The 71526-nt window shown below is 47.2% G+C and overlaps 2 protein-coding genes across 2 annotated transcripts; both read left to right on the top strand.

The window, feature by feature from the left end:
* The first annotated feature begins 33151 nt into the window (after positions 1 to 33151).
* Positions 33152 to 41360, top strand: CXCL14 (C-X-C motif chemokine ligand 14). Its single transcript, XM_068409608.1, has 4 exons — positions 33152 to 33403; positions 34266 to 34371; positions 39012 to 39122; positions 41259 to 41360. Exons 1-4 carry the CDS (start codon positions 33340 to 33342, stop codon positions 41272 to 41274), a joined length of 297 nt encoding a protein of 98 aa, XP_068265709.1. The 5' UTR covers positions 33152 to 33339; the 3' UTR covers positions 41275 to 41360.
* Positions 41361 to 59358: 17998 nt separating this feature from the next.
* Positions 59359 to 59898, top strand: NEUROG1 (neurogenin 1). The gene has a single exon (XM_068409640.1). The coding sequence runs from the start codon at positions 59359 to 59361 to the stop codon at positions 59896 to 59898; it is 540 nt and encodes a 179-aa protein (XP_068265741.1).
* Positions 59899 to 71526: the final 11628 nt, after the last annotated feature.

The following is a 71526-nucleotide window of genomic DNA, read 5'->3' as shown; positions in this document are numbered from 1 at the left end:
TTGAAGTCGGCCGCTCTCTGCACAGCCACAGCAGCAGCTCCCGCAGCCAGCATCCCTGCAAGCCGTCGGAGCGGTTGGGATCTGGAGATAATCTTCCTGCCCAGACCCACTGCCGGCTTCAGGAAGAGCTTGCAAACATGATCTGTTTGATTTTATCTGCTCGTTTTCACTTTAGGAGTGCAAGAGAAGAGGACACAAAAAAAAGCCTTTCAAAACCTTTCTCTTTTTTTTTTGGTGTGGCTGCTGCTATCAGAGGGTTACCTAAAACTGTACCAGCCTACACAGAAATCTCAGACATACATTATCTTATGTAGATATATTATGTAGACCAGCAGCCAGATGTAAATCTGATTTTCTGCAACTAAATTATGGGAGAAAGAGAACTTCCCTGCATGCACGAGCTTTATTCCCAGACCTGGAGGGAAGAAGCCGCCTGCACTTAACTAGTCTGAGACTTGACGGCGAAGAAAATCTTAAACAGAATCACAGAATCACAGAATCAATCAGGTTGGAAGAGACCTCTGGGATCATCGAGTCCAACCATTGCCCTGACACCACCATGTCAACTAGACCAGGGCACTAAGTGCCATGTCCAGTCTTTTTTAAACACCTCCAGAGATGGTGACTCCACCACCTCCCTGGGCAGCCCCTTCCAATGTCTAATGACCCTTTCTGAGAAGAAATGCTTCCTAATGTCCAACCTGACACAGAGCGTGTCCTGCCTGTGAGTGAGGGACAGCGCTCAAAGGGCAATAATCACAGTGCTTCTCTAGTTGAGCTGCTGAAGTTTTAATTATTGCTAGGAACTCAGTTAGTCACTGTTACTGAGCAGCCAGACTGAATGTCAGAGTGGAAATACTTGACGTTTTCTTAACAACTTGAAATATTGCAAAACAAACCCGTTTGGGGTATATTATTCCTACTGAGTTGCCAAAATCCCTCAGCTATCGCAGACTTGCCGGCAGCCTGGGAGGGTATGGCTGGAACCTCAGCCCCAAACATTGACAAAACCCCCAAGTGATGCCCTGGGAACCACGCGAGCCGCTCGAATCCGCAAGGTTTGGTGCTTGCAGGAGGACCTTGGGTTTTCAAGAGTTTAGAGAACATGTTTTGAAGCCCTTTGCTACTGTACAGTTAGAGGCTTACTGAGAAAAAGGAAAACACACTGGGGGAACCATACAACCCATGGCTGGTTAAGAGTTAACTCACACCAGGGAGGCTGCAGGGTGTGGGCAGTGGGTCACGTATGTTGGTGCTGGGTGTAGGGGAGAGGCAGCGTTGTTCCTGTGGCTCCATTTCTAGGAGCTACATCCCAAAAGCAGGCAAGGAAAGCCAAAGGAAGGGAGAACACTGCAACCTGCCCAGACCAAAGTGATCTAAGAAACATGTGGAGCCCAAGCACGGGAAGCTCTGCCAGGACTGTGATGTCTCATAAATGACCAGGGTTTAATGGCTTAGGACATAACCCACAAAACAGCTTCCTTGTCCCGTCTACAGGGCACCAGGTTCTCCCCACGGCTTTGGGAAGCCGGCAGCCCAGGCCACCGGAGGAGGCGCCTTAGCGGAAGGACTGCACTTGAAACATATTTTCTGGAAAATGATGATTTCCACATGGTCTCAAATGCCTGGAAAATCTCCCACCTCGCGTGCTCTGATGGTGCTCACTGGCTTCAGCATGGGCAGCATGGGATGCTGAGCTCCAGTACATCTTTGCAGGACCAGGATGAGCCCAAGGGAGGAACCAGGCTGGGGGCTTTGTTTGAAGGGAGGCCCTGCTAAAAATGAGCGTGCAGATCCAAGTCGGGACGTGGGACAGGGCAGCGGGACCACACAGCCAAGAAGCCCACGTTTCTAGCACAGCTGCTGTGATGCCTCCTCGCTGTGAAGGTGACAGGGAGGAATCCACAGCTGACATATACATCTTTTTGCTGGAGCATTCCATGTATTTTCTCAGGCACCATGACTAATTATGCGAATTAAAAAAAAAAAAAAATCACAGATTTTGCCAGCAGACATTAGACTTAAAAAAAAATTTAAAAAAGCAACGTACCAGGGGACAATTCACATGACTGACCAGAAAAAAAATGGTAAACAGCTGTGCCTTAACATCTGTACTGCAGAGTTGGACTCTGCAAGAAGGAGTAAATGACCAGAATAAAATTTGCTGATAGTTCCTCTATTCAAGCTCAGACCGTGCTTGGGGGCAGGAGGAACCCAGGAGTCAGGCAGGCTTCTGTCCTCTCACAGGACAGAGAGGGACTTAGGGTGGGACTCATTGAAAGTCAAATTTCTACTCAAAGTGCATTTGTCTGGAAAGGTGCTGAGTCTAAGCAGAGAGGTTCAAGCTCTCCTTTGGTCCATTACCCCTCTGCTGATAGCTCCTAGATGGCCTGTCCTTGCAGGGACATGGTGTTTTGAGCTGCAACCAAAGCCATGGCAAGTGCCTGTATTGTTTTTATCTTGAATTACAGAAATGGAAACTTAAGACATCCATTTGCTTCTCACATTTGCCCCTGTAGGCTAGCTCCCTCCCAGATGGAAAAGTCCAGCGACAAGGACTTTGGGCTGTCCTATCAGATGCTCCTTGCTCGTAGGAAGCTGCATTGCTTCACTGGACCCTGCTCCTATCGCTATCAGTTAGAGCTGGCTTTAATTTCTCAAAGTGGAGTAGTGAGATTACATTAGATCCTTCGTTCTCAAACCATCTTAGTTCAACAGTGGAATTCTAGACCTCATTAGCCTGATGGCTCAAAATCAAAAGGCAACCACCCTCTCCATTTATTTTCACAGTTATTAAGCCCATCTCATGACAGTTAGGGCATGATTCCTCGATTGTGAATATTTATGGTTTGTTTTGCTAACAGGACAAGACAGAAGGAGAAGCTTGTGGATCACTGGCTCCTACTGCTTTTGCTTATTGACCAAGGCCAATACGGATCTGCAAAACACACTGATGTGGCTGAATTGGTCCAGCAGAACTTGGATCTGGGCTATATTGCCCCCAAAGGATTTCTTAATATTGACATAAATGCCTGTTTTTTTTAAATAACAATTGCAATTCCCACGTGCTGAGGCTGCATCCTGGGTGACACCGTTTGCACAGGGCAGTGCAGCAGCATCCCAGGGCTGCGAGGGCCTCCTCGATCATGTCCCTAACAGGTCTGAGCTTTGCCAGAGCCTCTTAAAAGAAGGTATTTTACAGCATCCAAAAGAGCTGAAGGCATATTTACTCCCCATACACTTTTTTTTTTAATTACAAAAGTAATTAATGCCCTGTCTGTTGAGATGCAATAAAACGAATTTGCTGAAAATTGCAATTTAAGCCTATTTGAGGTGAGCTGAATTAATTAAAACACTGAGTAAATCCAAACAACAAACATGTCCCGAATACAACCCAAAATGATCTGAAACAGCCAGTAAATACCTTCTCATTAACAGTGGGGGAAGTTTTCCTTGGTCTCTTCTAAAAAGGTGTTATGAAAATAGATGAATATGTTTGAATAACATATTCATGTTCATTTAGCAATATTTCTAAAAAGAATCAAAAATATTTCCAAAATTGCCTATGTACTTTGTTTCAGCATTTTCGAGAAGAAATAGATGAAGTTTTTAAGAGAAAAAAATACTTCTTTTTCTTTTTGAAACTGTTGAAAACTGGGAGAAAAGACCCTATCATTTGAAATGCCTGGAAACAATTTTCTCAGCAATGTTTTAGATCTTTCAGCTAACTGGAAAAGTTTCTATATCTTCACTCTGCCCCTCTCTAGAGAATGTACTTTGATATCATTAATTTAAAAAAGGGACTGAAGACCAGACTACTGAGCTTCCCTCAAAATCTCAGCTTGCATAAATCAAAGGAGAGCCATAAAAAGGAACTCGGAGGTTTACACAAGCTGCAAATCTGTCCCATTTTCGCTATAAATATGCACACCGGGATGTCACGTACACTTTCACATGCTAATGGCAGCGTCATATTAATGCTGTGAAATCACACTTGTGAGCCGCAGACTTTAAATGACACTTGGGTAAAAGGATTTTAGAACAGAGCGCGTAAGTTTTGATAACTTGCTTTTGGCTGAAGGATGAGGAAAATGGACAGTCCTTTACACTTTTATTTTTGACTCCTCTGTCAATACTGACTTGCTGTGGCTTATCACATAATGCGGCTGGCGACTCTCCAAACCCTCGTGAAACCAACTGAGAAAATCACCGTGAACGTTTCGGGGCTGGAATGATGAGTTTTGGTAATGAATATTTTAAGCTCCTTTGACATTTGGAGCACTCGTTCCCAGAGCAGAGATGGATTTAAAAGACAAGTTGAGGATCCTGGCGGGGTCTGACGTCACTCGAGCTGTCGCGCTCAACAAAACCATCTAATTACACGAGTGCCAAAGTCCTGCAAACCTGCTGTTCCCGCGGGTTGGAGCTTAGGAGTTAACTGAAGTCTCTTCTTCAGATCCTTTCTCGCTTTGCATTTTGTCTGTAATGCTTTTGTGTTCTATGTCTTGATGTGTGTAACTCATTAATTACCTTAAGTGCTGTTAGATTCCTGTCAGATGGAGCTCTTTTGTTCCTAGATGTGCCTGAGCTGTGTTGCTCTGTGCATGAGCAGTGAATGAGGGTGTCTGGGTATATGAATTTTGACTGTTTTCCATTATTCCTTTGATCCATCGATATACCAAGAGGATGGAGAGCCATGTCTGGACCGTAGTGATGGTCTCTCCCACAGAACTGCCAATTGCCTTGGTAAACCTCCGTCATCCCCAAAAGGGAGAATGCATCTGATATCCCATGCGCTTTTGCTTAGATCTCCAAACTTTTACCAACTCTTACACCATTTTACATCATCATAATTAAGTTATTTTATTTTTCCACTTTGTGGGCTTGAAAGTGGGCACCTAAATTTATATATAGGCTTGTAAAGGCATGGCCTGATCTTCAGAGGACCTAAGTACTGCCATCTCCATTACTTTCCACATTAGCGCTCTGACATTCAGTGGCTGATGTTCCTCTACTCTGTATTTCTCCCTTGTCTTATTTAAAAGCGAAAACAAAAGAGAAGGGAAACACCTGTCTACTTGCATAACACAAACTGGTGCAAGTACCTCTACCACATTTGCGTTGACCCTGCCATATTGCACACCTTACCTATATTTACCATATTTGCATGGACTTTTCCAAGCCAACTGCTCTGCATGGTTCCCAAGCCATGAGCCTGCTTGCTATGGGTAGGAAACAGCATTCAGACTCACGAATCTGCATGCCCGAGTCCTCCCAATAACCTAGATCTATCATTTGGTTTGTCATAGCGTGTCACTAGAAAATACCAGCAGAATGACTCAAGTGGGCGAGGTGTTTATGTCTTCTGAGCCTCAAACAAGACCAAAAGAAGAAAATTAACTCAAAATAGAGCTTGAGATGCTCTTCTTGCAGAGATGGGAGATATTCTTCCCTGCAACGTGGGAGTCATCTAAATGTGAGGAAGAGATCCTGCAGAAATCTTTAAGGTTGGAACTAATCTCATATTTCAACTCTGTAATCTAGGACCATTAAATATTTATACTGTTGGGATCCAAGAAAAGAAAATTAATACCTGTTCAAACGAAAAGGATCAAGCTGGGGAGGAGGTTAAAAGCAAAAGAGAACAAAATATCAAGTTGGATTTTCTTTCCATTTTTATTCTCAGCTCTCCTTCTGCTAATGCGTTATTTCACCCTCAATACCTCTGACAATACCAGCTGCTTTGATCCCAAAAGCTTAGTTGCTCCCTAAGTCAGCAAGTTTCCAATAGCTTAAATAAACTCCAACAGATTCAAAGCCCAACAGAGAGAGACAAAATACACTTTAAAAAGACATGAAGTCAGGAAGGCATGTGGTCCTTAATGACTTTCCTGGAGGCTGTCTCTCTTCTCCCCCCCCAACCCCTCCTCCTCCTCATCTACCTTCCTTCTGGTTCCTGGCTTAAATTAGACCGTAAGATCTTCTGGATAGTGAGCGCATCCTTCCTGTGCAATGGGCCATGATCTTCTCTGGAGCCCCTGGTCAATCCTGGGACTAATTTTCCATCTGTTGTCAAGGGTACCTCTTTGGTCCATTAACAAATAGCAAAACAAACAAAGTAAAAAAAGGGCAGTTCACACATGATGTATTAATTCTCATCTCCACACTGCTCGTTTCTCATCTCCAGAGACTCCTTTTGAAATGCAACGGGTATTTTGCACTTGTGCCAACGTAGCAGAGAGGCTGGGGACAATCATAACAAGCCCAAACAAGTTATGGAAACTGTGAGGACTGCTTTTATACACAGCATAATTTATTACCTGTTGCATTCTGCTAGTGACAGGATTACGTCTCTCACAGCCTAAAAGGGGGAATAAAGAGGTGCCACACGAGTAGGATATCACACAAGTTCCTGAGTGTCCTAAAGCTGCAGTTATAAAAAGCAACTTGTCCTGAGTGTAGGTGTGGGGAAGGAGGAACAAATGCAGAGATGAATCCATTTTCTTTGAACATAGCAAGGATTTTTGTCTGTGACAGCAGTGAGATCAAGGCCATGTTTTATCCTGAGTTATATCCTTTTTTCAACCTCTTTTTGGATAGCGATACCAATACTGCTTCTTCCACATGCTGCAGACTTCTGCCCTTCTCAAGACTTCCGCACTAACAAATCCAGGAGAACTCTCTATTTTGTTTACTGGCAGAACATGGATTGTCAATTTATAATTGTTTGCTTTTCAAGTAAATTGGTTTTAGGGGGAGAGGTTGCTCATATTCCTGAAGGAAGATGGCATCTTCTCTTCTCCTTCTTCTCATGGCTTGAGGGAAGCTATCTGGGGAGTCACTAAGTCACCTCATCTGGGGTCCAGCACTTTGCCACGTAGCCCTGCCCACACACATTGCTGGTTACAACTGACTTTGATTCATTTCAAGTATAAATTCTGGTCATTCAGTTTGCATAAAGGAAAAATACTGATGCATGAAGCTTTGGTGTGCAGGGCAGGGGGAGCCACTGGGAGACGGCCACAGGTGGGATTATTTACTCACAGCACGGTTTACAAATGTACAAAAGAAATCAGCAGCCCCAGCTAACACCAGCACACACCTGGGACCAGTTCTGCACACCAGGATCACCCACCTGAGAGGTATAAATAGGAGTCAGGCTGTGATTTACCTGTCTTGCCTGGGTATCTACTTTAGGAAGACTGAATTAGATTAGATATTAGGAATAAATTCTTTCCTGTGAAGGTGGTGAGACACTGGAATATGTTGCCCAGAGAAGCTGTGGCTGCCCCCTCCCTGGCAGTGTTCAAGGCCAGGCTGGATGGGGTTTGGAGCAACCTGGTCTGGTGGAAGGTGTCCCTGCCCATGGCAGGGGGTTGGAACTAGATGGTCTTTAAGGTCCCTTCCAACCCAAACCAGTCTATGATTCTATATGATTCTATGAAATTACACACACAAGTGTCTGCTTCTATTCCCCAATTACAAAGCAAGCTTAAACCACCAAGGACAAATGGGGGTGCTGGTTTTTGACCAACGCACTGCCACCCCAGGTCCCAGGTTAGGTGAGAACTGGCCACTTAACTGTTCTTTACATCTTTAAAATCTTTCCTTTGGTCTCTGCCCACCCTTGGTCCTCAGAGGTCAAGGCAAAGAGCATCCATGTCACAGTGACAAAACCCAGTTCATTTCTGCACAAAAGCTTTCAAAGTCTACAGCAAATTGGGTGTACTTATATATATATCTCTGCTTATACCCACTAAGGGAACAGTTGCAAGTTGATCTGAATTCATTACACTCATGTCCCTGTGTGCAACCTACCTATTTCCAAGCATCTTTATCAAAACAGCCTCTGATCAACAACCACATAAAACCTTCTGCACGTCAAACCCTGTCTAACTCTCTCCTTCTAGAAGCAATTCCTGTAGTTGATCTTAATCCAAAGCCTTCCAGCAGTAGAAAGTTACTGTGTATTAAAAACACATGTAAATCTTTGGCAGATAATGTCCAAAAATGCTGAGAACAACAAACATTCACATTCGACCAGTAGCCACCAACTTTGTTGTAAATATTTATATAGGAAAACAGGCACAAAATCTTTGTTTACTGCACAGCAAAGCACTCAAAATTAAGGAATTTTTAAGCGTATATGCAGCATTCGTTAGCGGAAAATCCTGGGTTTAGTTACACTCAGACAGCTTGATCCTCCTGAATGGAATTCAAGGACTCCATGTCTTTGCTAGCAGCAAAGAGGAGCTCTCATGGACCATTCCCAACGGTGGCCATGTAAATGCACTAAAGGCTCCCAGTTGTACATATATTAAGTCAAAAATGTGACTGTACAGCTCCAGTTTTACCCAGCCTCATTCCTTGGGTTTACATTACATGCACATCACAGTGCTTCAGAGCAGACCAAGAGATCTTCATTGGCAGGACCATATCCTTTTGATATTTTCGTGAGGTGCTTATGCATTAAATTAAATGTGGACAAAAACAATGGTCCAGAATATAAAGGGAGCCAGAGACAGCAGCCACTTCCCAGCTTGCATATTTTCCATGTGCATCGCATAGCCTGGCTGCTGGAGCAAGCTTCTGGGGTGAACGTGGCTCCTCGGGATCCTGTTCCCTCAAGCTTGTACCATGACCCTCAGACCAGGGCCCCTGGGCTTGCCCAAGGCATTTTGGGGAGAAAGTGCCAGCCCTGTTTTCCTCTTCCTTGCTGCAAGGCAGGAGGAAAAAGCCTGAGGACCCAGCTCCCGATTCCAGCTTTGCAAAGGAGCTGGAGATCAGTCAATAGGACAGCAGGAGATGGGCACCTCTTCAATGACACAGAATCAAGAATAAATCCTTACCAATGTCTGTGGCTTTGTTGGTTTCTCTCCTTTCTTCTCAGTCTGTCGATAAGACAGAGAGCTTTGTAAATTTGTGCTGGGTTTTTTTTCCAGGATCCTCAAGGAGCAAGAGACCTGGGGGGCAGATATAATCGGCTTGACATCCATCAAACACATAAACACCTAGGGAAAATGAGGATGAGAGATCAACCCACAGATGGGCAATTGTTCCTTGAACCATCAACATTTTTCTTTTCATTTCTAGGATCTTTCCTACAGCAAGATGCTCTGGCAGATCCCAGCTTTACTTCCCCAAGCAATGGGTGTGGGTGCATGCTAAAGCAAGGAGGTGAGGCAGCATGTCCTTGGCGGACAGGGGGATATGCCTACAGTCACAGCCAGGGTGACCTGGGCAATGCCCTAGAGAACGAGCTGAATCAAGAAGTTAGCCTTTAATGCATACGAAATGAATGGGGAAGGGAATATTTTTAACCCTTCGTTTATAACCACAGAGCGCCTTCAAATGAACGGGTCTCCCCTGAATACAGTTCCCAGGAAACAGCCAAGTGAACTCAGCCCCTTGGAAAGAGAGGGGAGAACACTGACGAACATCTGATCTCACATAGGGACAGGCTAAAAAAATTAAACCTTTTTCCAATGAGGCAACCAATGAACTGTAAAGAACATAAAATAAGCTGCAGATGATCAAACCTGGGATATTTCACATTATATGTAAGGAGACAAGGTTTGCTAAAGGATTTAACCTTTCCTCAGTACCCTGTCCTACCTACTCACTTTCTCTATTTCCTTTGGATTTCATAATCTTGATAATTTCCTATTTTGGATGCAGAGAAACAAGTAATAGTCACTTAGGGAAAAATGTATCAAACACTGGAGAGGATTTTTTTTCACTTCTGCTGCTTAATAACTTTAGGAATGTGGGTCAAACTATTTCTTTCTCTACTTCTGTTACATTAGTGACACATGTAGATTGTAGAGAGCTCCATTCGCCATGTTCCCCAGCATCTTTTTAAACTGCATGAACTTAAGGCAAGCTTTTTTGGGACACCCCCAAACCAGTGTTGTATTGCCTGGAATGGGATTAGGTCATGCTCTGACCCCCTCAAGCCAGAAGAATCCCACAAATCTGAGGCATCACCAGCCAGTCATCCTTCCTAACCCTGTGGCCAGTGTGGTTTTGTCCCACTGTAATTTAATACCTTGTTCAGAGAAAACCCTGGCGCATCCAAAAAGCAGCATGTGTGAAGGAAAGGGACAGTGGGAACTCGCAGAAAGGCAGCGAAAGAGAATAAAATCTGGTGCAGCAGAAGAGCCTGTCTTCAGGGAGGGTGCAGAGGGTATCCCAGAGGTACTCAGGCTGGCCCACCAGGCACCCAAGGGTGCTGAGCAGGATGGCAGCAAGCCACAGGCTGCCTCCCTTCTGCAAGGGCAGGCAGGGAAGAGCCAGACAGAAAGCAAGTCCCTTAAAAGCATCCTTAAAGATTAAGCACATGGGGTTAAATCCCACCCTTGTAAGAAATAGCTCCCCCTCTCTCCTTGTGTCATTCTGTGGAGAGCTTTTTCTATCAGAAATACCTACTAATGCTCAGTACCTGTTAGCCAAAAGGATGCTGTTAGCGTAAAGGAAGAGCTTAAATTAAACCCAGCTCCCAGCCTAAGCTGAGCCTGGTGCAGAGGAACTGCATCCACTACGTGCCTCAGCTCAGCCTAACTCCTGCGGCCCCCCGTAAGCCCCTCAGAGCAGCCCCAGGCCCAGACAGCTTCATCCCCACCCAGCTACAGCCCAGCAGCACCCACTGCCCATCCCAAACACTCCTCGCAGATAAAGAGGGAACCGCTCTCACGTTCCTCCTCCCCACAAATCTTTATTAGCCGTGGCAGAGTGGGAGCTGCAGGGAAACGCTCACTGGCTGCCTTCAAAGCAAAATTCACATTTATTGAGTAATTCAGTAACTCTCAGGCTGTAACTCTCTGAGAAATGAGATCTGGCCAAGTCCTTCCATGGTGGCAACATGATGTTAATGAAAGAATTATATCAACAGCTCTCGGGTTGTCTCCTTTATTTATACTAGAAGCTGCCGATAGACGCAATTACACTAGATTAACTTTGGCATAGCTTCAGCATGAGAACAATATACCAAGGCCAAATTTTATTCCAAGTATAATATATCTGTTGCCCTGCCTGCATTTCTCTTTATTTTGTTTGGACTGGCAAACTTCAATTCCAAGAATGTAATTACAACATAACTTGCCACTAGGTTTTTTCAAGACTATATTATTCATTTGAAGGGAAAGTCAGTTTACTTCTCATTGAGTTTAAATATGAAGGTTAATTTTCTTTGAGCTAAAGGAGTTTGGTTTTGACTTGATTTCTATGCATTTGGGGCAACTAGCACAGCTGTGAAACCATAATTGCTCTTAGAAATTTAGGGCCGCTCATCCTCATTTTCAAAATTGCTCGCTTTTTTGTGTGCTCTCCTAATTTCAGCTCTCTGAAGCAGCCGCTGATTAGCTACCACAGGTGCAATCCTTCTGGACTGTTCACTACCTCTGACTCGAACTACATTCTGCATCGCAGAAAACAGCCTAATTAGAGACAAAAAGCTGATCTGTTAGAATAGCAAAGCGGCCAGCAAGGGAAGCAGGGAAGAGTTATTTGCCCCATCAAAGTCAAGGGGAAATCTGCCCTTAGCATCAGCAGGGAGAGGGCAGCCCCGGGGGGATGCAGAGGACGTGCAGCTCTGTGCACCCATGGTGTCAGATGGCAGGAGAGAAAGAATGGCAGAAACCCGTGATTTATCACCTATGAATATAACTAATAAATGTACAGCAGCAGCATCCCCAGCACCTCCCCTCTCTGCAGCCTCCGGACAGGACAGGCTTTTCCCTATGAATACACAGAAGTGAAGCAAAGTCCCTGTGTGGGTGCCGGGGCCTTGGGGGCTGCACCGGTGAAGCACAGGGCAGTGTCCCGAGCTGGGGCTGTAACGAGCCCATAAATCACCCCTAACGACCCCCTTCGCTGGCCAGCATGTGTGCGGGGACAGCGAGCCTGGCCCGCGCCCGCGGCGGCTGCTCGAGGAACGCCTCGGGTTGCAGGGAGCACAAATGGCTCTTTCACACGTCTCAGCAGATGTTACTCATTTTCTCCTCATCTGACTTTAAGATTTGGCTCCATTCTTTCCCTGCTCCCAAAGCCCAGCAGTTGTCCTAGAAAACTCTCCCAGCCCACGGGCAATAGGCTACCCCGGCTATTGCAGGGGCCGGTGCGCATCTGCAGGCATCCCACCCCTCCAGTTTCTCATCCGGATTGCTTCTGTCTTCCCCACTGAAACTCGCCTCATCTCCTGGCCATTTCCGCTGCTCCGCTGCACGTGATGTTATTCATCAAGGTGCTTGTCCCTTCTGCACAGCGACAAGCGCTCCAAAATACTTCAGGACATTTGCAAAATTTGGATGGAGGAGAGTAACAGCAAGCAGGACCAGATGTTCAGGGGGAAAGACTAATGATGCACCTCTGTAACACAGCGTCCAAGGTTCAGCCCTGGACCACAGGAGGCTGAAGAGCAGTGCAGCTCATCCTGGGATGGAGATGCATGGGGCAGAAATGACTTCCAAAAATGCAAAAATAATTCACTTGATTTGGGTGGTTTTGCCTGTGTGTAGATGCACTAGCGGAGTTTTGGTTTGTAGAAGGTGTCAGCATGTTGTCCCATTGGAGCAGATGACTTTAGGGTGTTTAGTCCCATTGGAAAAGCTGGTTTTATGGACAAAATCCTACTGTGTTTTGCTCCCAATTCTGTCCACTGCTTAGTTCCCCAGCTCTGCACAAAAATCAAAACATCTTCTGCACAGCCCTGGCAGCGTGTGGGCCATGTGCTTTGACTGAACAGTCATCCGTGTGAGTAGGAGTCTGTAATTCACATGATACCTTCCCATAATCTTTCAATTTATTCTAAGCAGAAGAAACTAAAAAGCCTCAATAGATGTTTCATTTTTTTGCCACGTCAATAGTTTCAGCTGTATTGCACTTCGTAAAGGAAAAAGATAATACAACCAAATTTTTAGAAATGGATTGCTGACAATACATTGTGCGTGTGGTTTTGCTCAAATCTATATACCAGTTGTGCATTGCAAGACATAGAAGTCACTAACCAATCCATAACTCAAGATAAATAACATTCCCTGTGGATTCTGCTTGTTATATTAAGCACACAGATCACCCAAAGTCACTTGTCACCACCAGTAGGAACTGACTGGGAGCCCAGGGTTGGTGGGAAAAGGTCTGATTCCTCTGCGGTTCGGGGAATGCATGTTTGTACCATGCCTGGCTTGGTCCTTGAACCTCCCACCAGCAAAACGGAGGGGACCTTCCCAGCCCACAATGTCCAAAGCACATTCTCAGGAACTGACAATTTCACAAGAAATCCTGAGGTGAAGCTAAACTCCACGGCAGGGTGTGTTCATGGGAAATGCATTTAAAACGTTAACATGTAAGGAGGAAACCCTCCATGCAAAGTGTGTGTTTTACTCCAGCTTGAAGTTCACCAAAGGTGAGTTTAGAAAAGCCCTGGGCAGTAAAGTAGTAAAATAAAACAACCACAACCAACAGTTAATCAACATTAGCGATAGGACAAGAGGACATAGCCTCAAGCTTTGCCAGGGGAGGGTCAGGTTGGACATTAGGAAGCTTTTTTTCTCAGAAAGTGTCATTAGGCATTGGAAGGGGCTGCCCAGGGAGGTGGTGGAGTCACCATCTCTGGATGTGTTTAAGAAAAGACTGGACATGGCACTTAGTGCCCTGGTCTAGTTGCCATGGTGGTGTCAGGGCAATGGTTGGACTCGATGATCCCAGAGGGCTCTTCCAACCTGATTGATTCTGTGATTCTGTGAACATGTAACTCGGGTTTGCAGTAACATTTTCATATGGATGAAAATCTTACGAAGTCACTCAATGTGATTTGCTACACGCTCGTATGAATGAGAAAAATATAAATCAAGAATAGCTTCAGGTAATCAAACCTCAGCCATCAGGACTGAAAGCTGACGTGTCCAACCAGTGATTTGTTCTTCTCTGGGAAGTGATTTGTGGTGATCCTCAACATAAGAAATGTGCCCATCAATTACTGGATTTGTGAGCGTGCCTCCCACACCATCAGAAACCCCGCGGGCACCAGCTGAGGGACGGCACACACAGCTGTATTTCAACAAGGAAAACACCGATCAAAACCTTGCAGCCATCATTTAAAGAAAACTTGTGAATATTTCGCAAGCAGTGCAGTAGATGTTGGCCATGTTGGGTCCACTCCCATCACAAGCCCAGCAATTAGGGATGCAGGGAAGGTGAAAGGAGCCATATCCAATAAAGTTCAGAAAATTGCTGTATGTAAATACGACTGCTCTGCTCCGAGAGCACCACTTTTTGATGACAACCCTCAGCTCAGCTGTCGCCTGTAGAAATCCATCACATCCTACCACGTTATGGCACCGAGGTGCATTTTTCGGCACAGGCGCTCGCCGCGGGTCCCTGCGGGTGCGGTGCAGGCAGCTGCAGCCCGAGCAGAGGGAAACGCCGGCGGCGGAGCCGGGCTCCAAACTAAACGAATTAAAAGGGAATGATTTCCCCAAACGGAGGCTGGGGGGAATCATCAGAAACAAATTAAAATCAAAACAACTTTTCAGCAGGAAACAATGGAACAGATGTAATAGTATTTATTACTGGAAACTGCTAAACATGCCAATTAATTTTGAAGGGGCTTAAACGGATTAAGCCCTTTTTTAGTGGAAAATATGAAGGAGTCATGAATCACAGCAATACCTTCAGCAATGTAAATGTGTTTTCCTGGAAGCCTGTTCAGAAATGAAAGAAAAAAAATCTGAAAAGTCCAAAACTGGACAATAATCTTTCTGTGGCATTGTTGTATCATTACTATGCCTACCAATATTAGGGGGAGGCAAAAATCAAACTACTATTCCCATACATCAAGTTGGTCATTTTGGTCTGAACCAGAAAAGCACTTGACAGGGGCCAAAATTAGCCACGTAAGCATTTTGTGATGCTCTAACCACAGACACAGTTTTAAGTTCATTTGGATGCTGAAAGTTGTACCCATGATTAAATGCTCAGACCAGGGCACAGCCCAGCCCTGTTATCATACAGAGATATTATTATTAAAAATAGGAAATAAGTATTCATTTTTACATATTTATTTTGACACAAGAACATGGAACTCTTTTCCCACAAAAATGTATAATGTTAAAAAAAATGTTCATCCTACATTGGCACATAAAGTAAAACATGAACAAAAAATATATAATAAAACAATTCAATTCTAGGAGCACTGAGAGTGATTTTTTTACCATTTTTTACATGCTTGCTTAAAAGACCTTTACCCACATTGCTTCCTGACAGTGAGTAGAAAGAGAATTGAGAAGTGCCTTTCCGGTAAGACTAGGAAATCAATTTTAATTTTTCTAAAAGGAAATTAAAAGTACTTCACAGCACTGAAATTTGCCCATTGTAAATGTTGATTTTGCAAAGGGACATTTTCCTGCAGAAAACTATCTGGAAACATCCTGCTCAGCCTCACTTATCATCCTCCCCTTCCCTTCCTTTCACATTCTGTATAGCACTCCATGTTTTCTTATGCAAAATTGTCATGTTCCTCCCAAAATAGTACTATGTTTAGAGAGGTTATAAGGAGGTACTAACAAAATTGTGGTTATTTAAAGAGTACAAGATAAATATGATACGCACGCTTGCACAAATAAAAAGCAGCTGGAAGACTACTAACAATGTCAGGGTTATGTGTAAACTCCATTTTCCTATCAAAAACTATGGAAACAGAAAAAGGAACCGAGAAAAATTCGCTGTTTGCTTAAGCTGAGAGTTATTGCTCCTGATTCTGGATGTGGCTCGTACAAGAGACAAATTATTTCACGTTTCCAGGCTTTGCTATTCCGATCTCAGCAAGAAAGTTTCATTCTGATTTCCTCCCTAATAGCTTAAAGGTATTTTCTTTGGCAGATTCATCGCAATTGTGAAAATATTTTGTCTCTAAATGCGAGCAGGTTTTCTTTTCCACAAAGTGACCTAATCCCCTGAGATTTTGACCCGTTTATACTTACTGAGTAGTTGTTCAGCGGGAGCTCTGGCTCTGTAAGGAACCTAAGATGAGTCTTTTTCAACAAGGGCATGGTGGTATTTGAGCTATCCCTGCAGGGTCCTTCAGCAGGCAACGGGGAGAGAGAGCCACCTCCAAAACCGATCCATCCGAAACAAGTTATTTGGTAGGAAAGGAGGGAAATGGGTCATAAATTCAGTCTGATCTTGCTCATCCCCACTTAAGGCCAGCCCTAAATCCCAAACATTGCCATCATGCAACAGCCACAGGAGCCATCCTTGTGGAAAGGGTTAAAAAACCCCTCAAGTAATGAGAAGCGAGCTGCCCCGGGCCATTTCAGCCGTTGAAGTGCAGGTGTCACTTATGGAAACCTCACAAAATACAATCTTTTTCCTACCACCAATACTAAAGCCCACAAGGAATTACTCTCACACTTACAACCAGATGCTGCACTCAACCGCGCTCGGAGAGTGGGGGGAAGGACCCACCACATCTCACAGGCTGGCTTTCCTTGGATGGACACGCGGAGCCAGGTTGTGCTCCCGGTGACACCGACACAGCAACTCCGTTAGATGCCATACGGCCGTGCTGGAGCAGTACCAAGGACGCTGGTGGCCGCCTGTCTCTTACACCAAGCGGGAGGCCATCGAGCCAGTTCGCTCTTATTTATGGGCTCCTCCAGCAGCCAAACCCATTCAGTCCTATCCCTTCCTTGCTTATTAAATATTTGATTATTAACTCTAAATTCCTTGACTATGAGGACCTTTTTTTTTTATTTAAGTATAGCTCAGGTGCAGGAAACACTGCCAGCATGGTGTTGCTCATTGCCTGCTTTCTCTGGGCAATGCCCTGTTTCCTCTACCCTCCTTCAAGTGATGGGTGAAGCCTTCAACATGGAATGGAAGTGGTTTAAATAGCAAATACTGCTCTATATCCACCTATTGCTGGATGTAACGCAACTGGGTGATCGATCCTTTTATGCCCTCCATGGGCATAAGGCACAGTAAGGCACTGCACTGCGTTCATCAGCTCTGTCCCATTGGAGACTCAGCCTCCATGGCCAAAGTCAATGCTTTCACATTGTTTTTTTTCCATGGCTTTCACTGCCCATGCATAGAAACACATCCACGAGGGAGGCTGGACCCTGCTGGCCTTGCAAGGTAGATGAGAGGGAGGTAGAAAACTTCTTAATAGAGTCTCCCAGCACCAAGCCATCACTCACTGGTCACTTTCTGGAGCTTTAATCTAGACCAACATCAGTCATAGCCAATAACCCCATCTTCACAGGTCTGTCCACCTCCATTCCCAACCCATTTATACCCTTGTGGCTATTCAAACAGCCCCAGAAAAACATATTTTTTTTCCATACCAGCATCTCTTCACTGGATAAAAGTATAAACCAGCAGATTTCAAAGGAATTAAGGAATTACTCTGGTTGAAAAGGGTAAGGACATTCATCACCATAAGCTGAGATACAAATTGGCGACGTGGTAGAGGCACTAAGGCACGTGCTGTTTCCAGCCCACATTTCTTAAACCAAAGACACAGCAAAGAGCATGGTGAGGAGGAGGAAGAGAGGCTGAAGGCGCCCATCGCCTGTTGCTGTCATGTGGTGCCCACACGACTGGTGCTCCCAGCTTTCTGCTCACACCATCCCCTGTTTAAAGACAGCCGTATCCACCCCAGAAACATGTGTGTACTTGGGAGAAAAGCAAAGCAACGTGATACTTGTTTGGCTCAGTCCCTGGAGAGGCTGTGTTTTACTAAATTAATAATCTATTTAGATCTGCTCAGCTTCAGCTTCTTAAGAAACTAATCCAGACAAGCCCAAAAATACTAATAACATTTCAGTCTGGGCTTGAAGAGAGATTAGAGAACAATTATTTTGCTTCCAGTATTTTCTGATTGCTCCCAACCTTTCCTCGCACAAGCACATAAATGAGGAAAAATGAACAAAAAGACTAAGTACTAGTGTTTATGTTGAATTAAATTCCACTGGGGAAAAAAAAAATCAAGCTAACTTCCATAAAATCGATCCACTTAACATTAAACAAAATAAATACACAGGAACATGCTTAGCTGCACTGTAGAAAATTGGGGATTTATAGGTCCATATTTCAAAAGTACTGCAATGAACTACTTCATCTGCCACTTAAATCTTAGCTCCCAGCTCACCTGTAACCCACAGAAAACTGTCATACTTGAAGTTTCCTGCTTTGATTGGTTTTTGGGGCTTTTTTGATCCCTCAGCATGAGCATGTTGACCCAGGGGATGGAGAGCACCACCTAATCAGGATTTTTTTAATCCTAGAATAAAACTCAACTTTCTCCTAAAATCCTACCTTTGGCCTGAAATCCAGCGTAAATATATCAAGGCAAAGGACAGTGGGAAGGCTCAGAAAGGCAGACCTGGAATTCAGATTGCTCTGACTGCCCTGCCCGTGCCCACAGGGCTCAGGGAGAGGGCAGGGTGCTTTATTGCCCACGGAACAATTTATGAAAGGAGAGTGGCTGTGCAGGAAATGTCTCAAGGTGAAAACAGCGAGTAATAATGGCTGGGGAGTAAAAATAAACTGGTTCATGGGGGGAGAACTGGGGCGAGGTGTGTTTGCTTTAAGCATCGCTGTGAAAATATATTGTTTTAGGGACACAACCCAACCTAGTGCCTGGGAAATCAATACCAGGCACCAGCAAATTCACGTTATCCACTATCAGATTTATTGGCTGATAAGTGGATCACGCAAGTAGGTATAAAGCTGTAACGAGATTATGTGTGAATGATAAGGAGGTTGCAGACTATGAGGAAGCCCAGTGCAGCCCAGGAGAAGGCTCCAGTGACTGATGGCAGCGAGGCACCAGCGGCTCACAGAGCGCCTGGCAGCGGGACAAACTGCAAACGCCGGATGAGCTTGTGTTAGAGACGTGGAAATAGAGGCGTGGGGCCAGTTTCACTCAACCTGCCATAGAGAGAGATAAATTGTACCTGTCAGCACCTGCCAGGCCCCAGGACTAGCATATCCCCCCGTGACCCTCGTTAGGTTTTCCCCTTGGCTGGTGCCTGCCCCCCCGCCCTGCAATGAGAGCTGCAGCCGCCGCGTTCATGGGGCCGGACCCACAGCGCGTGTAACTCCCACATGCAAGGGAGGAAAAGGATGCTCATTGAGGCTATTGCCTTGATTATGCAGTTTTCACCCTGTTTAAATTATTTCAAAGCCTTGAAAATCCACAGTGATTTTTAAAAGAACCAGTTGTGCGATTTTGGCCCCACAAGCCCATCGTGCAGGATCCAGCAGCACTTTCCAGCCCTGGGATGAGGCTTTGTCACCTTTGCCTCCCTGTCCCTGTGCACCTTTTTTCCCACTGGGAAAGAAACTCAGGCATGTGGGTTGGAAAGGAGCTGTGACACCTTCATACATACATATATATATGTATATGTATGTTTAATATTAGAGTATTGCAAGTCTATGTCTTGGGGAAAAAAAATGCACTTGTTTTAGTACAAGGAAGGTTCATGTTAATTCTGAGTAGTTATATTGAATATTTATTTTTAGATATATATATCTAGATAGATAGATAACAGTTTACAAACCTTTTTGAAGTCATTAACCCTCCAGTTATTTTTGGAAGTTAATTGGCACTGCTAATTTACAGATGGGGAGAGCAAGATGAGGGCAGCACGTCATTTCCACACTGAGCCACAAGTTGGGGACGGGTGGCCCTGGCCCCAGGCCATGCCCCAAGCTGAGTTTGTCCTGGGGCTCCACCTCTCAAGCATCGTGTGGGCTGGAAACAGCCCCAGGAGCTTTGGGAACCTGGCACTGACAGGGTGGAGACAAGCAAAGAAAGACACTGTGGATGCCACTCTGGGAATAGAAGGAGAAATTTTTTCTGTAGGGGCAGGAAAGCATAAATGAATGCAGAAAAAGTCCTTGGGGTTTTTTTTTAGCCCTTGCAGCCCTCATCTCTCTAAAGAAAGGCTCCAGGCAGGGCCACAGGCTGTACTTCAAACTCCTGCGGAGGTGAACACCCACATGCATAGCACAGAGGTGTTAAACAGCGGATTCAGACCTTCCCCATCTCCCCCATGCCACCGAAATAAGCAGCCAGACACAGGTGCCCAGCCCTGTCACTGGCAACCCATCAGAAATTGTGTGTGTGATATCAGCCCTATGTTAAGCTCAGCTGGAAATAACTATCAAGTTTGAATATTTATTGTGGGAGAAGAGAGAGGCAGTGCAATCACAGAACTTCATTTCCGTAAGAGACATCACTAAAACTGCTCATGTTATCAGGTTTCTAAAATGCTGCCTTGTGCAGGATGCCTTCATCGTGCCTCAGATAACTGCATGTTTAATCTGCTCGAGAGGCAAAATTTATGGAGGTGTTTAACATAGCTGACATCTGTCTTACTCTATTATAAAGCATTTTTTAATAAATCAAATTCTTCAGTATAAGACACAAGTCTTAACATGAGAAACAAACAGCCCAGGAAAGGCATCCACATGGGCTCAGGCTGAACATACATCAAACCCACAGGGTCCTGGGCAACAATAGCCAGAGCTATCAGCAACCTACCCATTGTCATAAATAATGTTTTAACAAAAATTAATACAGAAAGGGATTTGTCAAGTTAGTTTTCCTTCACAAGTCAAAGTTGGGGATGATTTATAGCATGCACCTTGAACGAATTAGGGGAAAAGACACAAGATTTGGCCACTGAGCTTGTTAAAACTATGCACTGACAAGAACCAGAATGTTCTGTAACAGAGCTTCAGCTGATGGAGTTAAGCCAACTTGTATGTCCTGAAGAGCTGATATGTGGTTTATACTGTTTAAGGAATTCCCCAAACGATGTGCAATACTCTGTCAATCCATCAATCCCACATCCAGCAAACTCCACTACGGAACTCAGAGAGGGGGAATTGCTACTTTTGCTTCTACGTTTTTTGCTCAGTTGACTTCCATCAGCATTTGAGCAAGTGGGACTACTTATGGTGGCATTAAAGAGGTGAATATTTGTATCTAAAACAGAAATTGGTTTTTTTTTTAGTGCTGGTGAGGAGTGGTACTGAGTGATCTCCTTGCCCAGCACAAGCCAGTGTAGGTGGAGGTTTAGGTCCTGTGTTTTGGATACTGAAATGTTCAAGAAAAGAAAAGCAGAACACTACAAAGCAAGAGTTGGGCCTGGAGAGCACCTGGAGGACCCTTCTGAGGCATAAATACATCAAAACACATCCTTGCCCTGAGTGGCAGCAAGGCATTGGGCTCCCCAGGCCGTTGCAGAGGTAGGAGCTCCTCACCGCGGTCTGTGCACACAGAAGCTGCCCTGATTTCTGCCTCAGTCACAGAATCACACAGAATCACAGAATCTATCAGGTTGGAAGAGCCCTCTGGGATCATCGAGTCCAACCATTGCCCTGACACCACCATGGCAACTAGACCAGGGCACTAAGTGCCATGTCCAGGCTTTTCTTAAACCCCTCCAGAGATGGTGACTCCACCACCTCCCTGGGCAGCCCCTTCCAATGCCTAATGACCCTTGCTGAGAAGAAATGCTTCCTCATGTCCAACCTGAACCTCCCCTGGCCAAGCTTGAGGCTGTGTCCTCTTGTCCTAGCGCTGGTTGCCTGGGAGAAGAGGCCGATTCCCACCACGCTACAACCTCCCTTCAGGTAGTTGTAGACTGCACTAAGGTCACCTCTGAGCCTCCTCTTCTCCAGGCTAAACACCCCCAGCTCCCTCAGCCATTCCTCATAGGTCACACCCTCCAGACTTTTGCACCACAGTTGTCATTCCCCTTCTCTTCTGACTCTGACCTTTGTTAGTAAACATTTGAACTAAGGCCGTGGACAAACTTCCTTTCATTTTTAACGTAACAAATGCTGTGCAGGTGTGAACTGCAGCAAACACCGATGCACTGCAGAAAACATTTGCTCTTTTCCCTTTGAGGCTAAAGAAAACCAAGCAAAGGGCATTAAGCTCAAGGCTATTGTAAACCTCTATCAGTTTCTGCTTTTTTTTTTTCCACCATGACAGGGAATCCTTTACATTTGGACTCAGTGTGCATCATGGCTGCATTTGCTAAAGACTACGTGCAAAATTCAGCTGCCTTGCCCTGGAAATTGTCTCCTAGCAGCACAAAACAGAAGATAAAGAATGTTAAAGTTCAACTTGTCTTATCATGCTTGAGCCCCAGATGGATTTGTGCAGACAGAGGCACAAATTATACCTTAAAACAACAGGTTGTTGTCACTTGAGAAAATAATTACAGCCCCTTTTTCCCCCGTCTGGGCTCATCAGCCAAATTCCCATCTCTGGAACTCCAAGTGTAACACCAAACTAAGTTACACACGAGGCCAGGGATGAAGTAAAGGGCTGGAATGGAAATCCCTGCTGTTAGTTGTACTCAGTGGACAGAGGCAGGCCCAGAGACGTATGGAAGTTAGTACAAGAGGCTTTAAAAGTGACATTGGTATGCTGCATCCTCAGCTGCTGCTGCCCCTGTGTCCAGAGTTCACAAAAGGAATAAAAGAGGAATTTCGGAGAAACTCAGCATAACTGGAAATACCCTTTAACATAATTACGAGGGTAAAGGGAAGGGGGAAAATAGTCACTCAGCTTGAACTGGACCGTTTTAAGAGCTTCTTCGGGAAAAACAAAACCACCCTGTCCTACACTTACAAGTCAAATTAGCAATTACATTCTTGGCTAATATAATGCTCCTGACCAATGAGCATGACCATGGATACAAGATCAGGCTAGTGTTATGGGAAAGACAAACCTACCCTGTTTTTTTTTCTTTCTGCAGCCAGCCTTACCCAATAGCTTATTTGGAGCTACTTACGTGCTAAAGAAATTAGCACTTAGGGTACAACGTGGGTTTGTTTGGGTATAAACATGTCTAAAGGCTGTGTGGGCTGCTTCTCATACTTAGAAACTCTATTTTTCTATTCAAGAGCATTACAGAATTCAATTTTCACTTCCGGAGAGCGTTTCCCAGGTGACTTTCTTCCGCTGCCCTGCTCCGGTGAGGAACATCAAGAGCCGCTGCAGATCTTTGAAGAACCGGCCAATAATTTCAACGTCTCCTTGGCAAAAACAGACCCTGCAAGGCAGCCGTCCCACCTGACAGCTTCGGAGCGAAGGGGTGGGCTGCGCGGGGAGCGGGGGCACAGCTGCACTCGCAGCAGAACAGCCTTTCCCGAGCCAGGCACTAAATGCAATTAGAGAGAACAGAATATCCCAAGTATAAGATATCAAAAGAAAACACGTTCAAACGCTGGAAGCCGAGCGTGGGGCAAGGCTGGGATTGTTTGGAGCTGGCCTCCTTTCTGCTGGCACCCACTGCTCGCAGACACGGAGAGCAATGCTGTTTAAAAGCTTTTTCGTTTTGCTCTCTGCGTTGGTGGGAAGATTCGGTTTTTGGAGCTTTAACAGCCTGTTGTTGAAGTTGAGGTATTCTTGCTGCTAAAATGTGGCTCCTGTGTCACCAAAGTGCCACATCTATGGAATTTTCACCATGGCAAGGGGAAGAAGTGCTGCATGGCATGGCCAAAGTCATTGCTAAGGGGAAAGAAAAGCCCACTGAAACGCTTGGAAGGGAAAGCAGTGCCTAATCTAGCTGGTATCACCAGCAAACATGTGCGAAGCACCAAAGATACAAATCCTAATGAAGAATTTATGAAGGTGAAGGAGTTAATTAGAGAGACCTCAGTGTAAGTAACTGTGACAGGAGCACAAAGATAAATCATTCCTTTTGGCCTCCAGCAGCACTTGCCCGCTACCAGCCAGCTGGTCCAGACTTCAGACCAGGGGCTTGTACCTCAGGGCAGGAGCAAAACCAGACTGTTTGTGCTCACATGGAGAGGAGGCGGCTTTGGCAGCAGCATGTGGCTGCAAAAACCTTGAATCTTCTCTCACAGGAGGCCAGGGCTGGCTGGAGCCGATCACCAACCACTGACTGCCGGTGCCCAAAGGACGGGGGGTAACCACCCCTTCACCCGAGAACATGGAGATTATTTTTTCAGACTCCAGTGCAAGACTTTTCACATTGGTTTCCAGCTGGGCAGAGGTTTGGTGGTTGCAGAAGCAGCTGTGGGAGTGTACGACACATGCACAGCACAGCCATGCCCCGGAGCTATGGAGAGGGCGCAGCAATCTGCTTTAAAAGAAGAAGAAACAAAACCACATCTGGCCTCCAGGGAAGTGTGGGGACCTGAGCTACTGCTGGGGATGGGGCCTCATGGAAAGCACTTCTTTCTCTGAGGGCAAGTCGGTTAGGACACAAAATGCCAAAGCCCACTGCAAATCTGAAGTCCCAGCAAGGATCTGTTTAAAGGCATGGGGACTGCGACTCCAGAAGCGTTACAGAAATGTTGAAAGGGAAGGATGGAGATCCTGTTCATCTTGGTTTTGAGCATCTGCAACGCTGCTTTGTTAATGGGCCTGGAGAAGGAAGGTGTGTGCAGCTCAGCCTCTACAAGATGTTATTGATCAGTTGATGTAGCTGTTATGATGTGCCTGGACTCTATGCTCTGATAACCTGGACCTTGAACCCTGCGGGAAGCCGTGCTCTGGCAGATACCCCCATGGCTCTGGGCGGTTTCTGAAGAGCATCAAGGGAAGGGACGTCCAGTAGCGTCCCACCACTTGTACCTGAAATGGATCATTTCCTTTTGAATCCCTGAGGGGGATCAGCCTCTATCACAGGTTTCGTCTTTGCAGTCATGAGTTATCCAGCTCTGTTAAAAATATAAGAGAATATTTGATCCCCTGAAGGGAAGAATTTCCCAATTCACCATATGAAATAACCTGTAAAGCAGCATTTCCTTTTGATTTCTCATTTCCTTTTATTTTTCCATTGATCTCATCACATTCTCTCATTGTCTCATCTTATAGAGCGAGGCAAGAGGACAGCTAATCTGTTTTCCCTCTGCCCTTCTCAATGTCTTCTTGATTGAAATTCACATTAACTCTTAGGTACCCTAATCTCAGAGAGCATCCATAAACCCACGTCCACTTCTATAAAATTCAGCTGCTCTGAAACTTCTCTTTCAAGCCACTGAGATCTGGGGAGCTCTCAGGAATGGGACAGGTACTGGAATAATCCTTAGCATGTACCGAAACAAGTGCTGGCTGCTGAGTTTCTCCAAAATTTTCCTGGGGACAGAGCGATGCTCCGACACAGGGGATGAAGGGAAGGACAGAAGGGTACTGCACACCCATGAGCCTCCCGGCTTCTCCTTTCAAAGATGAGCTGCTACTGCAAAGCCAACCCCATCCCCAATGGGGACAACCTCGGAGGCTAACCCTCTCCTGTGGCATTAGGGCTCCAGAGCACCACTTCTGCTTCCAAATCGCTTTAGCAACAACCGCCTGCCTTTTCAGGAACAGTCAACTGCCAGGAGAGGCTGCCAAAGGCCTTTGGAAAGAATCACGAGCCAGACATATTTTTTGTCCCTGAAAGCAAAAGCAGCAAAGCTCTGAATTTGGGGGAGACACCTAAGGCGGCTTGCAGAGAGCAGAGGCTGCACCACCACTTTGCCAGTCCCTGTTCCCCAGACCCGCTGCCGATGCTCAGCCCCACGACATCGTTGTGCTTGGCTTTTATAGATTTTATCAGCCCTGTTCTGTCTCTAGCTGATTTCTCATTTAATTTCAACAACAAAAACCAGTGCCTCTTCACCACATCGGATCTCCAATGTGCCATCCTTGTGTGACTTCCTGGATTCTTAATACAAACCATGAAAAGCTCACTTCTGCCTACTCAGGGATATGCCAGTGCAGTAAAGCACAGCATGAATTTTCTGTGCTTTGGCTATTCTTGGTGCAGGCACCCTCAGCACTGGCCAAGCAGGAGGGGGTTACCAGGGTGCAGCGAGGAGGGGGATGCTGCACAGTGGCACCTGCATTTTCCCTTCCTGATCTCACCCTGTGATCATCTGCAATCCTGGCCAAACCACCGTGCTTTTAAGGAGTGATGGACTTAAAGAGTATTTGCTGGCGAACTGGGCTGTGAAGTGCTTGGCTCAGCTTTTGTGCAGCCCACACATGAAGGAGACATGGGTGGCATGGAGGAGTCACACCTGAGCATGCAACCAGGTGGAAAACCTGCAAAAAGTGGGCAAATCCAGCCTGAGAAGGGCTCAGAGCCATGTAGAAATCTCCAGGTCCTTACTGATTATACCTCTGCCAGGAGAGGTGCAGAGCCCAGCTAAATTGGGAAGGGGGATGGTGCAGAGCCCTCCGGACACGGGGAGGTGGAAGATGCAGAGAGAAGAGTCTTCACTGCACCCAGGCTCAGGCTGCATTCACAGGAATGCCACTTGGTTTACTTACACATATATATCAGTTGTTTTCTTTGCAGAATGAACTGACTTTCTGAGGAAAACTGTGAATAACAATTAGAACCCACCCCCCCTGCAAATGCTATGGTAATTAAGCTTTTATCTGAGTCGATAAAATAATTAACATATTTATTACTCCAAAGAAAAAACTCATTTTATGATTGATTGCAGCCTACTAATCTTCCATCAAATATTCAAAGTCTGCGTTTTTAGGCCATTCGTTTTATTTATTTTTAAAGACATTACATATGTTTTCTATCCCAAGGGGGGAAAAATCAGCATATGAAAAATTCCCATCATTACTAACACACAGCTCAGCAGAAAACAGAGATGGGGAGCACCCATCCTATCTGCAGGAGACAGGGCTTCATCAAGCTTGCAAGGGCTTTTGGCACCCTACAGAAAGCACTAAGGAGGTGGGAGAAATCCTGCAGAGCCCCATAGGCACCCACAGGTGCTGTGGCTTCATGCCCAAGCCAGACTCGGTGCCACCGGGGTGCTTGGTCCCAGCACTCCCGCGCCTGCAGCACCCACCCGACCACACCACGGGCACGCCTGCATGCTTTGTCTGCCTGCCATCACAGGAGATGCCGTGAGATGATTTACCTCCATACTTAATCACTCTAAATTATGGGCATTTTTATCTAATGGCTTTAATTCTCAGTTCTGGGGAGCTTCGTTGCTGTGGTTACTGGGCAAGTGTACACAGCTCGCAGTTACCTTGGAGCAAGATCATCAAGAAACCTCCCACAGTCTGCAGGGAAGACCCTCCATTGAGTGCTGTATTCACACACCCACAGAGTTCTGGGGTGGATTTTTTTGGAAACATGAAGCCACAAGTCCAAAAACAGAAGCCAGGAGCCACCAGAGACAGAATAACTGTAAAGCACATCATGGCAGTCATTGCCTCTTCCTAGCAGGGAATTCATCCCCTTCCCAGTCACTCCCTCATACATGAGGTCCCCAGGGCAGCTCCCTGCCTGGATGCCACCAGGCAGGTCATGGACCAGGCCACGAGGTGCTCCTGGCACAGAGACAGCACTGCGTGGCCTTGCAAAGGGGTTGCTGGGAGGGTCCATGCTAACGCTGAGGCCTTTTCCAAGCTGCTAACCACCAAAAGCATCGCTGCCCTCTCCCCACAACCTCAGTTTCCTCGAATCAAGGCCCATAAAACCATTGCAATGTGGATGCTGCAGCAGGGTCCTGCTCACTGGCTCTCCCGAGGGACTCTCACCCCGTGGGGACCAGCGCTGAAGGTGGATGTGCTGAGTCCCCACGGTAGATGCTGAAGCACGTTCCTGCCACCCCTGAAAGGGTTTGAAATTATGCCCAGCTCACATTGAAATTATGCCGAGCTGCACAAGTGCCAGAAATGAATTTTCTTGTGCCTGAACATTTGCGGTTCTTGCTGCCACGGCTCTCCATCTCCATAAGAGCTCACCTGGGACTGGATTAGAAACCTGTTTGGGTGCTGATCTCATTTGGTCCTATTCTCCAGCAAAAATAAAACACCTTGTGGTTTGCTTTTCAGATTCCCCAGGCTTTTGAACGTGGATGGGTTGGCAGCAGAGCCAATTCTTTTCAGAGAAGCAGCATTAATAGCGCAGAGAGAAGCTGCCTGTAGTTTATTACATACAGTAACACCCAATTCTATCCCAAAAGCCTTTCATCTGAAAAGCTGGCACCCAGAGATTACCCAAAACTATCCGCACACAAAAAGAGATGTGATGAGCAAATCAGGACAGCGCGGTTTGCTTCCAATCCTGGGGCACTAAGAAAGGTTTTCCATCCAGTTTTCCATCCAATTGCCCTTGGGCCATTCAGCCAGTGTCACGCTCTAACTGTACACCTGGGGAGCAACGCAGCATCCTTGCCCAAGCGCTCTCAGTCCAACACCAAGGATTAAGAAACAATTGGGAAAGGGAGAACACAAGGACAAGGACAGTGCTGGCGCCATCCCCATCCCTGTCCCAAGCAGTTTTCATCCCACCCAACACCATGGACACTTCTCAGGGTTATGGCCAGCACTATCAGGAACATGAATGAGTCAGATCAAACAATTTGCCTTTCTTTCCTTTGCATTATTCCCTCTACACTATAGCAAGTGTCGGGGTGGATAACAAAAAAGCCATCCAACTCGTTGTGCTTAATCATTGATTAAGCACAAAATAAATACCTACAACCATTCTCAGCTTAGATGCCTATTAAGAAAATTGTAATCATAGCTCACCCTTGTACTTGCACGTGAAAACCAATGGTAAGTTGTAGCACGCAAGGAAATGAGTCAGTAGGAAATTAAATACAACTTACTATTTTCTTGACGTAAAAAGCCACAAGTGGGATTAATCCTTTTGTGCATATCTAAAGGTGACTCTCAGATCACCTACACAAAGAGCCGGTTCTCCCTCTTGCCATGTTATTGCAGCCCTTTTTAATGATTCATGACGAAGAGCTTCAAAGAGCTCCAAGCCATGACAACAGTCCCAGATCTGACCTATTCATTCTCATCTCAGCAAAAAAAAAAATCCTTCTTTGTGAATAATTTAGGTCTATGAAGAGAGCTGCCTTAAAACTATTCCCGAGAGAAGGAGCGGTGTCTAGAATTTAATCTCATCATGGAAATAAAAATAAAATATCAAAAGCAAGCAGCGACTGCAACAACAATACAAGCCTTATTTTGCAGAATTCATCCGTTGTGAAACTCCACAGAAGGGAACACAGCTGTTTTCCCTGAAATATGTTTCATATTTCCAGAGACCAAAGATGAAATCCAAAGCTTTGACTTTCAACTTACGATAGACAAACACAGGCAGGGATGACACAACTACTGTTCAGGGCTATTGAGAAAAGAAAAAGGCCATTTAGAGCTAAAGGTGAAAACACAGACTTGACCACAGCCTGCAGCACATCCTCCGCTGACTAAGGACAGCACCGCGGGAGCACGCTTGCAACACCCTCCCAAAATCTGAGGCAATTCTCCCCTTGCTTCGAGCTTGGGATTGAGTTTTATACTCGCTCTGTTGCAAGGGCTAAGGGCCCGTGCACTGCAGGAGGCTCACACCATCCCTCCCACATAACACATTGCGTTTGGTGCTGAACGCAAAACGGTTACTCCACCAAAAAGGCCCAAAAACTGAAGTGTGGCACCCAGGGGAAAAAAGCTGCATACAACATACATCACATCTGTACACCTCCACCTTAATGCTGAATTTTCTCGTGAGCATTAAAGTCTAATTCCTCTCCCAAATTCCTGACACGATACGCAGGGATTATGTCACGTCACTTCCAACACTTAATCTTCTCCTCAACAGGCTGATTGGGGTATCCTTATACATTGAACTCAGCTGAGCCATTTGCATCACTTTGCCTCAGCAGCAATAAGCAGCTTCAGTTTCATGGCTGTTTTACAAAGATTTCTCACGATGACTGGCGTCTTCATCTTCCTTGTATGAAAAGCTATGACATTTTGAAGGACAGTTAATCCAAATTGCAGCTCACCCTGCAGTCAAAATAACCAGCATAACCGAGACCAGCAATGCTGAAACATTCCTAATAATGGAAACTATTGTAATAGTGTATCTCCCAGACCCTGGGATGCAGAGAAATATCTAAGGGACCCTTCTCTGTGTGGTGGGTCAGGATGTCCTGTGTACTCTCAGCAGGAGGAAAAGCCTCACCCAAGGGTGCATCAGGGCACAGACCCCATCCAAATCTTGTTTCAGCACAAAGACACAAATGCCCTTGCCCTGGCAGACCCAAGGGCTCGTCTGGAGCCCTCCCGTTTTCACGCTGACACTATTTATTTTTGGGCTGAGCCACTTTGTTCTGATAGCTCCCGCTTCGAAGGACCTCCAGGATGGGAGCACACATTTGGGGTTTGTCTCCATGTCTTAGAACCGAAATGTTTTGCTCCAGCTCAGCTACATGTTGTTCTCAGCATGAAATATTTCTACTTCCAGATGGCCAAAAATGGTGAAGACTTTGCTTTGAATTATAATCCTGTTGCGAAAACTCTTCTTTCACATTTTAGGAGGAGACAACCACTCATCCCCACCCTCGGTGCTGCAAACCACCCTCCTGGGGGTAGCAAATCACCCCTGGTCCCACCAGGTCTTACCCTCTTCACCCTTGGTTTGCCAGAGCACCTTATGCTGGGGCAGAGACCTGAAAAGAATAGTTAAAGAGATGAAATGACAGACCTTTCACCAGGGACAATGCCCCTGTAATTAGCCGGACAAAGCGGGTGACACGCTCTGTGTGCAGGTATGGTGATGCTCCCCTGGGGACACCACGGCTCTCTGAGCACGTCCCATCCGCAGGGCTGAGGACAACAGCCAGACCCCGATGACCATGCCCAGTCTGAAACACTCCTTTTGTGGGGGGCAAAATCCAAGCCCTGATTAATTACTATGCGATCAGGCAGCTTTGTGAGGGCTGAAATAGATGCTTCAACCGGTGCTCACCCCACAGCTCGCCCGGCACAGCCCTCCCCAGGCGCGTGGAACGCCGGCTGCCTGCCGAAACACGTCTGCTGAGGCTTAGCAGATCTGCTGGAGATGCCACAGGCACACGAAGCACCAGCGTGTGCCGAGCAGCTCGGCATATGCTTGCATAAAGAAAATATATCTGGATTATCAGGGTTTCTTTTGGGGCAGGCTGTAGTGAATTCCATATACATTTCCCTTAAATCCTTTGCTAAAACTTCCTCCTCTGTGATCGTCATTTTGAGATAGAGCAGGTGTCAGAGGCAGCTGTAGATGGCCACCAAAATCTGTCACACCAGGCAAGAGACACCTTTGAGCTCTCAGAAATAATTACTGTCAAAGCCAGCGCTTGGCATAAAGACACCAAACCGCTCGGGCGCAGAGCGAGCAGTTACTGTATTTACACACACCTCAAACACATCCATTTCTACATGTGAATTGGAACTAAAGTAGCACTTTGCTTATTCAATAGCTAACAAGCTTGGCCCTTTCAACATGAGCAAGAGTCATAAAAGAAGAGGGAATTTGCTTTTGGAAAGCTGAGAATTTCCTTCAATTTTTCTCCAGCTTGTACACGAGTTTCTTGGTTTGGGGGAAGTTCAAGTTGCCGTCAGCTAAAGCTGCACCCAAAATTTTATTAGCAGAGGGGGAGGGAAAATGGCTTTCCCTTCCCACAGCTTCCCCTGAGACTGTTCCTGCACACGGAGAGGAGGCTGGATGGAGGGGATTGCCCTGAGCCACAGCAGGGCAGGATTACAGCCCTGGGTAGGGTGTGGGTCAGTTTAATCCAACTCTGCCCGCTGCCCAGCAAGCATCCTCACCACCCAGCCGATAGCGACTCCGAAATGAGCCTTTTGTACTCTCCTGCAGTTTTTTTCTTCCTCATATAAGGAATTGGATAGTGACAATTTATTTCAAAGGTTTGAACCGAGATCTGCCATGCCTCAGGTGCACATTTTTATCACGAGGCTGTACAACAACACACTCTCTTTAGTCCTGTGGGCATTTAATAACACACACCCCAAAATATCCTCAGCAGGGTGCAACGAGAGCCTCAGGGGCTGCTTTAGAGCCCCCACCCCAATGCACCCGCAGCAGCCGCACAAGCCTGCCCAGGAAGGGAATTTTCACCCCAAAAGCTCCCTGCCACGTCGGCCACCCCCCCCCATCGTTGTCCCCACGGTGCCTCCCAGCCCCGCTCCCCCATCCCGCGCAGGGCAGCGGAGGCAGGCTGTTCCCGGCGTGTCGGCACGTCTCGCATGAAACCCAGGGCCAAGAACAAGGCAGCTGCCTGTGCGCAACGTGCGGGCTGTGTGGGGTAGGGCTGTACTCGGAGCCTGCCAACACCCGGGCCGGGAACGCCGTGGGGATGGCTGCTGCCAACGGGAGCCGGCAGGAACGGAGCCCTGTGGGAAACTGGAAACGCGAGCAGAGCTCGGAGCGCATGGCGTGTCCTTCCCAAGGAAGGGAAGGATGGCTGGTTTCAGTCGGATTTGACAATGTGGATGGGCATGTAAGCAGGGAGCGTGGGCAGCGGTGTGCTGGGAGAGGGGCTGAGAGAACCGGGGAGCAGCAGAGGCGTTTATCTGCCGTGTATTTTAAATACAGTACTAGGAAGGAGATCAGAGACCCAACTCTGATCTTCACCCATTTCAGTTACACAGGCAAAAATCTGGAATCTGGATCTTAAAGATGCTAATTTAGCTGCTGCTGAAATCAGAAACAGACTCAGCAAGGCAGAGGGAACACGTACGTACACCCGTGAAGTTCCTACGTGTTGCTACCCTGCGCTTCAAGGAGCAGAACATTGCTGGAGCGTTCATTAAAGCAACCCTAAATTGATCTGATTTCCTGAAACATTCCACATGCTAAACCCACCTAACAACGCTCTTAGGAATATTTGAATATTTGTTTTCCCATTTAATTCACTAAGATTTCCTTTAGATTTGGAAGCCTCTTAAAGCTAAAAAAATAAAATTAAAGTCAAGAGGTGACACCCCTCCCCAGGTGAGACTTCTCCAAACCTTATTTCCAAGGTACACGGGAATATCTGCACAGCGTGGGCTTCCCTCGGTGCTCACAAGCGGGGGTTTTTCCCACCTAGTAGCCCCATCCATACAAATCCCCCCCAGCAAACCTCCAGCTGGGCAGGAGCAGCCGCCCCATCTCCTGCGCTCCCGCCCCCGGGATGCTCGGGGCGGGTCCCCCGGGGCAGGAGCGGCCGCTGGTGCCGGTCCCCTCCCTCCCCGCCGGGGCTGGGGAAGCGGAGGGAGCCGCGGAGCTGCTCTGCATATTAATGAGCCGGCAGCGAGGGCAGCGGGAGCGGTTTTAAAGGAGGACAAGGGAGGAAAGAGCAGGCAGAGCGCAGGCAGCAGCACCGCGGGACCCTCTCTCTGCTGTCCCCTCCCTGGCGACATCATCCAGCTCCGGGCACGGGGAGGGGAGGATCTGGGGGACGACCCCGAAGCAAGAAAACACATTAAAATACACATTAAAATAAACCCCCGGCGTCTCTTCAGGTACCTGCTGTCTCACCATGAAGCTCCTGACAGCAGCTTTGCTCCTGCTGTTCATCGCGATGTGCTTGGCCAGCGCAGAAGGTGAGTTGGTTTATTCTGCTTATTCCCACATAAAGCCCTTTTCCAGTAATTTTTATTTGCCTCTTGATAGCCTTCAGTTGGATTTAGCTGTCCCCTGGATGTTGGGAAAAGTGATGTATTTGCGGGGTAAGGCAGCTGGGAGTTTTTTTAAAGGTGGAAGTAGAGGTAAAATACGTGCCACAAAGTTGTGTCTTCACTAGTAGCCAAATAGCCCCAGCTCACGGTGTGGGAGGTCACGCCATGCTCTCCGTTATTCAGGAATATAGCTCAAATATCTCCTGTGAAACCGAGGGCGGGTTTCAAAGAGAAAATAGAGCAGGGCTGGATTTGGTGTGGTAGCATGAACTCCAAGTGTGCCAGCGTGCCTTTGCTGCTGTGCACAAAAACGATGGTTAAAAAACGCTCAGCTTTTGTCTGGCTGCGAATGCCCCACAGCACCCGTGTGAGGAGAAATGACTGAAAGTCCTACAAAGTCCAAGAGGGACGGGGGTGAATGAGAAAGCAGCCGAGATGTGCCTTTCCTTGCTCAGTTTAAAGCAAATTCTGACTCTCTCATTTCCTTTTGTTAAATACAATTACATTTCAGCACAGCAGGTGCACTTTAAAAAACTCTCATATTTACCAAGCCTCAGAACATATACAGTGCTCTAAAACGTATTTCCCAGAGTCACTACGTTTTCCTAGGATATAGCAGAGAAAATATTATTTTTTCTTAATCTCAACAACGTTCCAAAATTCAGCTTTTCCCTCGGAGGCTTGAAAGACCAGAGGGAAGTTTGCGTGTGCACGTAGGCTGGCGGGGAAGGGACGCTTGGTATGCGGGAGGCTTCACAGGCACATGAGAAAATGCTTTCTCTTGTAGGCGTAAAGTGCAAATGCTCAAGAAAAGGTCCTAAAATAAGATTCTCTAACGTAAGGAAGCTGGAAATAAAACCGAGGTATCCGTTTTGCGTGGAAGAGATGATTATGTAAGTTTTCTTTCGTTTCTTGTTTTCGGTTTCCCTATCAGCTGAATTGCTTTACTTTATACTGCAAGTTCCTTCTTTGTTCTCCTCACACCCTGGCACACTAATTTCTGGGAATAGGCATTTACTGTAACAGATGCAATAAAACGTGCAATTCTGACCAAAACCCAGCTATCATTTTTCAACATAATTTTTTTGCTCAAAGAAAAATTTACACCACAGGTAGTGATAAAAGGATAATCATTAGTTCAAGTGAAGATAGGGACAAACCCTACTCCAAGCTGCCTGCTGTAAACTCCAGAACTATTTGCTCAAGGTATTTGGGGCGTGCAGAGTAAGAACATGAGCAGAGTTTGGTCCGTCGTGGTTCCCGCAAGGAAGAGTTATCTCAGCCAGAGTCAGGTTTTCGCCTGCGTTGTACCAGAGCCATCCCCTTGCATTCGCTGGGACTATCTAGCACGCAAGAAAATGCTTTCCTCCCTGTCTCACTGCAAGCCGGGACCGATGCTGCCGTGAAATCTCAAAGTGATGTAGTGACTAACTGCACTGAAGCAGGTACGGGGATTTTTTTACATCTCTGCTGACATGCTCAAAAGGGGGTTTTTAGATTTTAAATGTGGGTGGTTTGTGGGTTTTTTTTCTGTCCTGTTTTGGATATCTTATGACTCCCCCAACAAAACACCATCCGACCAGCACATGGGGCTGGGTAAGGACCAGAAGGGCAGATGAGCCAAGCAGGCTGCTCTGAGCCCCTCTGCCACCTACGAGGAGGAAAAAGGGTCCCAAGAGCAGCTACACCCCAGAATGCCAAGGACTGATTTACTGCAGCGTTTGTGCTCCCTCACTGAACATTTGCCCTTCACTTAATCTCAGAAAGGTGCTTTAATAGCAGGATCTCATGGAGTCCTGTCCTGCTGCATACCAGCTCCGGTGCTCTGTAATGCCCCACAGGGCCAAATCCTGCCCATCCAACCAGCACAAACAAGGAGATACCAGAGGAGCCTGATCCTGCCCTTGCAGAAATAACTGGCCAGACTCAACAAAGGGCATATGGAGAAGTAACAGAGAGCCAAGCTTCCTTAGGCTTCATCCAGATTTACACCAGCATCACTGTGAGCGGTGCTTAGCTCAGGGAACATCAGACCAACCGCTCTGAAGCCCAATTCAGCTGACGGCAACCTGAACAGAAAAACGCTTGCAGAGCATCACTGCCCAAATCAGTTCCTTGAAGCTTTATTTTGTTTGCTTTGACCTTTCAATAGCAAAACAATGGTGTAGAGGAGCACTAACTCTTCACATCCCACTCCAGCCATTTGCCCGAAAGCAGCTGGTGGCCAGAGGATATAAAATAAATCTCATTAAGGCAAACGTTTCACTTCCAATCAGAAAGTCGGGAAAGCCAGAGCAGGAGCAGTTGCTTTCCCAGCTGGGTAGCTACGCAGATGCTGAGCGATGCTATTCCTGCCCAGAGGGTTGCTCTGGGTTTGCAGCACTGCGGGGACAGAGCTGTCCTATCGCTCTCCCATCACTGCTGCTGCCGGCAGGGCAGGCAGGGCTAACCCTTTCTGCCCTCCCAGCTGCCTTAGTGCAGTGTGAAGTCAGTACTGAAAGCAAACTGAAATTAATATTCCAAGAACCAATTGATCCAGGAGTCTCTGGACAAGGCAGAGAAGAGCAAAATTCCTGCAACTGAGTTTTTGTTGCCACAGTGATCATCTAAAATGAGTTGTCAAAGCTGGTTCCCCCCTCCTGCCCTTCTCAAAAGCTCTCAGATCTTTTCATATGGGAGAAACATGATATAAATGATGTTTGGCAGAGAAAAAGTAGGTATGGGAGTGCAGTTCAGGAAGGAATTTGTCTTTGGCCATATAACCCCAGTAAAGCTATGGTAGAGGGTAACAGACAGCTAAACTGAGTCCTCACTCTAGCCAAAATCTATCAAGATTCATGGTACCTCTAGCAGTAATTGTGTATGTCTTCTGGAATGAGAAGCAGGAGAAAATGAGAGGGAGGTTTAGCTCTTTCTGTCTGAAGGGATCCAACCCCCCTCCGCGCATTGCCCCATCCCAAAGAGGGGGGGGATGTGTCAGGGCAAGAAAAACCAAGCCAGAGGTGGGAAACAGGCTCCGCTGGGAGACTTCAAGGGACAGCCAAGGTGGATGGCAGTCCCTGCACTACCTTGGGATGAAGGGACCAAGCCAGGACCCTGCTGGCCCTGGGGACAGGGTGCTTGTAGGCAGAGGTGCAGCCCCACCATCCCTGCAGATGAGATGGGCAGGGACACAAGGCACTGGGGAGTCACAGACTGATGACCCAAAGGTGCTCATCCCAGCCCTGGAGGCATGGATGCATTGGGAGGATTTTGGCACAGGGACCTTCAGACACCCCAGGTGAAGGCTGCAGCCACCAAGCCCTGGGCAGCTAAGGGATGGCTCAGTGCACACCCCTGGAGTGAGCTCACATCCCAAAATCCCACTGGAGGGATCTCAACGGAGGTCAAGTTCTGGTGCTTCAGTCCCTTCTCCATCCCTCCCATCCTCATCTTTAAGTCCATCCAGACAACTCCTCACTCAGGGTATCGGCTCCCATGGCACCTCTTCTTAGGCACGTCCCCTTACATCTGCCAGACCAGCATCCCCAAGAGCAAGGTCAGGTCAGCTTAGGGTATACAAAATTTCTGCCACCCAACCCTGTGCCCACAGCACCAGGGACTGCACAGGAACCACAGGGTTAATGGGACTGCCTTGGGAACATCTCCTCTGCTGTCCAGCATCAAAGCTGAAAACCTATTTGTGGTGTCAAAGCAATACATCTCAGCCTGAGAAAAGCCCTGGTGGTCCACCTGAGAAGCAAGCCATGCATCTCCTCCTCCTCTGACTGCAAGTTCTAGTGAATCCAGAATTGTCCTTCACTGCTTCTGGTACAAATGTAGGGCTTGCTGCTTTTCAGATGTGCTCCTGCTTCTCTCCTCCTGCGATTCAGCTTGTCCATCACTTTCTGGAAATACCTTCTCTGGCCCATCAAAAGAGAAACCCAAGCCAAATCCTGGCATCGGCCAGTGCCAACATCACAGCTGAGAAAGTGGTTGCTGGATGGAGAAACTTCATGCTGACCTCAAGACCCTTAAAATTTGCATGTCTTGTGCCTTCAATGAAGGTTTGGTTCCACTCCCATTCAAAGCTGTAGGAAAACTCCCCTTCTCACGTACATGCAGATCCCCAGAGGGGCTGGCTGGGGATGCCCTTGGAGCAGAGACAGTCCGTAGGTTTTAGCAGCAATCCTTCCCAAGCTCTGCAGCCAGAGAGGCTTCCACTGCTCCCCAGAAAACAGCCTGAAAATTACACCTTGGCTTTTTGTGACTTCAGCTCACACCTGATGGAGGTGGAGCAGAGAAGGTGGTTAACTGAATGGAAAGAACTATTGGAGCACCTTGTATAACATTGAAATAGGAAACGTGGTGAGACCCTTAGCTGAGCACATGGAGGCAACATGTAGCATTTCACTTCCAGTCAGGCATGTCCCCTCTGCATGTCCCCTCACCCCTCTGGGTGAGCTGAGAATGTTTGCAAGGCACTTTTTCTTGTGGTAGAAGACAAACAGCTCCTTTCTAAATCAACTCACAAAAGCAGCCCACCAGCATTGCACAGATATTTCTGATTTTCTGCCATTATTTTACTCGTGTTTCTGGCAACGTTTAAATAATTCTGTTATAATATTTTAGTTAAACCAAAAACTACGTTTCCCTGTTATGGATGGTATTTCCAGGAAATTAATAATTCCATTTAAAATTTTGGTTGGTGTTTGGTTTTTTTAATCACAAAATTAATAAGAAAAATGGAAAACTGCTTGATTTTGAACCCTGAGAAGTGATAGCAGTCTTGATGTTTCTGGAAAGCCATCCTCTTGGGAAGCAGCTCCAGGTCTCTCACGTCACCTCAGCTGTGGCAGACCAACCAGCGATGGCTTCACTAAGCTCCCTGGGAAAAAAACCTAAAGTGATAGGAAGACTTTTGCCATATTTTGCCTCCCAGCACGCTTTGTCCTGACAATAAGAGGACACCAAGCTGCTGCTGACGGTGAGGAGAGTGGGATCAGCCTGTGATCAGAGGAGGCTGAAGCCCCCAGGACTGCATGCTGGGGCTCAGAGCTAGTCTGTTGGGCACACAAGCACTCTGGCACATGCCAGCATTTAAAATATTGCAGGCTTAAAAAAAAAAGAGAGAGAGAGAAAAAAAATTAATGAACCAGGTCTGATGTTTTTTCTTGGATGCAGCACTGTTGAGTATAAGACCTTGTGGTTGCCTTAATGAGCCCTACTTAAATCAGCTATTAAGCTGAAAACAAAATATCTACCAGACAGGCAGATAAAAACCCACTGATTAAAAACAGCGGGTAAATCTACATCTGGTACAACCTAGTATAAGGGTGGACAATATTGCACTGTGCTGATTGATAACAGCTGAAGATCTGCTCCGAGATTATTACAATAAACTCAAATATTTGCCATAAAACATAAAGCATGAAAACCCTTCCACTGCCCACCTGGACAGGAGATCAATGACCGATTTTGGCATTTTCCTGGCATGGAAGCAGGGGACAGGCATTTCCCACGCGTCCCGTAACACGTCTCACTTGCCTTGCAGTGTGACCTTGTGGACGCGGGTGAGAGGGGAGCAGCAGCACTGCTTGAACCCCAAACGCCAAAACACAGTGAGGCTGCTCAAGTGGTACAGAGTATGGAAGGAGAAAGGCAGGTAAGTACTAATTCATTCAATCAGTGAAGGGAAAAATCTTGGTGGCCAGTTGGGCAATCAGCAGCATTCAGATATGGAGAGGCCAGGAAAATGCACACACTGCAAATGCTCTATCCAGCACAGATGATGTATTTCATAACATAAAGACCATCCATTTATAACTATAATTTTGGTAATTTCTTTCCTTCCATGTGCAGTCCTCACTTCTATTTTAGAATCAGGCTGTTCTGACTATAAATAGTAATTATTTTCTGTTAAAGTATTCATCAGCTGATGTTCTCAGTTATTTACATACACTCACCTCCCTTCTACGGGTAAAAAGCCAAGATAAAAACCTAAATTACTTCCACACAGTCACAAAGAAAGCAGTCGGCAGGGCTGGGAAGAGAGTGCCCTGTCACACTATTTAGTCACACCACCTCAAAAATCTTTAGTTGCTGATGATGCAGATCTTTGCCAGTTTTAACTACTGTATCAGTCCTAGGAAAACAGTAACTTGCTGGTAAGATGCTCTGCCACCTTCTCTGTTGCAAAGAGGATTTCTTTTTTTTGCAAGCCATCAGTCATGGATAGAAGAAAGAGCGAGAAACATGAATTCCTAATGGCCAGTAGTGATGCCCCATCTGTAATTAAGGGGAGCTGCCCAGCTCCCACCACCTCTCCAGCCACAGCAAAGAAAGAGCCTCCACACACAGTGCAGTCCCACCAAACCCTGATCCTCCTCAACTGATGGAGAATTTGCTCCCCAAAATTGAGCTCGAATGAGGCCAGCAAGCCCCATCTCTCAGCAGATCCAAGGGTGCCAGCGAGCGCGGGTGCAGCCACATGGTGCCCGGCAGCACAGCCAACGCCCTGGCACTGCGAGCCGTGGTGGGTGCCGAGCTCCCCAGCGCCCTGCCAGCTCCCTGTGGCTTCTTTGCAGGCAGAGCACAGAGGGAAGCCCTGGCTATTGGCATAAACACCTATTTACACTCTTCCCCTCTTTTTATTTTTTAATAAGGCCATCATTAAGATGAAGGATGCTCAGCCCCAGGCTTGTCCATTCAGAGAACTTACAGGGCTCCCCCAAGCAGACCAAGACAAGGGGTACCCGTGCAAGGACTGGGGTCATGTGCTGCAGACAACAGTGCTGCTTCCAGTCTCCTCCAGAGCCCAAAATAAGGGTCAGCTCGAGGCTTCCCCACAGTCCAGCCAGGGGACAGGGACTGTCCCTGCTGCCAGGGATGGGAGGAGGGATGGCGAGCCCAGCATCCCCATGGCTTTGGCTGTCAGCCTGGGGCGTGCAGAAAGGATGCAGCACAACCCTCAGTGGTTTACCTCGCTTTGTCTTGCCGGGTGCTGGCCCTTGCTGGCATCACCCCGCTGCACCACAGCACCCCTGCACCATGCCCAGCATCCCCAACTGGGCAAGCAGGGCAGCCAAGCCCAGCTGCTGCTGGAGCAGCATCAACTGAATATTCCAGATATAAAAATCCTGATTTAAACTAAGTCCTCATAATAAACAATTTGTCAGTGCCTTCAGTGCCAGCTGTACCAAACCCACTGCTCTGCTCCCTAGGAAGACAGGGAATTTAAAGTCAAATGCAGCACAAACATGAATCTCTTCCCCAAAACAGCATTGCCCCTTTCACCCAGAGCCTGCACAACTAGGATTTTTCAGCAAACAAGCCTGTCAGGTGGTCTTCTCAGGACATAAACTGGAAAAATAACATAGTCTAATATTATTCCAAACATAACAGAAATTGTGAATTTATTATCTACATACAGCTCATTATATACTTCAACATTTGTATAAGAGATAGGGATTTACCAGCAGTAAAGCATATTAGCAAATGGGGATTTCTTCATCTTATGTATCCTGATAATCGTGGCAGAGTGTGTTACTCCCCACACACCTGCAAGACGTGGCAGCCTTGAAGTCCAGACCTCCTCCCAGATGCTTTATGGGCAGCAATCCAGCAACTGCTGAAGGCAATAACTTACTCTCCCATTTACTTAAGCAAAGGCTAAAAATCTAGCTTCTGTTTTTTTGTTGTTTGTGGGTGTTTCTATTATTAATTTTTATTATTGTTATTAGGAAGGCAGTTTTTTCATTCATGGTTTAAACATCTTGCTCTTGGCTTTCCTTCTGTTTAGGGTTTATGAAGAATAAGAGGAAGCAGCGCAAGGAATGGAGTGGACTCCCTTGGCTGGCATAGGACTGGGCTCTGCAGAAGATTATTTCTCTCTCACAGACATAAGACACAAATTCTATATTATTATAAAGCACTTTTTACCAAGGGTCAGTTTTTACATTTTATAGCCGCGTTCAAAAGGCTTCCAGATTTCACAAGCATCTGTTGCACTTCAGATTTCATACCCGTCTGCTCTGTGCTGAGACTGGGAAAACTCATGCTTTTCATTTTAAAGAGGTTGGTTTGGTTGGTTTTTTTATTGTTATTCATTCATACTTCACTATGATTGCAATCGAGCTTTATAAGCTCATTAGACAAACAGTGATGTTTGTAAAGGTGTTATACAGCCGCGTCCCTCACCCGTTCGCAGCGGGAACGCGCCGGTGCTGGGGTTGTTTCTCACATTTGCAGCCTCCACCATAGTCGGGCAAAGTGGGGACCAAAGAGGAGTTTGCTGAGGAAGATGCCACTGAAGTGTTGTGGCCGTAACAGCAGAAGTGAGGTCCCTCGGCACATCGTCAGATGCGTACGAACATCACTTGTGTACCTCTTCTTTAATGGACCTGAGCTCTTGCTGCAAGGTGAAGCGTACCATATCTCCCATTTAACCTCTCACGTATTAGAAAGCATTTCTAGGTCATTTTTATTACTAAAAACAACATTTTGGGTTTTTTTTTTCCCCACCTGAATTTCTTACAGAAAGTTTGTGGCTTCAGTACTGAGACATTTTAAGCTTCAAGACTATTGTGTATGAGATTGTAGCAACAACAACAAAAAAAGCCTTTTTAAAAGGTATCTTTTTATCAAAAAATGATAGGGCAAACATATAAATACCTATATATGTTTTAGTCACAATACAACATATTCATTATTTTGAATGTAATACTTCAATGTTAAGCAGTGCATTCCTCTTTTTAAAAATAACAAAACTACCTTCTCATTTGTAAATATACTATAGGAAGTCTCCCTATATTATCTTTCTGTATAATGTACTGTACTGCTAAATTATCATATGCTATTTAAATGTTTGAAATATTTAGAAGGTTGCATGCAGATTTCGTATTTCTTTCTAAGACAAATGAAAAAAAAGTAATAAAAAATATATTTAAAAAAAAGCTGACAATTGCTCTTAAATTTCCTTAAGCCACTGGAAAACTACAGCCACTTTAACTTTTTTTTGGTGGATGAATTAGTTTTGGGAAAAACACTGAGTCAGAGAAGCTGATTTAGAGATATGGCATCTTGATGACACTGGAATTAGAAAATGTTATTCCAGTCCAATTTACTTCCCTTTCTCATTTTAGGGTTTGGACTTTACCCAAACGCTGAGGAATCTCATTACATAAAGAAGGGCTATGCCATGCGCTTATAGTCACTAGTCAAGTGTTATGTTAAATAAATGTAAATCAAACTTTGGATCCATATAAAAACAAGTAAAATGCAGTGATTTAGAGAAGATCTGTTAGATTAGGGATGGTTGTACAATGAAAGTCAGGCAACAAGAACCTGTGTGCCAGCCCCTCCTCTCTCCGTGCGGTTTCTTCCCTTGCCCAAAGAGAGGGACTTTGCACCCAACAAGGCTCCCCAGCTAAAAAGGAAAACAGAGGGGAAGGGTAAAGCCAGCAAGAGTTTAAATGCATTAAAATCTCCTGGTGCTCCCCAAACAGACCTGCTCGCCTCCCTGGCTGGTCCCAGCTGTGCAAAGGCAGCTGGGAGATCAGCACAACTCCTGCAACAGCGATCTTGTACTATATAATCAAGGCAACACCTGGCCTCAGCTCAAGGGTTTCCTCCAGTTCAGGCAGAAAAAAAAAGAAAACTATATATATATGCACACACACACTGCGTACTTATTTACTGTGATAATACCCTGGCAGAGCTGAAGGAGAAAGAGCTGTTAGATTTCAAAAGCATTTTCCTATTCTGCACAAGGATGGAGCTACAAGCTTCAGACACCTATTAGTAAAAAGCTTGAGAAAGATCCCAGAGCATTTAAGAAATCAAACCTCTGGGGATATTGACCACAAGACCCAAAGACCACAAGATGCTTTGGGCTGAGCATCTGAACCCAGTCTCCAGGCAAACCCGGACCCATGGGCTAGCCAAGCTGCCGCTCTCCTTTCTTGAGTCACTTTTTAACAAAACCAGTAGTTTTTCCTTGAGGAGATTTGATTTCAACACACCAACAGACTTCAAGAAAAGTTTTATGCTTATTTAGCAACTACTGAGCAATGTATTTCCTGGAAAAGTATTGATAGGGTTGCCCAAGGGGTGGTTAATGCTCCATTGGGGATGCTCTGCACAGCTCCCGTTGCCCAAATGCAGCACTGACTCACACCTCGCAGGGTATAGCCTGTACAAATGACTCTTAGCTCTGGGTTCATCTGCCAGACCAAAACCACCAACAAAAACTGGGCACAGAGGAAAACAACTATAATTTTTTTTTCCACTTTCTAGAATGGGAGACTAAAGAAAAGAACTCTTTCGTTCGGTACATGTGTTCCCTTTAACCTGAAATCTGTGCTTCGAACAAAACAACTCTTGGAGACAGGAATTGAAACCATTAAGAGAAAAAACTGACTCTGAGCTGGTTTTCTCCAAACCTGTTAAACTGCATCTCCAGGCAGGTTTGTTAAGTTCCCAGAACAGGAGGAGCATCCCTTGTCCGACCCTGATACTGCAGTTATAAAGGGAAACACTGTGTCAGAAGGTAACTGCTGCACACTCAAGATGTTTTAGCAAAGAAGGAAAGTGGTTGACGTTTAAAAACATGTATGTGAGTACTTCCCCCACCTAGATTTAGTAGCAACCTTAAGGTTTGCTTTTGTTTTCCTCAGCAGATTGCAGGCTGCGAAGCCACAGGAGACCCTTCAGTCCAGCCTCCCTAATATACAGCCCAATACACTTGTGCTTTGAGACTGAAAAATTAAGCTGCTGAAGTATGGTCTGAGCACACACCAGCCAGCCCCAACTGCTCACCAGTTACCAATTTACCTTCCCAAGAGCCTGAATATTTGCAGGGTAAGCCAGAGCCCTGCTCCACCCTGGGGTGCTGGAGCAGCACGAGCAGACATACCCCTGACCCCCAGTTCCTTTACTCCAGCACCAAGCCCTGCACAGGAGACCTCCACACCCCCCCATCCCAGCACTGGGGATCCACAGGCTGCACCCACTCAGGAACAGCACTATCAGATTTTATTTTAATAAAAGCATGAGCATGAACCAAGCAGCTGCAGCAAAAGGACACAATAGCGGGGAGACCTGCCTTGCCTTGTCGGTGAGAGCGATTAGTAATGTTATACAGCTCCTTTCACCACTTGCCTTTCACTTGTTCATATACGGTCTAGGTCAGCAAGGGCCAAAAAGTTTATTAAGAAGCGATAGCTGCTCGGTGGTCTGCGCGAGCCGGCGCCGTGCTCTGGGCAGGTCCCGCTGCCTGCTGTGCCCCAGCTCCCCCCAGGCGCCCTAAATCAAGGCATGAGGCCCTGCCAGACTGCTACACACACGGGGACCTCTCATGACCACGTCCATGTGGGGGGAGAGCTGGCCCCACATTAACAGGGTTTCATCAGGGCTGTGGGAGCAAATGTGGGGCTTGATGGTAAAGTCATCAGAGGGGCCTGGGGGTTTGCACTGGTCACCCCTAAGCCCTGGGTGGGAAGTCAAAGGCAGTGTTACAGCAACACAAATGCTCTCTGAGCTAATTAAACATCAGTCAGGTCCATTCTGGCCCCCACATTTGTAGAGAATGGGAATGAATGTGAATAAAAAGCCACCACCCCCAGAACTCACCATCCCGCTGAGATCCACAGCGGCGAGCTGCGCCTGTCCAAGGGTAAAGGGCCTCCCATGCAACCTGACATCACTTAACAGGCTTTATACAAGCCCAGACAGAGCTTGCACTCTCCAAAACATACTTCCCACTAGGTCAATGAAACACCAGTCACATTTGGGGTATTTTTCCTCCGAAACCAGCTTCCAAAAGAGGCATCTAAATCCAGCTGTGCCCAGCATCTGAAGACCTCACTCATTATGAGATGCTCAGCACCTTTGGAAAAAGGCAAGCTGGCATTGGCTGAGTTTGGGTTTTGGATTCAGGACAGGCAGCCCATCTGAAAGCCCTGGCCACACTGACTTCATACCAGGGCAGCTCTCAGTTTTGATGCTCTGTAGATCCTCCATGCATATCACTCATGCTGGGATCTGCTGTTCAGTTTGTTTCCTTCAATGGGTTGGGGTGCATGTGGTCACAAATAGAAATTAGGTATTTTTGAGGCTCTCACTGACTCTGTGTTTGCTCTACCAGAAACCCTCTGTGCCCATTATTCATCGATTTCCCTCTGATCTCAAATTGCAAAGAGCCAAGCGCTTCCTGGAAGGTGCTCCAGTTGCCTTGAAAGGCTGCACCCCATGAGCCCCCCGGTATCCTCATAACCAGCACGTGTTTCTGGCAATGTACTCCAAAGCAGATTTCCTATAATTCCGTTACCTGACATAACCCACCCCAGAACAGCAACTGGGATTGCCACTGCCTGAGGAACAGCAGCTGCATTTGCAAGCACAGAGCTCCAGATGCTTACAGTGATTTTTAGTGCTTGTAGGTATTGATACACACCTTCTAGAAATCTTAATTGTTTGCTGAATTCCGGGCATCCAGGCAACTTGGAAAATCCCACAACACTGTTAGTTGTGCTTTCTGACACCACATAACTCTGGAAAGACTGACCCTTCATCTCTGTGTACCACCTCTGCAAATTCATAGAGAGAAAACTAAAAACCTGCATAAAACTGGGCCACCATTTGGTCATTGTATCTCATGTGAAACCGAGACAGTCATCATTTTTACCCTCCAAGGTTGCCTCCTTGGACCATCACCTCTACTAATCAGTGGCCCCGCACAGGCAGTAATGGAGTTACAGTCCCTGATTCATACTAGAGATATTAAATACCCAACACAGATCCAGAAGTTGGGTTTTGGGTGCTTTCCAAAGCATCCTTATTTCTGTTAGCCAGCACTATGTGGGACAAAGCTGTGCGAGATCAAAGGGATGTTTGGGAGGCCCCAGCAGCCCAGGGTTCAGCCCCGTTCCTTGCTCTCGTCAGCCCAGCAGTGCTTTGGTGTCCAGTGGCTCTTGGGCCATGGCCAGCAGATCCCAGCCCAGATAGCTGCTCTGAAGGAGCAGTGGGGGAAAGCAGGGCTGAAAGGACATCTAGTGGCAACGAAAAACCTGCTCAGACAGCCTGGGGACACCTCCACAGACATCTGCATTATAAATCAGCTTGGAGTTCATTGCTGCGATGCTGGGAGCGCCTTTCCCCAGCTCTGCAAGGAGAGCTTCAACTGTTCCATTTCCTTACCCGGGTATGGGAATCCCCCCAGAGCAAGAGAAAATGCAGCTGTATTTTGGAAAAGCTGCTCAGAGGTTTACACAGTCACATGAGCCCATTAACATGGAACATGCACACTAAGGGCATGGTGGCCAAGAGGACACCTGGCTGCCACCATGCCTACAGGAGCCATGTCCATCACACCAGCATGGGAAATTGCAGCACAACCCTGGGAAGATTCATTCCCAAACAACCTGCCCAAAACCCTTTACAAACATCAGGAGTTTCTGCTCAAAACACCAAGCCATGTGGCTTTCTTGCCCACAGCTCCCCAGCAAGCCCAGGACCTGCAGGACTTCATGCAGCTGCCATTCCCCAGGCATTGCATTTAGGTCGGGTCCTGTCCTTAGACAGGACCATCTGACTTCCCAGAAGCAAAAAAATCACCCAGGCATGTTATCACCTTCAATGCTTAAATAGGAGAACTTGTTCCCAAGATCCCTGGAGGAAATGCTTTGTAGAGATGCAACATGAACAAGCATTTAACTTCTGAACACCAAGTGACAGGTTGTATTTCTGGTCCTTTTACCGACCTCTGAAGCACTCAAATGCTCTCAGATTTTTCTCTCATCTTTTGCCTGTGCATATTATCAGCTCTTTGGGCAGAGACTGCTCTGATGACACACGTGGAGGGCATCCAGCGCAACAGGAGCTACTCTGCTGCGAGCAGGCACACAGGACCTGGGAGGGAGGAATGACATGACATGAAGTGACAGGGAGGCAGGCGGCCAAGGCCTGGGAAAATCACCATGCCTGTGTTTTTGTTTGTCTTCCTGCACAACAAAAGAGGTTAGTGAATTCCTCTTGGATGGGTTTCAGAATGTCCCCCAAGAAAAAGAAAAAAAATAAAATCCTGCTGGTGTTTGCTTAAGGCTGATAATTACAGGAATAATTATGATTTATTCCCATCGTAAATCTTGGAGCAAGAAAAGGGTTTTGATGTTTGCAAGATTTGCTGGATGACAGAAGCAAAACACAGCTCTAATTGCCCTTCTTTGTTGTGTTTAATTAAGGATTCTGAAGCAACTGATCTCTGTCTTTTCATGGTTAGAAACCTGCAAGGAAAAGAAAATCTTTCTGCAGAGCCACCAATCGAAGCTTTGTTGGGTTACTAGGCACTAAGTGTGCTACATCTGAACACTCAGGACTCCCAGAAAAAGAAGCTTATTAAAGGAAAAGAAATGCTACAACAGGCTTTTTTCTTTTTTCCTCTTCCAGTAGGCTTTGGCAATTTTGAGCTCACTTCTAATCCCGGAAGAAATGTCTTTTGTCTTTATCCCTCAGCATTTTTGCTTCATTACTGCCCATTCCATTGTGTTGCATAAAAATACTCCTCCATTTTTATTACCTTCATAATTGCACCATTTACATTTTTCCTTGGGGTTTACTTCAGCTTTCTCTCTAAATCTAGAGGACTTAGCACTTCTGCAAACACATTAGGAAAAACAAACCAGCCCAGAGCTCCTCAGCTCCCTCCTTGGACCAGTAATTCCCAGTCAAGCACCCCTCCTGCCCAGCAAGAGCCAGCTTGCCAAGTGCTACCTCTCAAATTCAAACTCTAAGTGACTGGCAGGGTGTTCCCTCTCCATTTTTGTGCACCAGCTAAAATGGTTCTGCCAGGGAAATCCAGTTCCTCATTATAACAATCAGTATCAAATCATCACACCTGGCTCCAAGCAATGCCACCAGCCCACAAGCCACCAATAACAATGCCTAGAAATGCTGATCTACAAAGGGGAAATATCAAATATAGCTTCAAAAGAAAAAAAATAAACAACTTCTTGGGTTTGTCATGCCTGGGAAATATTCTTTTAAGATCAGGAGAAAAGGATGGAGGAGGACAAAACCAGCACAGCACACAGAAAACACGAAGTCAACAGCATTACTGATCAGAGCAACCTTATCTGAGCTCAGGTGCTTGGCTGAGACCACAGAGAAAGCACATCAGGGTCCCAGTCCAAAACCATTTGCTGGTCCTACTGCACCCACGTCAGCACGTGGGCATGGCCACATGTGCCAAGAAGGGCCTTTGCTTGGGGGTTTGATTGCTTTTATCATAAAATTTGATGACAGAAGCTGGAAAGCAGCAAGCTCTGAAATCTGGAGTTAAAACACAAATTGAAAGATGTGGGTTTTTTTATGGGAAACCACATCTCCTTCCTCTTTTCCTAGAGTTTCAGCTCTATACCATCTTTGTCATGATAATCCAAATAGCTAAGCAAATGACAGTTGCCCTGCTTTAAGGGTAATTACAGCATGCTGTAACCTGCAGGAGAGAGGCACTTGGTGCTCAGCTCTGGGGACTGGACATGGATCTCAAGATCCACAGTAACTCACTACAATGACTTACTACTCACATATATACTTACATACACACAAATATAACATGGACTTGATAATACTCCTTTTCTTGACCCATCTTTGATCTTATCTCTTTCAGATAACACACTCTGTAGTAAGTCCCATTCCCTTTTCTATACATAGCAACAAGAATGTTGCATTTGGCTAAAGCATGCAGCAAAAAATAACAAAGGAAATCAAACAGAAATAAAGAATGTCCATAAAGCAAAGAATAGTGGTAAAACAATCACTTTTCCATGTTCTGAAAAGCCTCAGGGGATTTTTTCCCCACTTACCTGAAGCAGGTAGCAGGGTTTCCCAGCAGAGCCCCCACACAGGGCTGCCCGTCCCGGCTGCTGCCGGGAGAAGCAGAGCTGGCTCCAGCTGCAGCTTGGTAAAGGTTGACACCTCGTGGCTGTTTCCCCCACTTACAAGCCAAGAAAGTTGGGTGTTCCTTCTTTTATGGCCAAGGCTGTGGGTGGGGTTGATAGACGAAGAGCTAAATTGCCAGCACCTGGCATCCCCTGGGTGGGGCTGAGGTCTGGGCTCGTTAACAGCTTAATGAAGATAAATAACACCAAACACTGAAAACTACAAAAAAAACCAAAGTGATTCTCTACTTGTTTCTGGGGAAAAAAAATAAAGAAAAACATTCTGTGGGATGGGAGCCACCTGAATATGCATAAGGTCTACAAAATCAGTAATAAAAAAGCAATCTTGTGCATGATGTTTCTCTGTGGTTTTGCAGCCCCATCAGATCCCCTCCTGTGATTGTACAGTGGGGCAAGAGGCTCAGAGCCCTCTGACAGCTGCTTTGGAGAAGTGTAGCTGCACCAACTCCAGAGAAATTATCTCTAATTCCCACGGGAGTAAATGGAAACAGGCTCCAGACCTGCAGTGCATTAAACCTGAGGTGAAAGAAAACACAATACTTTGGAGTTCTAGTCTGAAGAAGTACATTCACTTGATAATTAGCAATTGCACTTATTTTACTATTTATCTGCGGACACATAATTTATTGCAATTTAATACATGCTTAAATTGGAAAAGAAAGCAGGAACACATCAGCCAAACCTGTCTCCCCTCCTTAGCCAAGTGTTTCAGGGGAGCTCCTTGCTGCGTCAGTGCATACAGCCCCAAGGAAAAAAAAACACCTCACCTAGGACAACATTTACTTTCCCTTAATCATGCTGCTCCCCTGTCTTTCTAATTCCCTGACTGCTAGAACTAGTACTTTGTATTTATTTAGCATTTTACACCTTCAAGCAGTTCTAAAATATGTATTTGCAGACCTAAAACTTAAAGCTACCCTAGCAGAAAAATGTTCAAGGGCTAAAATATACCTTGAAACCCATTCTAGCCACCTAACTGTGGGTCGGGCTCACCTATGTACCCCGATCCTCCACAGTCCAGCTCCAGGGATAAAGCAGAATTTTTCCTTTGCTCTGCCCAGTTCAGCTGCATCTTTAGGTACTGGTCCCAGTAAACCCAGCACTTTGGACCCATACGCTGCCTGGGAATTTTCCAGGGCTGTTACACCTGTAGTTTAAGACTATGCTTTTATTTTTCTTTTTATACCTGGAGATATTATGGTAAAGGGATAGTGACAGAGATGATCCTTGGCTGTCAGTGTGATGGAGAGCAAGACTGAGTCCCTCACCTTCACTGTAGCTGCTTACACTAACAGGGGGATGATTCAGGCTAGAATTTAAGATGTTCATACCTGTGTTTTTTTCCCTGAAGAATGGGAACTTTAAAAGATAATTGCACATACAATACTAAGGTAATGAACTGCAAAGCAGCCCAGTTAAAAGGATAGCCAGAGGCCATTCAAGTCACTAAGTCAGTACTCCTTTAAATTCCAGAAAGCAGAGCAGATCTACAAGTTATTTATCATTTGCTTCCAGCTAAGTTTAATGAAATTTGTATGAAAAACAGTGGGCATCCTTCAAAAAGCTGAGCTGATGCAGAAAAAAAGAGAGGGTTACTTTAAAAAGAGTCGAGGTATCATCTCAGTGTGTTTCCACTGAAGCATCTTAATTCAACAGCCACCAGATGTTTCGTTTTGCCATTTTCTAAAAATCATGTTCTGTTTAAGCCAAACTAAATCTCTTCCTCCTCTCGCTCTGCCCAGAGCCCAGTTTTACTGGTTGGTCTCTGAACTGCGAAGCCCATTCGGACCCAGCTCTCTGCTGCCCACAAGCGCCAGCAGGTGCCTGCCCAGCTCTCACACCTTTTTTGGGGTGAATTCCATTGCTTTTTGGATGCAGCCACACCACCCACCTCCTCAGCACCTCCACTGGAGCACCCAGAAACTGGGTCCCACCGCAGCAAGTCTGCGAGAGCAGAGCTGGAACATGGGGCAAGAGGCACGTGTTTCAGCACTCTCACCTTTTTTATTTTTTTTTTTCTTTCAGTTGAGGAGACATCAAGTTCTGATGTAATCTTTTATTATAGATGGCCTCTCTTTATATATATAAGGTCCAGCCTCCTTTGATGTGAAAAGCATCTGGATGGTTTTGATACCAGATGGTTCGGTTCAGCAATGGTTTAGCAAGAGTAGGCCTCAGAGTAGGCTCTAAAAGGCCTGCTCTGTGTTACCTTTACACAGAACAAGCTTTCCTGTCAATAATTTTCCTTTTAGCTAGAATAATAGAGAATAACAATAGGTTCTAAAGCAAACTACATGTTTTGTAAATAGAGTTTGTTTATGGGATTGATAACAAGGTTCTAGTAGACAATGATTCATGCTGTTTACGCTTAGTCTTAGAAAAACAAAGGTCTCTGCTAATTATAAAAGGGCCAAAAGACAAAACAAAACTGTAGAGAACAACTTTGTGATGTCTAAATTAACTTGATTCATAAACTCTTGTGTCAGAGGAGAGATAAGTTCAAAACGATATCTGCTTCTTGAGAACACATGTACTTGTAAACAAGAAGGCCTCGACCACGCTTGCGTACAAGCACGATTAAAGGGGGATTGCGACCACCAGTGACCCCCAGAGACCACCCAAGACCCCTTCCCCAATTTAGTACGCATGCGTAAAGACATTACGTAATGCATTACATAACGTATTAGCATATTCATAAGTTTCTTGGAATGGGTGGGCTTTTCTTGGAATTATATGAATATTCATATCTGTGATGTATATAATGAGCAAGCTTTTGTTCTCAGCTGTGCATGCTAGCAGGAGAGATCCCCCATGCACCCAGCGCTGCAATAAACCAATGTTGGCTTTCTAAACTATCATTTGGTTTAGAGAGTTTTCTTGGGTTCTATTTTTCGGTAACAGTTTCACACTGATGCCCCTTTACAAAAATTACAGGTAAATCTCTCCTACCTGCAACAAAAGCCCACAGGTGGATGCATTTCAAAATGACTCTCGGCTTAAAAACACATGAAGCATCTCATTTTTCTTTTATATACGTGTACTCTAGTTGACAGGGAAAAGCAGTGACTGAGGTGTGACAGGAAATCTTGTGTGTCACATGTGTGACTGCACGTGTGTGCACACATGGGAGTATGCACAGGCGTGTGGGTCCATGGCTGTGGGCACACAGAGGTGTGCACGTGTTCACACGCATGTTTGTGCATGCACGTCAGCATGGGGGTTGCTCCCCAGCCCTGCCCTCCTGCCCGAGGAAGGAAACAGGCAATTCTCTCGCGGGTGCAGCCCTTGTACGTACAATGCCAGGGAAGGGATTATACCAGGGATTAACATTTTAAACTCCCCTACCAGACCTACTCACTCAAAGATCCTCCGGCCAGTAATCGTATTACTGTCCCCGGGATTACTGCGTTCCTGGCTTCAAACCTGAGTTTCAGAAGTCGGTGAGAGCTGCCCCCCAGCCCCTGCGCACCCCAATCCCCCCACCCTGGGGCAGAACCTGCTGCCTTTGGGTTTTTCTCCTTTTCTTTAGCCATTCTCTCCGTTTCCCCTGCCGCAGCCCAGAGAAGACTCCACAAGCGCTTTTCTTGTCGCCTGCCTCCTCCTAATTCCCAGTAATTTATCCCTTATTAAAACTCCCTTAAGGAAGAAAGGCCCAGGAGCCAACACCTGCTATGCAAATGGCAGCAAATCCCCCGGGCCCCCGCGGCGGGGCGGTGGGGACCCGCAGGCTGCCGGTGGTCCCGGAGCATCCTCCCCCGGCTGCAAGACTCCATCCCCAGGGCCTGGGGGGGGACCCCGAGAGCCCCCCCACAAGAGCTCAGGCTCAATTTCATCCCACCGTTATGGTGCTTCAATTCTTCCAGGTTATCTTTATTGCAGTTAAAAGAAAATAAAAATAAAAGCCACTTCTAAGAAGAATTATTTATACGGAAGGTATAAAAGCAAACCGGAGCATCTCAGCATGGAGTTAAGCTTCTTGCTTTGCACGTTGTTGGGGGGATTTCATCCGCACGGCGGTCAATGAATTTTGTCCCTTTCTTTTAGGATAAGTGTTCTAGCTTCAATTAACAAAATAAGAATCAACAAAAGAGGGGGAATTGTGGGCGGGAGAAGATGAAGGGGGGAAAAAGAAGAGAAGAAAAACCTCTCGCACAATAAGGTGGGGGGGAAAAAAGGGGCTCGTTTCTCAGAGGTGAAATCCTAATCTCATTTTTCCCAGTTAATGTGGTAGCCAGGAGGCTGGGGAAGGGCCAGGCAAGGAGCGTGCCCCGGCAGCATGACCACACCGGGACAGTTTGGCCCTTTTCCTTGGACAACTCAGATTAGGGTTGCTGAAACCTCAGGCAGCCGGTCGCTTCCCCGGGCACCTGCACCCCGTGCCAGGTCCAGCCCAGCTCCCCAGGGGTACGTGGTGCTGAAACGGGGGGACCCGCACGAGTACCCCGCACAAACCCCTCCGCCTCCACGCTTTCTTCCCGTGGCCCTTCACCATGATCGTATATTTCCCAGCCCTGAGCGCTTGACTGACATTCGGGCTATTATTCGGGGAGATAGATTGTTTGGCCCGAAGATGCATTGTTTGGGCTCCTCATAAAAGAAACAAGTTAAATGCCGCAGCTACCACACACAAAAATGACTCCTCCTGGCCATAAAACCAGTGGGACAAGGAAGTGGTTGTAGGAGTCAAACATAATTGATGCTCAGAAAGATGTTATAAATAATCTGCACTGAGTCCTCTCTCATGTGCCTCAAAACCACAGAAAGTGGAGCTTTTTTCCCCCCCCTCTCTTTATCTCCCCTTGAATTCAGGAGCATAATACACCGTGAGCACCAATAATTGATGTATGTTATAATTCTTCATTACCCTATCAGTGGTCTGGGAAAATTGGAAGAAAAGAAAATGCCAGAAAGTTATGGTAAAACTTAAGATGCGACAGAAGTAGCTTTCTTTGCTCATGCTGTGAGTGTTTGAATAAGAAGAATGTCCCTGCACTGTAACAAGCTAAAAGAATGAGGAAGACAAAGGATTTCACGAAAAAGGTTTAGATAGAAGACAAGGCAAGTGAAACTGAAAGGAAGGCAAAAAAAACCATTTACAATGGAACAATGCGTGTACTAATCGCTTTGATATATTATACAAACCCAAAGACCCAAAACATTGTGTAATTATTTATAAATGACTTCTCCACTCCTGTGTATAATACCGAAGAAAGAATAAAACTGCAGGCTACTCTCTAAACTATTTCTAAATAGACCTAGCTCAAAAGGAAGCAGAAGTGTTTGAAAAAAAAATAATTAATGGTTGATTTTATGGTTGTCTCATTAAAACATTTTAATTACAACAAACAAAATACATTTGTGCTTGCAGGGAACAATCGTTTACCTACTCGCCTCCCCTTCCAAAAAGAAGGAAAACGTTACATCATGAGTTTAAATCCTGAAAATAAAACATTCCCACTATTTCTGCAGAGCCCCCGGGAGGGGCTGAGCCCCGGCCACGGCTCCCAGCACTTGTGCGGGATTTCAGAGGGGATTTGGCTCCTCCGGGCCAGGACCCCCCGGCTCTCGGGGACCCTCCCTGCCATGCCCCCATGCTCCCCTCCGCCGGCTGCCCCTGTCACGCGGCCCGAGGCCGCACGCTGCCCGCAGGCGGGTCGGAGATGGGGCCAAAGCCTTTATAGATGAAGCCCTTGAGCTGCTCCCGAGGCATCTCCCTGGCAGGAGATCTGGCTCCCGCTCCAGAAGGGGTTAACGCTGCCTCTGTGCAGGCTCAGATCCCTCTCAAACACTGGACTTGCAGGGCTGTCCATTAGGCAGCAGCCAAGGCATGATCCCCTGAACCCTCGGGCCGGGAGCTGTAAGGTGACTCCGGCCGGGTGGCGGGTCCCAGGGGCACGGCACCATATGTCCTCGCTATGTTCGCAGCCCTTGCTGTGCCTCTGTCCCCAGCCCGGGCCAGACAAGCCACACTCTGTGCCATGCCCGCGCACAGGGAGACAAGCTGCCCCACTGAGCCATCTTCTGCTTTCTGTCTATGTTTAAAATTCCTGCTGCATCGGCCTGGGCATCCCCAGGGGTGAGCGTGATCCTCCCTTTACTCCTGCGAGGCACTGGGTCAAGCCTTGTGCTCCCAGGGTGATGGCGTTGCCACCAGCCACATCACCTCTCCAAACTCAGTTCAAAGCATCTTCCGCAGACAGCTCTGCCTTCTCACTTTGGCCACGCTTTCAAGCAAGGGAGCAAAAAAGCAGTATTCTCCTGGTTGATGTGTTGTTTTGACACCCACCCCAATATTTAAGCCCTCATGGACTAACGTAACAAAACACAGCGTTTGGTGAGTTGTTGCACTGATGTGCAGATGAAGCTTTAAAAAAAAGTGAAGTGTCTCTTAAGTTCTCTGATGCATCTTCCAATTGCAAGAGCAATTTTACTCTGAATCACTCATTTCCGTGGTTGGGGAGAAGAGTGATGCTACCACTGCCCTAATGATTGTGATTCTGGTCATTTTTGAAATGTGAGGCTGATTTCTAACGTGGAGACTTGTCTACCTTTACAAGGTACAATGAATACTTACCAGGGAACGGCATCTTCTCGTGGACCAGTTTTTTCTTTGCTGGAAGTGGTGCATTCAGAGAGCAGTGCCAGCACCTAGGAGCCTTGTCTCCAACAGCCTTTCCTCCACCTTTATTTACTAATTCCTACTTTTGATGGAGTCCAGCCATGAGCAAGACCCAGTGCACGACGTCTCAGCACTAGGGCAGAGGAGAGGCCCGAGGCCCACGGTCCGGCAAGTGATCAATGTGCCGCACGGAAACGCGCCCACAATGTTTGCTCTGATTGCGGAGGAGCATTTTGCCATCCCACGTAGTGAAGGATGGGCCAATCCAGCTGTGCTTTTATCATTTCCACAGTCAAAAACGCCACTTGAATCTTTCGTCCCTCTTTTTTTTTTATGGCAAGCTTCCTTAGAGCTCAAAATACGAGACTTAATAACATCCACGAATCCATCTGAGCCTAGCTGCACTTGTATCAAGATGGAGAAGTTAATATAAAAGGCTAAAAATCAGACTAAGGCCATCAGCAAGATGCTGGAAACACACTCTGTGTTGCTTGAAATCAAAGGCCCTGTTTCATTTGGGATTCTTTTTCTTTCCCGATGCCAGAAAACTTCACGAAACTTTAGCAGCTGACTTCCATAGGAGCAGGCCCGTAAGGTGTAAAAGCTATTATCTGTGTTGGCTGAATAATTTATCTGCAAAATTAGTAGACTGCCTGCGATAGAACTGGTTGAATTATTCATCGGGAATAAATTATCCAAGATATTTAGCACTTCTTTCTGTTTGCGAAGGCTTCCTGAAACAATTCTGGTTCTGTGAATGCATTCGTTATTCATAAGTACGCAGTGAATAGATTATGCAAACAAATTTCAGCCTATGGGTTGTTTGTGAAACATTCACTTCAGCTCTGGCTATTCATGGCTGTGACTGATCACAGAGACACATGGTGCTCTCTCCCCTCCTTGATTGGAGCACAAACTTTTAAAACAAGAGAATAACAAATGACAAACTGCAAATGATGGATAAGGACTAATGAATAATGCGCTTTCACTGCAAATTTTCAGACAAGTGATCGGTTGTGCCAAAGTCTGTGAAACTCCAGGGAATCATAAACATTTTAATGAATAAACTATTGACTGCTCAAAGACACCTAAACAAAAGGCAATAAAAGTGTTACAGACAACACCGGAGTTTATAGCGCTATATACAAAGTGCACATTAACAAAAGTCTAACATTTTTTTCCATATGCTTCCATAACCTTTAAATTTCAGTCCCTTCTGACTTTCTCCTGGTTCATGCTGGAAACTCCATCGCCGATGTCCGCCTGCCCACCGAGGCCTCTAATTGTGCCGTCACTTAAGGACATAAGTAACTCAGTGAAGTGGAACTACTTAGCGCAGAAAGTCATTTACGTATGCACGGGCCCTAAAAACATCAGCCTGATTGTAGGTCGGGTGATTGAGAGAGCTCTGTCCCTCCTGCAGCACAGCCAGGCCCCATCGCCAAGCCTTACGTGGTTATAGTGTGCAACCAAGGTCTGCAGCCATATAAAGATGTTAAAAAGAGCTGATCCTGCAAGCTCGGCCACTGGAAAACTATTTCTAGTTTGAGACTCGTTAATATTCATCACCCAGGGCTTTCTGGATTGCTCACTTCTGTGCGTGATCTTTTTGGCACAAAGGTTGGTTGTGGCAGTTTGCTGATGTCGGGGATCATCTCAAAGTGAGGAGGGTGGGAAGCAGCAGGAATAACTCTGATAGCAAACTCCTCTCTCAGGTTCAAGTAAAGAATGGTTGCTATGAACTTAAAATCTTTATCTCTAAAGACAACCACTTACGCTGTCAATTTTCCCTGTTTATCAAACATATAGGTGAAAATCACAGGAGGGGGAATGAATCTACATTTAATGCAAGGGGAAAGCAAGTAAATAAATATGAGTTTAGGCACAGAAGTCTAAAAATGGCTGTTGATGGACAGTGAAACTGAAAACCTTCCAGAGAGGCAAGTACCTGAGTGCTGACAATGGGGCTTCCTTACAGCACCAAGCGCGGGATGCACAAAGCCAGATGTCAGAATTAAGGAACTTTTTAGCCGCTTGCAAAACTGTGGCTTCCCAAAGCGTCAGACAGCGATACCTGGGCGCTTAATGGGGATTAGCAGCGAGAACTTTACAATAAAAACTGCACAGTTCTTGGTTTCTATCCAGAGACAAAAAGATATATATATACTTTCACAACCACTGAAGTTTATAAGATAAGCGTAATTTGGAGTTTTTAACTTTCCGAGCACCTGCAAAACCCTTCTGAATACGCAGCACACAAGAGCCAAAGCGCGTGTAGATATTCTCTGAAACGCAGGAGGGAAAAGACCCGCTTTGAGCTAAAGTTTTATCATTTCAGAGCATTTTCACTTTGACGGGCACGTGTAGAAAAACTGCAAGGTGCAAAGCAAACCTGAAGAAATCCTCCAGCCGTCTCTGGCTGGGGAAAAAAAAAAAACACGGCTCATCTTCTGGCAGTCCAGCCTAACCGCTTCCTTCCACATCCCGGCTCGCAGCCGTTCAAACTCACGCCGGAGCCCCTCCGGCCGCGGCGGCCCGGTGACCCCTCCGAGCACCCACCCTCGCTGCCCCGCTTTGTCCGGCCGCCTCCCTCCCTCCCTCCCCCGCCGCTCCCCGCACATGGGGGGACAAAAGCGCGGTGGGGAACGGGGAGGGGGGGAGCCGGCCCCCCCCTCCGCCCCCTCCCCCGGGGGCGCGGCAGATGCGCGGCTGCCCGCGGTAATTGCGGGCACGCTCCGGAGGGCGCGGCGCACGGGGCCGACCTGCCGCCTCGGCGCGGCCCCGCGGGGCGGCCACGGGGCCATTGTCCGCCCGCCGCTATAAGTACGGGCGGCGGCGGCGTCGTGTGCCAAAGCCGCGGCTCACACGAGCGGATCGCAGCCCGCAGCACTTCAAAGACAAGCGCGGTCGCGTGTCCCCCCCGCCCCGCCTCTCCCCGCCTTTTTTTTTTTTTTCTTTTTTTTTTTTCCCGTTTCCCCACCGGCGGAGGGCTCCCGGCGCTGCAGGCCGCCCTGCCTCCCCCTCCAGCGGCAACCTTGGCTTTTTTTCCCCCCCTCTCTATATTTTTATACCGTTACTGCTTAAACTGCATCCCCGGGAGTGCCTTTCCATGTGAGTACGGGGGGCGCCGGCACCTGCGCGCCGCAGTGCCGCCGTGCCAAGCACTCCCCACCTCCATCCCTCCCTCGTAGTTATATATATATTATTTTTTTCCTCTCCCCCCCCGACCCCTTCCCCGGCCGCTTCGCACCTTCCCCCTCCGCTGCCCCCCTCCCCTGCCCGGGCCGCGCACTGACGGCTCCTCGGTGTTCTCTCCCCGCAGGATGCCCGCCGAGGCGGCCAGCAGCGGCGGCGGTGCGGAACCGCCCGGCGCTCCGCGGGAGCGGCGGAGGAGGCGCGGCCGTGCGCGGGCGCGCACCGAAGCGCTGCTGCACACGCTGAAGCGCAGCCGGAGGGTGAAGGCCAACGACCGGGAGCGGAACCGCATGCACCACCTCAACGCCGCCCTGGACGAGCTCCGCAGCGTCCTGCCCACCTTCCCCGACGACACCAAGCTCACCAAGATCGAGACCCTGCGCTTCGCCTACAACTACATCTGGGCCCTCTCCGAGACCCTCCGCCTGGCCGAGCAGTGCCTCCCGCCGCCCCCCGCCTTCCGCGGGGCCGCCGCGCCCCCCAGCCCCGGCAGCGACGCCGGTTCCTGGCTGTCCAGCGCCTCCCCGTCCGCCCCCTCGCTCTGCGCCTCAGCCTCCGGCCCCAGCAGCCCCGCCACCTCCGAGGACTGCCCTTACGCGCCCGCCGACAGCCTGCGCAGCTTCCGCGGGCTGCCCGCCGCCGCGCCCCCGGGCGCGCCCTGCCGCTGAGGCGGCACCGCTCCGCGCCCGGCTCTGCCCTCCCGCGGGCCGGGGGCGCGGGGGTGGGGGGGTGGCTCCTCCCGTTGCACTTTCCAGCTCCCCCCCTCCCTTCTCCCCAGCCCCTTCCCCCCGACCCCCGCCTCGCCTCCCGTACGGCACCGAAAACCGGGAAGAAAAGCGACAGATTTGCTGCCGCAGACGAGGTGAAAAGTCAATTTTACAATTTGTAGCTCTCCAGCGAAGAAAAACGAGCATGAAAATTTGGTTTGAACGCCCTGACAATGCCATGAAAAGGCTTAGGGGGCCGATGCTGCCCGGGGCGCAGCACGGGGCTCAGCGCATCCCTCCTGCCCTGCGCCCGGGGCGGCTCAGCCCCTCCCGGGGGACCCCCAGCACCGGCCCCGATGGGACCCTGCGCCCGGCGGACAAGGGGAGCGGCTCATGCATTATAGATGGTGACCCCCAGCGCGGCGGTCCTGCTTCAGAGCAGGAGCAGACACGGGGTATTCAGCGCCTGGGCCAGAGAGGGGTTTAATTTATTCAAGATGTTCATTCATATGAAAATTGTATTTTTGTACATAAAGAGCTTTATTCTATTATTATGCCTCTTATCAAAGTGGGTTTTGGTTTGTTTTTTTAAAAAGAAATTGTACTTTACCCTGTAAATAAAATTTTTAACGTTTTTACTGAATTTCAGCAGTGCCTCTGGAGTTTTGTTTCTTCAGCTCAAGGTTTTTGGCTCCTCAGAAGGAGCCTGGGGTGGAAGGGGAGCGTTCGCCCCAAGGCGACAGTCAGCACGGGCCAAGCCGTCGTTTCTCACACCACACTGGCCACAGACACGTGCGGCTACCTGCAAACATCAGCGGGCCCCCGAGTCTCACAGAGAAGGGATTAGGCACCCGTTCAGGCTAGGCAGGCAGAGAGCAGCAGCAGAGCGGTGCCTCCAGCAATGCTGGTGTTCAGGGCTGTCCTCGCCATGGTTCGGAAGGGGAGCTGGAAGGTGGGGGGGGATTTGGGGCAAGGAGAGGGGGCTGCACCCCTGAACCAGGTATGGAGCTCACAGCTTTGCCTAAACCTGCAGTGTGGGGAAAACCTGGCTGGCATGAGCTGTCCCTTTCCCCCGAGGCACACGGTGGGATGGAGGCTCTCCCTGCTCACTCCCATGCAGGGCGAGGGGCTTGCCACCAGCGCTGGCACAGCTATGGCTCTCAGCGAGAGATTGGGGGTGTCAAGAGGGACCCTCGCCTCCATGACATCTGCTCCACTGTTGGGAAACCCCAACCTTTCCTTTCTTCTGCATTTGTGGGTGATACAAGAGCCCTCTGGCCCCCCAAATCCTACCTTGCTGAAGGGCTTCTACTCTTTATGTCTCCATCCTCCCCCTCCTCAGCAGTGCTCAACACTCCCATGTCGCACTAGGCACGCAGACACCCTTAAAAGCAACAGTTTTATCCTCTTTGCCCTGTTTTATGGGGGGACTGAGGCAGCTCAGCCATATCTCTCCAGCTGTCTCCAAAACACTGGTGAATCAGAGCTGTATGGGCAGTTAACGGGGTGTTTGTGGGGAAAGGAGGTGGATGCTTGGATATATGGTGTTGTACAAGCCCAAATAAGTCAGCTCCTACACATCTCAGATGGGACAGCCCAGAGTTAGTGGGATGAATTGACTTTCATTTATCTATGCCTCAGTTTCCCATCTGTAAAACAGGGGTACCACCATCCCCTGATATGATCAGTGAATTTAATGATTTCATTAAGCAGAGCTTGCAGAGCACTGGAATGCTCAGGACTGCTGTGAAAGCCCAAGAAGAAATTCAGTCTTCAGGACATGATCACACACTGTGCAGGGAAAAAGGCACTGAAAGCATTGCACAAAACACTGAGAAGCCGTTCGTCACAGAGGCAAAATTTCTGCCTGAAAATCAACCCTCCTACGTAATGAAGAAGGTGGGTATCAAGATTATATTATTAAAAACATAAGAGGGGATCATATAATTGCCACAAAAATTAGGAGAGGAGCTGCATTAGGTTTGCACAGACACCTCAGTGTCAGCATTTCCTCCCTTTTGAGTGCCTGAGTCCCCAATCTTTGTATTTTTTTAACATAGTTTTCATATGTTTGTCTATACACACACACATATCCAGCTCTGTTTCTCAGTAAGTATAAATGCTGAAAAGGAAATATTATTGCTTGGAAATCCTAATAGCAGCATAATACTTATATTAATTAAAGGCGCCAGCAACCAGTATGGGCCAGTTCCTTAATGATGTCCTGTTAAATAAAAGCGATTTGTGAAATCTAATTCTGGCAGTAACAGGTCTTGATCTGTGACGCAGTGAAGCTTTGCTTGCACCTGCCCTTGAAAGCCAGGAGGTTTTGTATGGAGTAGCCTCCAGGGGCTGAAATTTAGTACAGTCCGTGGAGACGGAAGGTCATCTAAAGTCACTGGGTCCCAAGACACTGGACTTCAATCTCAAAGAAAAAAAAAAAAAAACTCCACAAAACTTCAAAATATCCTCTATTCTTTTGTGTTTTCTTAGCTGCGAGCAGAGATCTGTGGACATTATGCAGTATATAAAGACCATACATCTACCAGGACTCAGTGTATGATGTTAATGTTCCTAACAGGCAATGAAAGCTGCGAACTGCGGGAGGATACAATTAGATTCATACATTAACATGAGTCAGAGAACAGTTTTTCCCCCGAGCAGTGATAGGTTCAGACATAGTTGAACAAATCTGCCGCCGGGACAGATGGAATGCCTATATTCAGAGGCTGCAGGACCAACCTGTGCCCCCATTTACAACAACGGCGTTTGTATTTATTTTTATCAAAAGAATAGTTTGGTGACTTGACAGGGAGCTGGAACAGGCTTCCCCCATGGCAAACAGGCGGCTTTTTTTAATTGCACTAAAATCATCTCCTTGCATAAGTAGGACAGGAAAAAAAAATAGGTGAATTAAATGCTAGGGCTGATGAAATCCTTGGTAAATTCTTTGGAAATATCAGATAGTTACAAGTAAAAAATTTCCATGAACAGACACCAAGCTCAGTCCCACTGAAACCAGTGGCAACACCCTTAGTAACTTCAGAAATAACTGAAATAATAGCTTGTATTTGAGTCTTGGCACCACATTACATATATGTAGGTGCCTTTTTTCATGTATCTGCTGGTAGGTGTTGGTAATCCTTTATCTTTGCTGGATCCAACCAACCACCTCCGGGGCATGCAAGCATTAGGGACCCTCTGCCAGGAGGTTCTGCAAGTCCTTAAGTCTCCCTTAATTCCCCTTTAGGGAGGAGAGAAAGTCCGAGATGGCCCCATAGACAGGGCATCCCTGCTAGCTGGGAAACGTGCTTCCAGAACAGACTTTCTCAAAACACAACTGAGATTATCCCACTTTCTCTCTGCTGAGATTTACTGTGGGGAAACAGTCCACTACCAGCTGTAGTTTCTGTGTATTTTCTGTGATTTCGATGCCATGTGGTGCCCTACTTACTGTCGTCCCTGCTGGGGCGAGGCTCAAACAATGCTTAGGGTTTGGTTATTAACAAGAGCATCCTCAGAAGGACTTTCATTATTGGGTGTCAATCTGTTGTAGATTTTGATTTTACTCTATACATGATCTGTAAAATACAGCCTTTGCTACTACCTGTGAGCACATGAAACTTAATACTATAATTATAGATCTCTGGGGCTCAAATGCTCCATTAAGACTGATTTGTATAGTAGGTAGAGATTATCAGAACAGAAGCAGGTGAGAATTTTCAGGAGTTTTTTTATTGGTGGCACATGCAATTGAAAGCAATCATCTGGAGGATGGGAGCTGCTAAGGACCAAGCAGATTTACCCACCGTACTGTACTTGAGCACTGCAGAATGGAGATGCCAAAATACTGCATAAAATACTTTCAGCTGATACTTTGCTGAACTTCTATAGTCTTCAAGGGACATTACAGAAGAATTTGTTAATCTAGATTAACAAATGAACTGACTTCTTAAAACCAGTTCTATGCCTAATAGCCCAGTAATAGTGTCCATGACCAACTACTCCCTTTCCTCTCTTCCTCCTCAACCAAAAGGAATAGTGGTCAATATAAAAAAATACTTCACATATCACAGATGTCGTAGAGCCATGGTGAAGTAACAGATCCTTTTACAAGGCCTGTGGGACCCAGCCCCGTTATTAACCACCAGGGCAGTGAGGAGTGTAAGGCTGAGCTGAGGGGGTGAAATAGCTGTGTCCCCTGGAAATAGGGGTTTCCTCCCCACTGCCTCTCTGCTGGGGTTACTGTCCCCTCGGGAGGGATGGCAAACGGTTCACATGAGGCATTGCTGGTGCCAGATCAAGTCTCTGCACGCCGAGCAATGCTCCTCTATTATCATCACCATCATTATTATTATTCAGTTGTCAGTCTTCCAGTTTAAGATCCACTAGACGAGAGTGAATAGGCTCTTCCCGAAGGATAATGCTCTTCTCTGTCAGCTTTGAAAAGCTGATGGCACAGCACTCAGTTGTCATTCAGGTCTCCCACTTCTGCCTCTATTTGACCGTCTCTAGCAGCATCTGTTAGTACCTCCCATCCTGCTGTTCAAAAATCTTATGAAACTCTGATGGTTCAAAAAGGAAAAAAAATCATATTAGAGAGGGTGGGACAGAGATGCCACCCTTCTCCGTGCCATGTGCACAGCGTCACGGATGCAAGAAATGGTTCTCACTTGGCTCCTACCCCATTTGTTTGACTCGTGGACTGTCAGTAGGACTTTGGCAAGGGTCAGTAGGACGGAGCTCACAGCATACTTCTGCACTGAGTAAAAACTTGCTGAAGCAAGACTTTTAGAGAAGAGATTAGCTTTATTCTTCGAGTAATAGTGAGTAAGGGTCCACAGACACTGTCTTGCATGCCCTGTGCCAATGGAATTGTCTCCATCAAGTTCAGAAAGTGCGTTTTCTAATGCTGGAAAGAAAATGCTTAGTGTCTCACTAACATCCCTGCTCTGATCTCATTCATTATCTGCACTGTTCAGCCCCCTGCTCCTTCACTTTCCACCCAGGAGATTCGTTGTGCTTCAGGGAAAGCCCCAGCCCGTGTCAGTGCACAGCCTCCTTTCCACTCTTGCTTCATGCCTGCGAGATGTTCTCAGTTACGAATTGAAGCGTGGGAGGGGACCGATGCCTCTATTTCCCAAACAGGGATTTGGCAAAGTCCTCAGGACTTCACTGTCTCTTTCTTGGATTATTACATTCTGCACATTCCAGGATAATCTTTTTTTTTTAACCTGAAGATTTCACAAAATTGCCTTCTAGGAAAGCATTTAAAGCTGTCTAATGGCTGTCCAAGGCGATTACAGACCATAATGGTTTGTTGCACAAATAATGGATTAAGTTCCATCTGTAGGAGTTAATTGGGCTTATTTCTACAAACAAACAACTTGTTCTGCTCCTCTCTGTATGGCAGACGTCAGCAATCTTTATAAATCATACCCAGGAGTATCTCTGGCAGGACTGTAGCCCAGTACAAACCTGGCAGATCACCGTGCTTCTCCAGCTTGCAGGTTTCCATTGAGATAAGAAGCCTGAAGAAACACAACATTTGCAAATACGAAAGATTCAAATACAAAATCCCGTACCTACGATGGTGTTAGTCCACTTTTGAAGGTGGCAGGAGAGGGGACATAGAGCCCAAGGGACACCATGGGCTCAGTAGTTTGTCCCTGTCCCTACCGTGGGGATCAAGAGCTTAAGGGGTCCTTGATGAACACTTCAGTTTAGAGAAATGAGGCCAGACAGAGAAGGCAAACGTTAAAAAGCAAAGGGAGGAGGATGAAATTCCCAGCGTGGTCATATTCATGTTGGTTTCCCCATGTTGACCTTCAGGATAATGTGCTGAAAAGAGAGTCTAAAAGGCCACGTCAGAAAGAATGAAAATCACTAGTGGCAGGTAAAAGTTGAACAAACTGCACTAAACAGTCCTTTCCCACCTGAATTTCTCCTTGAAAATATTCCCTTTTGAGCAAGCAAATATCCTCCTTGGTGGGGCTCCTCTCCTCGTGGCAGAATGGCACATGGCCTTAGGATGTAGATCTTAACATGGATCAGAAACAGCATCTCTTCTTCCCCTGTGATTTTCCAATTTGGTCTCTGGGATTCATGGGAAAGAGGCAATATTTACAGATTATTTTGCCCAGAACCTAGAAAAGCTGGTGACCTTACCAGTAAAGACCAGTAACTGCATGCAGCTGAGTCAATCCCTCCCTCCAAAGCCTAAGTAACTTGATTTACTTCTTTATTTTTTTTACTTGGCTATTCCTAGATGTAAATGCACAAGTGGTTTCTCTAGTTCACTGGTAGGAGTACTCAAACCCAAGGGATTTAACTCCCGAGATAAAAGAATATGGCATTTTTTTTTCCTTCCCATTTGAGTACCATCTCTCCTGCAGCAAGTCTTTTGTGATGTGAAAGGAAAACCTTTCCTGTCACAACATCAGTAATGGATATTGCTCTCTCAATTACCCGTTGCTTCACCAGGAGAGCAACTGATGCGCATCGTGTTTATCCAGCTCACTGAAGTGCTTTCATTATCTAAGAAAAGAGGTTAATTAGTATTTAATCAATCTTTTCACAGGGTACAGTTTCCTCCTCTCCTATTTGCAATCCAAAAAGATGTCAGCTTCCAAAGCCATAATGCCCTCTTGATAAATCAAGTGGCAGCTAATGAGGTCTGTGGTCCCAGGGAAGGAGGGTCCGGGCTACCTGACCCGCGGTGGCTGTCACCAGTGCGGCTGTCACCTGCACCGCTCGCCGAGGAGGCACTTGTCGGGATGCCGGGAGATGCCCGGAGCCAGACGGGATGCAGGGCAGGGAATTGTCAGCTGGGGGAACGTAGTGGTGGCTGTGCACACCCCAGACTGGGGTGAGAGTGTGCGCGTGTGTCCAGTGCATGCTTCGCGCTAACTAAGCTCGGAGGAGCCACGAAATAAACCTCGCAGAAACTCTACCCTCCGGAAAGAAACAGATGGGATTTCTTCCTTTCTTTTTTTTTTTAAAGTGTTTTAAAGATAACTCGGGAGCCATCCTTGCACCTGTATGGGGCTGAACTTCACAGGTGAGTAAGAGACGCTAATGATGCTCGGCGCCAAAAGTTATGGATAATAAAAGCATTAGCCCGTTTCAAAGAAACATATGTAGAAGGATGGAGTTTCCTTCATTAGGCAGGAGGCGAGTTTTTGTTCTTCCCTGAAAAATGCCAGGAGCAAAACCGAACCTCTCTCTCTCCCCGTTTCCACTACATTAGTCCTGCTGGCTGCAGCTCCGCACTGCTGTACCAACGCTAAACTGTGGCTGCACAAACACCCGTCACAGCAAAGGAAACTTCATTTTGGCCATGCTCAGAGAGGATCTGGGGTGAGATACTGGTCCAGGACAGCTGTTCCAGCCACCCACCTTCCCATGTTAAAAAGGGCCCAGCAGCACTCATAATAATATTTTTTCTGAGATATTTAAGCAGAGAAAGTGGCCCGTGCATCCATATGCTCAACCCCTTTTGGCTACTGGGCTATTCTCTTGGTAGCCGCTGCTGCTGACAATGAGGGGCTGAGCCACATGCCCTGTGGTAGCCACGCTCTGGATTTCTTTCCCTGACTTTGGGAAATTCATTGTCTTTAGCCTCGTCTGTAGGTTCAAAGTCCGCTTTCACTCCGCGGGGCGCCCTTTCTGGGTTCATAAAGCTACGTTCAGAAATCTTTGGGCAGCCCCAAAGCTGACAAAAGTGTCATTAAATAATGCTGCCAATGAATGAAGCTACCAAAGAAGACATAGTCCAGTTTGCATCTCAGTTACAAGAAGAAAGTGCAATGACAGGGTGAGTAATTGGCTAATTGTCTCTACGAGCTCTATTTTAACAGTGCAGTCGTGCGATCGCACCATCTGGGGGGAGCTCGGGGAGGGAGCCCCAGCGCACACAAAGCCAGCGCGCGGTTCCCGACACGCAGGCCAGGCAACTGCCTCCTTCCCAGGCGGGCAGTGGGAGCAGCAGCCCCCCAGGTCCCCCCAGATACGGGCTGAGAGGGATCTGGTGGGGCGTTTGGCCAAGCAACTGCTGCATTTTGGGGAGCGCGCGCTGAAGCCCACCTGAGTTGCCCAACGAAGTAACCCAATGGTGAATGGCGATATTGCGTGGCTGCTAATGAGCACAATTAAACTCGATGTCGGATGGGTGGTAGGTGCAACGAGCGGGCAGCCCTGGGCCAGGCCTGCACGAGGTGGCCGGGGCGCTGCTGGCTGTGGTCCGGGAGCTCAGCGCACGGGTGTGCTTTCTGGGCCGTTCAGAAATGATGGCATTTCCCCCTCCTCGTCTTGAAAAAGCTGAATTACTGCCTTTGAGTCCCCATCTATTTTCCTCCAAAGTTACCATGAAGCAAAAAAAAGTATAAATCACACTTTTAAGTGGGCCTGGCACTCGGCTCACAAGAAGAAGAGAAAAAAAAAAGAGGTAATGCCATAATGTAAAATAGTTAAAAGCTTATTAGAGCCGTTCAGGGCAGTATGATTTCCACTTTGTTTCAGAACACCCCAAGCCCATCCTTTCATGCTATTGTGAAGGCAGCAATTCAAATCTCCCTTTGTCAGTATGAATGGCCCCTCTTAAAGCTCTTTTATGCCAACATATTCCCTACAGGCATATGCCCTTTAGCTCTATTACTGATTTACCCAAGTATTCAGCCCATACCTTCTGCTTTTCTTTTTCACTTACTGAAGTTCCACATGACACGAGCTGCAGCCCCTGCTTTGCTGCCTGCCCCACACCCGGCCCCAGCCGGGATGCTGCTCTCTCCGCCACTATCTATCTCACCAGGAAAAGCCACACACAAAAAAAATAACAGAGGAGACTTTTCAAATGATTGATTTTTCTCCCCCCCGTCCACTCTTCTATCTATTCCCCCCCTCCTTTCCATCCCTACATTTGTTAGCACAAACAAATGAGCGAGGGTATATCCCCCCCCACCAGCCATAGGGGAAAAAGAGCCTTGCAGGCTTTGAGGGGGGAAAAATGCGAGTGTAAAAAACGCAAGTGGGCCTATTACCTCTACTTACCCTAATTAGACTTGCTTTGAAGGGCTATTCAGAGAGTTTGAAAGGCTGTCCTCTCCCTGCATCTCATTGTGCAATGTTTGCGGAGACATTTGCATCTGTTTGTGCTTCTGAAAATAGCAATGGATGCTTTCAAGAGAGCGAAGCCACCTCCAAGCCCCTCCGCCCCAAGCCAAGAGCCGCAGCAGTCGAGGTATGTGCGGCCGGCGCTGGGCTGGGGGGACACCCCGGTTTCAAGGGGTTCAGGGTTCGCCGCCGCTCCCTATTTAAACAATTCCCTTTAACAATGCAATTTTTAGGCATAAAATCTGCTAACTCGATTAAATCCAGATGACACAGGACACAGAAATGGAGGGGGGGGGGTAAAAAAATCAACGCTAAAGTAAAATGGTAGGCACCCTAACAGGATAGAAAGTGTGAAATCCATGCAGAGCTAGAGAGAATAGCGGGGAGAGCAGCCCCGGCTTTCATACGCATATGGCCTTGACCATTTGACTCTGGTCCCATTGAGGTGATCAGCTGGAGACGTGAAGGGGCATCTCTGGCAACACACCCAGTCCCGCTCGCTCCTTGAAGAAAGCCCACGAAAGAAAGCTGCGTAAAGGTGATTGATAGTAAACATTTTGTAATTTGGAGGGATTAAAACTCTCGCAGGATGATCTCGATCAGGTTCTCAAGGCATTGCCAGAATGCAATCACATTAGAATGGCGGCTGCTGGATGGCTGCTGGCAAAGCCACAATATCCGCCAAAGAAAGGGGGTGTGAATGGGACAAAAGGGTTAATTTGAATACGTGCTGAAAAGGCTGGAGGTGGACAAGGAGCTCGGCAAGGACTTCATCAGGAGCCATGGGCAGAAGGAGACGGTTTTGCAAATACAGAGGGCGAGCCGAGAGGATGTTTGTAAAGCACACTTGGAAAAGGGGGGGAAAATGAGAAAAAAAAAAGCCCCACAAAGCTCAAACTGCTTCTTTCTTACATCGCCCTTGGCCACGCTCAGAGGAGCACTTTAATGGATTAATCACAGGGAAAAACAATGGGATAAAAGTCGTCCTCTCCTCCGTCTGTCCTGCGCTGCTCTTTCCCCACCGGCACATGGCGAGTGCTGGCCTCTGGCCTGGACCTGGACCCAGTGGGCAAGCAGATCCCTTGGCAGTGGGCTGCGCGTTTGGGAGCTGGAAGTCCTGTGGGCTTTTGATGAGGGAGACCCGATGAGTGTTGTGCTATCAGCAGGTTGAAGATTTTATCAGATTACTCCTCCAAAAACACCTCGCAGGAATTAAGCAGCATGCAAATCCCCTCGGCTGCTCTGGGGACAATCCCCATGCCAGGGAAATTCCCCTGCTAGCTCAAGCACCCATGACATGGGCTTTTCCACTCATCTTTTTAACCTTGAAACACACACTGGCATCTGGAAAATGCTCCCATTCGTAGGCCAGGCTTGGATGTGCTGGGTGGGCTGGGAGGGGGCATGTCCCACCTCTCCAAGGTGAAGGGGAAGATGCTGCACTGTCACCTCCTCCCTGTCCCTGCCCCGGTCGGTACCACGGCTGCACCCACCTCACTGCAGCACCTATTTAAAGAGGCAGGACATGTCCCATGCCCTCCCAGAGGTGCTGCAAAGAGCAGCATCTGAGCCTGAAGCCAAACAGCAAGGCCTGAAGCCAAGTGGGGATGGAGGACACAGGTGGGGAAAGGCCAGGTTTCACGAGAGGAGATGGGAACACGATGCCGTCGCCGCTGGCCAGTGATTTATGGCAGACCTGACACCCTTCGGGGCTCCCTGCGCGGTAGCTGGAGGCTGTATGAAGATGTTGCTGTCTCGGTTAGGCATAAAGGAGCAGCTGGGCACGGCTTTGGGGCCAGGCAGGGCCAGGCAGGGTGGTGACCCTCAACACCCCAAATCAGCTCAAAGCTCCCCGGGGAGGACATGGCTGTTTGCACAAGCACCCCTGCCCGCAGGGAGCCACTGACTGGGACCAGGTGGCCTCTCTTGGGCATTAAGAACTGTTCAAAGCACAATGGCAGTGACTCAGCTCGCTTACAGACCCCTGCCCCGTCCTACCTGCCCCCACCACCACCCCATGCCCCAGGGACAGTGTCAGCCCCAGGGACAGTGCCAGCCCTGCCGTCTGACCCACGCGTGGGCAATCGCACACCCTGGGAAGTCAGGTCAGGGCTTGGCATCCTCCACGGCACAGGGGCTTGGGCTGCTCCATCCCGTTTTTGACTTTTAATGAAGTTTCAGCATGTTCTGCAGAGACCCGAGTGGGGTTTAGCTCTGCTTTTCTCCTTTGGGACATACAGATACGGCATGCAATCGCCACGCTGTACCTCTGCCACCACGTTCATCAAGCACTCCCCAAAAGTAAAACAAACCTGTTTTCTTTTTATATTTAGAAATGCAGAACCCCCAGGGAAACCCAATTTCCATCGCCCCCTCCCCAGCTTGCTCAGCCACACCTAAAGCCAGCAGAGACCCTGAGGAGCTCCAGAAACCCCCCAGCAGTGAGTTTTCCAGGGTGGCTTTGCCTGGCAGCACGTG

The sequence above is a fragment of the Nyctibius grandis genome, chromosome 10 (genome assembly GCF_013368605.1).
Source record: "Nyctibius grandis isolate bNycGra1 chromosome 10, bNycGra1.pri, whole genome shotgun sequence".
NCBI classification, from domain to species: Eukaryota; Metazoa; Chordata; class Aves; order Nyctibiiformes; family Nyctibiidae; genus Nyctibius; species Nyctibius grandis.
The sequence above is the reverse complement of the archived record's forward strand: the minus strand, read 5'-3'. Positions and strand labels throughout refer to the sequence as shown.

Coding starts and splice junctions, on each gene's coding strand:
- CXCL14 (XM_068409608.1), top strand. CDS start 33,340: ATGAAGCTCCTGACAGCAGCTTTGCTCCTGCTGTTCATCGCGATGTGC. Junction 33,404..34,265: donor GTGCTTGGCCAGCGCAGAAG/GTGAGTTGGTTT, acceptor TTTCTCTTGTAG/GCGTAAAGTGCAAATGCTCA. Junction 34,372..39,011: donor TGCGTGGAAGAGATGATTAT/GTAAGTTTTCTT, acceptor CTTGCCTTGCAG/TGTGACCTTGTGGACGCGGG.
- NEUROG1 (XM_068409640.1), top strand. CDS start 59,359: ATGCCCGCCGAGGCGGCCAGCAGCGGCGGCGGTGCGGAACCGCCCGGC.